The sequence below is a fragment of the Physcomitrium patens genome, chromosome 1 (genome assembly GCF_059467195.1).
Source record: "Physcomitrium patens ecotype Gransden chromosome 1, ASM5946719v1, whole genome shotgun sequence".
Taxonomy (NCBI): Eukaryota; Viridiplantae; Streptophyta; class Bryopsida; order Funariales; family Funariaceae; genus Physcomitrium; species Physcomitrium patens.
This window is the reverse complement of record NC_143410.1, coordinates 20,595,267-20,667,355: the sequence shown is the minus strand read 5'-3', so window position 1 is coordinate 20,667,355 and position 72,089 is coordinate 20,595,267. Positions and strand designations below refer to the sequence as shown.

General features: G+C 33.7%; 1 protein-coding gene across 4 annotated transcripts; it reads right to left on the bottom strand.

The window, feature by feature from the left end:
• Positions 1 to 35,760: 35,760 nt before the first annotated feature.
• Positions 35,761 to 41,681, bottom strand: LOC112286426 (protease Do-like 7). Of its 4 annotated transcripts, none has more exons than XM_024528319.3 (3): positions 41,263 to 41,681; positions 36,446 to 39,580; positions 35,761 to 36,331 (listed from the first exon to the last, which is right to left on the bottom strand). In XM_024528319.3, exons 2-3 carry the CDS (start codon positions 39,450 to 39,452, stop codon positions 36,234 to 36,236), a joined length of 3,105 nt encoding a protein of 1,034 aa, XP_024384087.1. In that variant the 5' UTR covers positions 39,453 to 39,580; positions 41,263 to 41,681; the 3' UTR covers positions 35,761 to 36,233. The 4 variants fall into 4 exon arrangements, with proteins under 4 accessions (XP_024384087.1, XP_090109114.1, XP_024384070.1 ...); XM_090252988.1 differs by having other exon boundaries at positions 36,446 to 39,595; positions 41,263 to 41,543; XM_024528302.3 differs by having other exon boundaries at positions 35,761 to 39,580.
• Positions 41,682 to 72,089: the final 30,408 nt, after the last annotated feature.

Below are 72,089 nucleotides of genomic sequence, written 5' to 3'. Positions count from 1 at the left end.
GATCCAATTGGCTCTTCGAATCAGACTCACCCATCATTGAATTGGTCCTTTCTCTTTTTTGCTGACTCTCGTTATTAGAATCGAACGGAGCATTTCAGTATGCCCTGGCTAACTGTAATAGGGTGACTAACCCTGGCCTCCGAGTATTTGCACTGGAATTGGTCGTAACCCCCAATATTCGAGGTAACTAAATATTAATAAAAGTCCCTTTTCTTTATATTTTTACAGTATACTTGTGTTACAACACGACAACGTGGTGATGTTCTATAGGACCTCCAATATGTATTGACTTTGTAGGACACATGCCTTGACTTATAAGGCAAGTTTTTCTATGTGTGGGCCACATAGTTAGTTTGGACTTCAAGCTAACAACATGTGTGGCATGTGGCCAACTTGTTGACCACGTTTCTAATCCAAGAAATCAATTAAAGACACCTATAAAGTCAAAGCAACATCTATAAAGCTTCTAAGAAGCTTTCATATCAAATATTATAAAATTAATTTACTTTTATCTACTTTTACTTACTTCTACATATTTATATATGTAATTATTGGCTTACATGAGTATGTCCGTGACATTACTCCCTCTTTTAGGAATGAGTTCCATGAGGAGCGGTCATCATATGTTGAGAAAATCTATGATGCAACAAATTATATTTGTCACATACTTTGATCTTTGTTCTCTTCGAAGATGATTGATAGGGCCTCTCAACCATTGGTAATGTCCCATACCAGGGTGAAAAGACCACCCAGTTATTTGATCATTGTTGAGGCCTTCATAACTTCCTTCGATTAAAACATTTGAAACACCATCAGGAGTTGTTCCTACCTCTAGTAAAATTACCAAACATCGAGAGTCCCTTCCAAGGTCGTGATACCAAACGCATTGTATTTTGCCATCTATTCGAGAAAGAACATGTCATTCTTCAAGATCTTCATCTCGATTATGTCGTCTTGAAGGTTGAGACAATCGTAATGTCTCATCCGGGAGGTCAGCAAACAAAGCCTCTTGAGTCGAATCCACTGGTTGTTGGTTCTCCATCTCCTGAGCATCACAACTACAAAGAAGCTACAAACAAGGATTGAAAGTAGAATGATATCTTATCTAGGTCTTGTTTCTTTTATAAAGAAGGTTTTCATCTTAATTTTGATGGATGTCATCGATGAAAAGCCTCCACCGCCTTTGCTGAATTTGTAAGATTCTTTACTAGCTCCCATGTGCGTTGTCGTATTACGTGCTTTCCTACTCGAGAACGCGTCGGGCGTCTGGCTGTAGAAGGTAGTATCGAGATTCGCTAATATTCAAGCAGTCTATTAATTTTTGACTCTTGGAATACAAACAATTATAAGAATATACCATAAATCTATATGGATGTCCTTCGACTGCTTGCCGAAATCCTTTTTGCCCCAACCGAAAGGTCTCTAGATGTTACAGAGAACCCCGAACAATCCAAACTGCTAATCTTTGATACCGCTATCGTATTACGTGCTTTCCTGCTTGAGAATGTGCCGGGCGTCAAGCTGTAGAAGGTAGTATGGAGATTCGCCAATATTCAAGCAGTTTATCGGTTTTTGACTGTTGGAATATAAACAACTGTAAGAATATACCGTAAATCTATACGGATGCCCTTCGACTGCTTGTCGAAGTCCTTTTTACCCCAGCCGGTAGGTCTCTAGACGTTACAGAGAACTCCGAACAATCCAAACTGTTAATCTTCGATACCGCTTTATACTCACGATCTTGTATCCACTGACTGTCTTGTTAGATTAACCCAATAAATTTCATTCACTCCGCATACTCAATCCTATAGTCACCCTTTTAACTCTTCATCACAGACGTAACTCGATTTCACAAAATAGTCAAGAGTAATCAAACCTATTTCATTAAAAATCCCAATTCACCATTACAACACTGACTTCAGCAACGATTGCCTCAGTCTTCCCAAAACCCTATGAAGAAAAAAAAACCCAATTCTTTGTCTTTTTTTCCCGTCCAAAGCATGAAGCTAGCTCTTTGATTCTTCAAAAAACTCTCCAAAACTTCTTCTCTCTCCCTCTCATTTCTTAACCTTAATTCTGAATTTCTTCAATCCTCCGTCTTGGATGCGGAATTGACTCCCACCGTCAGAGCTTGATCCAAAATTGGCTCTCCCCGTCAGAGCTTTCTCCTCCGTTTTTACCTTTAAGAGAACTTTTTACCAAAAGGATGTTCCCGGAATGGCACAAAGGACGAAACAGCCTGAAACGGAATCGGAGCCCCGTAATCGAGACCACATTGAGTCGCCCGACTAATTCAGGTCTCATATTGGGTAAGAGTCCAGTAGTAAGACCCGGATGTTTCCGTAATTGGATCAAATTGGTCCTTCGCGTCAGATTGGCTGAGGCCCGTAGTAAGACCTGGATTTTCCCATAATTAGACTGCATTGGATTGCTCGACCAAATCAGGTCTCATATTGGATAAGAGGACCTGGATTGGATGTCTTGAAATTGGATCCAATTGGCTCTTCGAACTAGGCTCACCTGTCATGTGAATTGGTCCTTTCCCTTCCTGTTGACTCCCGTTATAGGAATCGAACGGAGCATTTTAGTATGCCTCAGCTGACTGTAACGGGGTGACTGAACCTGGCCACTCAGTATTTGCACTGGAATTGGTTGTTGCTCCCAATATTCGAGGTAACTGAACATTAACAAAAGTCCCCTTTCTTTATATTTTCATGGTAAACTCGTGTTACAACACGACATCCACCCCCTCTGAACTTGTGCATCCTCCGGTATGCACCAATTTATCCAATTGTTGTTTGATTCAGAATATATCATCTACGTCTTTGTCCAGTTCATCTTCGTCACCTTCATTATCCAAATCACTTTCATCTTCTTGCTGTGGAATCTCTATACCTTCATTAAGATCTTCCATATTCATCTCCGCGTGTCTTCGTTTAAATATTTTTACTCGCTTCCTTGCAATTGGTATTTTCAATTTTCTACTATCTAACTCCCGTAATGAGTAAGTCGCATTATCATGAACAGTTGTTACTACATATGGTCCAAACCAACGTTTTAAAATGTTGTTAGCTTGAAGACCAAGCTAACAATGTGGCCCACACATAGAAAATCTTGCCTTGTAAGTCAAGGCATGTGTCCTACAATGTCAATATATATTGGAGGTCCTACAGAACGTCACCACATAACTCTTAGTTAGATAGTATATATAGAGACAAGAGTGAAGCCTTCTTCACTCTTGTCAAATCCTTTATTACTTCCATTCTAGTTTCAAGGGTCTCTACTTTTCTTGTCTTTTGATAATAGCCATTCTAGTTTCTTTCTTAATATATATATCAAGTTATTTCTATTTTGTCATCTTTCTTTGAAAGAAATCTCACTTGTTTATTTATCTTTATAATATTCTTGTCCTTGACAAATTGACAAGAGTAAACTTACAATATCAAAGCTTTGTCTAATCTTGATTTAGAGTGGATTATATCTTTTTCTTGTTAAGACATAAACATATTAGAAGTTGCGGATTACCCTCTTCTAAACTAATATTGTCCTTAGTATTTTCTTTGTTCTCAAGTCCTCTCTTCTATTTGTCTTAAGCAATATTAGACATCTTTTCTTTTCTAAGTATTATCATGGCAGAACTTATTGAAGTGAAGAGTGCAATGGCATAAATGCAAGAGCAATTGAGAAAATTAATGCTTGTGATGCATCAGCTCAATTTACTACCACAAGGAGCAACAAGATTGGTAGGAAGTGAAGATATAGAAATGATTGGAGCTACTTCAACATCTGCACCAAATCATGTCTCTTTTCCTATGGTAGAATGCCCTTCCAGTGTTAGAGAAGCAAGAATTGTCCTACTCGAGAAGTTTGATGGTACTAGATCAAAATTTAGAAGATTTATTAAACAAGTACAACTTGTGATTGAACTTCAATCCCAACGCTATCCAACTCCAGGATCATAAGTTAGATTCATTAGTATGCTTCTTTCAGGTTCAGTATTATCATGGTTTTCATCTTTTTATGAACGATGAGATCCAATATTGAATAATCTAGAGGTTTTTTTGGCAGAGTTACAATTTATGTATGGAAAACATGATGCAATTCGTATTGCAACCAATAAGATCCATATTTTGCGACAAGGCAATTCATCAGTAATGTTGTATGCTTCACAATTTTGACAACTTGCAACTGATATCAAGTGGGATGATGCTGCACTTATTAGCCAATTTCTCTATGGATTATAATATGAGATAAAAAAATTAATGCTCAACTTATCTGATCCTCAAACATTGAGTCAAGCAATTGACTTTGCTATGAAGTGCGACAATTGCCTTTTTAAATTTCGATCTAAGAACCATATAAGTGGACCTCAACATAACTATAATTCAATAGCAACACCAACATCTCTTCAATATATACATTTGGAAGTAGAGGATATATAAATTGATGCAATACGTTTCAAACCTCTTACTGAGCAAGAAAAGACTCATCGTCGTCAAGAAGGATTGTGCTTATATTGTGGAGAACCTAAGCACTATGCTCAACATTGTCCAAAGAAGCGATGCAACCATAAAATGAGGAGTACGGCGATCAAAGGAGATAGGATGTCGAAAAACAAATTTATCCAGCTATAATAGAGACCATGTGGCTGGAATCTTGTACAATGCCTAGTGAAGGTCCTATCCTCTCCTCAGAATCCTCTCCATGTTTTATGATAAATGTTATTCTAGGACCTTAACATTTCAAAGCTTCTGCCTTGCTAGATTCAAAAGCCTCAGCATATTTCTTAGATGAAAAATTTGCTAAAAGACATGGTATATTTTTAGTAAAGAAAACTAAATCTTTTTATGTAGAAGTCATAGATGGTCGTCCATTGTCTTTAGGAGATGTTACTCATGAAACCCTTTCTATAGAAATAGCAACTAATGATCATAGTAGCTTTATAATATTTAATATCATTAGATTTTCTTCTAATCTAGTCATTTTAGGTTTATCATGGTTAGAAAAATATAACCCTAAAATAAATTAGACTTCTCGTAGTCTTGAATTTTCTAAAAGTATAACTAAGAGTGTAGTTAATCAAGTAGAAAGTCATAAGTCTAGTATAATTAAACTTATATTTGTAGGTGCAAGTGCTTTCTTGCATGCTGCAAAAGAAGGATCACCTTGTGTCATTTATGCTACACCTATTTCTACTGGTGGAAAGACTTCAAGTAGTATTTTAAGCCAATATCAAGATTTTTAAGATGTATTTGAGAAAAAAAATATGGATACTCTTCTAGAACATCATTCCTATGACTGTTCAATTGACTTTCAAGAAGAAGCACAACTGCCATTTAGACCAATCTACAATTTATCTCAAAATGAGTTGGCTGAACTCAAGAAATATATTAAAGAGAATTTGGCCAAGAACTTCATACGCCATTCCAAATCTCCAACAAGAGCTCAAATTTTATTTGTGAAGAAAAAAGATAGATCATTGTCGATGTGTGTTGATTATCGAGGACTCAACAAAATCACTATCAAAAATAGGTACCTATTATCTTTGATATCTGGACTTTTCAATCAATTGAATCAAGCTAAGATCTATAAAAAAATAGATCTATGGAGAGCATATAATTTGGTACACATCAAAGAAGGAGATGAATGGAAGACTGCGTTTTGAACAAGGTATGGACATTTCGAATATAACGTCATGCCTTTTGGACTTACAAATGCACCAGCAGCATTCCAACATCTAATAAATGATGTCTTTTGGGAGTTTTTAGATGATTTTGTTATCTGTTACCTAGACGACATGTTAATCTATTTTAAGAATCTAGAAGAATATGAACTTCATATTCGCCAAGTATTACAAAAACTAAGAGATGCAGGACTCTATGCCAAGATAGAAAAGTGTGTATTTCACACTACTCAAGTCGACTTCTTAGGATACATCATTTCAAATGATGGACTTATGATGGATCCTAAGAAAGTTCAAACTATTATGGATTAAAAGATCTTAAAAATGATAAGAGATGTCTAATACTTTTTGGGATTTGTCAACTAATATCGGATCTTTATCAAAGGCCTCTCTCAAGTTGCAGCTCCACTTACACATTTGACTTACAAAAATAAACTTCAATGAAATCAAGAAGTAGAAGTAGCATTTGAAGCTTTGAAGACAGCCTTTGTTTCTGCATTAATCTTATATCGCATCGATTTTTCTAAGCCATTTTTTATGGAAACAGATCCATCAGATTTTGCTTTGAGTGCAGTATTGTCATAAATGGGAATAGATAATAAATTTCATCCAATAGCTTTTCATTCCAAAAAATTTTCAACAGCCAAGATCAACTACGAGATCCATGACAAAGAACTTCTTGCAATCGTGGATTCATTTAAAGAATGGTGCCATTATCTAGAAGGTGCTTCTAGCCCAGTCACAGTATATACAGATCACAAGAATCTTGAATATTTTATGTCAACACATGTTTTGAATTTTTGCTAAGCCCGTTGTCATATTACGTGCTTTCCTGCTCGAGAACGCGCCGGGCGTCTGGCTGTAGAAGGTAGTATGGAGATCCGCCGATAGTCAAGCAGTGTATCAGTTTTTACTGCTGGAATATAAACGACTGCAAGAATACTTCGTAAATCTATACGGGTGCTCTTCGACTGCTTCTCGAAGTCCTTTTTTTTGCCCCAGCCGGTAGGTCTCTAGACGTTACAGAGAACCCCGTACAACCCAAACTGTTAACCTTCAATACTGCTTTGTACTTACGATCTTGTATCCACTGACTGTCTTGTTAGATTAACCCAATAAATTTCATTCACTCCGCATACTCAATCCTATAGACACCCTTTTAATCCTTCAATCACAGACGTAACTCGATTTCACAAAACAGTCAAGAGTATTCAAATCCACTTCATTTAAAAATCCCAATTCACCATTACAACACTGACTTCAGCAGCGATTACCTCAGTCTTCCCCAAAACTCTACGAAGAAGAAAAATCCAAATTCTATGTCTTTCCTTCCCCGACCCGAAGCATGAAGCTCCTCTCTCTAATTCCCTTGATCTTCAAAAAACTCCAATAAAAAAAACCAAACTAGTAACCTTGCAGAAGCTTGAAAAAAATCCTTCCCCCCCCGATTTCCCTTAAAAAAAAAACCCCACCCAAAACTATATCCCACCTAACCTTATCCTCTGAATTTCTTCAATCTTCCGTCTTAGATCCGGAATTGGCTCCCACCTCAAGCTTGGATCCGAAATTGGCTCTCACCTCAACTTGGATTCGAAATTGGCTCTCGCCGCCAAGCTTTCTCCTCCGTTTTTACCTTTAAGAAATCCATTTACCGAAAACAACGTTCCGTGAGACAGCACAGAGAACAGGACAGCCTGAAACAGAATCGAACCCCGTAATCGGGACCACATTGAGTCGCTCGACCAATTCAGGTCCTATATTGGGAAAAATGCCCGTAGTAACCTGGATGTTCCCGTAATTGGGTCAAATTGGTCCTCTCTTCATGCTGACTCCCGTTATTGGAATCGAATGGAGCATTTCAGTATGCCCCGGCTGACTGTAACGGAGTGACTGAACCTGACCACTCAGTATTTGTACTCGAGTTGATCGATGCTCCCAATATTCAAGGTAACTGAATATTAATAAAATTCCCCTTTCTTTTTATTTTCACTGTATATTCGTGTCACAACACGACATCCACCCCCTCTGAACCTGTGCATCCTCTGGTATGCACCAATTTATCCAATTGCTGTTTGATTCAGAATATATCCCCTACGTCTTTGTCCAGTTCGTCTTCGTCACCTTCATTATCCATATCACTTTCATCTTCTTGCTGCGGAATCTCTGTACTTTCATTAAGGTCTTCCATATTCATCTCTGCGTGTCTTCGTTTAAATATTTTTACTCTCTTCCCTGCAATTGGTATTTTCAATTTTGTACCATCTAACTCCCGTAATGAGTAAGTCGCATTATCATGAACAGTTGTTACAACATATGGTCCAAACCAACGTTTTGAAAATTTCCGCAAAGTACTATGTTGATTATCCAGACTATTGTCATAAACAAGTACCCAGTCACCTTCCTCAATTGCTTTTGGTCTCAATCGATGTTGCTTATCGAATCGCGCCTTGTTTTGTAACCTTGCTCTTTTTAATCTTTCCAATGCTATCTGCACATCTTCCGTTCTTTGCTCCAATTGTCGAATCCTAATAGCCAGAAGTTCTTCTCTTGTCAATCCATCTTCCCATGGTAGCATACTCCAAGTAAGTACCTTTTCTTCAATCGGCATAATTGGTTTTTGACCTGTCATAAGTTCTACTGGCATATATCTTGTCACCGAACTATGTGTTGTTCGATCAGCCTATAATGCAAATGACAAAAGCCGTGGCCACTCTTTAACCTTCCCATTACAAGCTTTAACCAATGCTTTCACAATCGGCGGATGACCGCGTTCGCTTTTCGCATTCCCTTCCGGATTATAAGCAGTAGTCAGTGATAGTTTAACTCCACATTTTTCAAAGAACTTACGAGCTTCTTGTGCATTTAATTCTCCACGATCTGCAGTGATTTTTCATACGCACCCGTAACGGCAAATGACATCTTCAAGCAAAAACCTACAAATCCCCTCTGTAGATTTTGTCCTCAATGCTCTTCCTTCTACTTGATTTGATAAATCTTCATGAGCTAAAACCAAATATCTCATCTGCTATAACCCAACTGGCATAATAACCAAATCAACAACCCATTTAAAATGAATAGCCAAAGGATACGTAGGATGAAGACCATCTCGATGTCGGATATTAGAATACGATTGACAGATTTCACATGACTCTACAAATGAGAGCACATCTCGATACATATTTTTCCACCAATATCGTTCCTTGAGTTTAGCAAAAGTAGCCCAGATTCCTCTATGCCCTCCCCATAAACTATCATGAAACTCCTTTAATAATTTTAGTTTTTCTTCCCTTTTGCCTATCACTCGTTGTGGCATCCCAATTTCTTTCTTCGGTCTCTTCTATAAGAATCCATCTCGAAGTAAAAATCCATATGCTTTTTTTTCTTATTTGTTTGAATTTTTCTGTAGACCAATTCCCCTGCTTAGACAAGGTATTCAAATAATGACCAATATCCAATAATTCTCCTTCATAAGCTTCTTCAAGAAATAGCTTGTCTTCTTTGTTGAGATTTGATATTGAATAGAATTTCAATCCGACGTCATCAATGTCTTCAACCATTTCGTCCTCCTTCTCGTATCTTGCTCGAGATAGCATGTCTGCTACTAAATTGTCCTTTCCAGTGATATGCTTAAATTCTGGATTTAGTGACTTAATATAAGCAATCCATCTCAACATTACAATATCTGGCGTTGAACAGTTAATAATCATTCCAAGCAATGGCAAGCAATCTGTTTCAATTACTACTACTGCCCCAATCAAATAGTCCTTTTCAGCTTTCATAGCCGAAACGACTCCCCAAAGTTCTCTTTTGACTTGCGAATATGCACGCTGACGAATACATAAAACTTTAGCCCCAAATCGAACTGCAAATCTACTCCCATTCGAATCATCTTGACCCACCGCCCATCCAACGGCAATTGGACTAGCGTCTACAGTAAGAATCACTGGTCTATTGCACTTATAATCGACCTTCCTCAATATTGGAGGTGACATCAATAATTTCTTCAATCTTTGCATTGCCTGAATATGTCTTTCTTTCCATTCAAATCGGTAACCCTTGCGTAACAGTTCATATAATGGATCCGCTATGTGAGCAAAATGAAGAATCCAGATTCGATAAAATACACATGCACCCAAAAACCTGCGAACCTCTGTTAAAGAACCACAATCCTCTTTCATCCTTCCAATTGCATCAACTTTAGTCGGATCTAGTTTTCTTCCGTAAGATCCGCATAAATGTCCAACAATTACAACCTCTCGCACTCCAAATACGGACTTCATACCCGATAATGTAAGATAAACTTCTCCAAGCCGAGTTAAAATCTTTTCACAATCTTGTATATGATCAACAACATATCTGCGACACCCCCTCGTATCTAAAGTTTCATCCTTGTCTCCTTCTCTACACCCATTTATAAGAACATCATCCTGAAAAGGCATAGTCTTTTCCGAGATAAAATCTCTCAATACCTTATTCATCCCATTCATCATATGCGCAACTGAGTTGGTCGCGCCTTGAGGAAGAGTGCACATTCTAACCAATCCAAGCGGTGTCCTCATCGTTGTCATATCTCTACTTCCTTCGGCAAGTTGAAATTGATCATAACCTGAATACAAATCACCCATTGAATAGATCGCCCTTCCAGCAAACGCCTCAAGAAATTCATCCACAATAGGTCCAATTCCTGCATTCCTGATAGTTACAGCATTCACCGGCTGCATATCTTGAATAAACCGTAGTGATCCATTCTTCTTAGGTACCGTAAACCATCGACTAGAATACGGCGCAAATGAAGGTTCTAATATTTTCATCTTTATCTTTTCTTTCAATAGTTCGACCAATTTAGGTAAATGTGCCCTCGGTACTGGAATCGGTCTTAGATTCCAAGGTACATGCGGTACAGTGAAGATAACCATAGGTGTTATAATATTTGGATCCACACACCCAATTTCATGAGATTCGAAGGCAAACGATCTACCTTGTTTAGCCAACATCTTTTTGAAGCAAGTAATTTCCTCCAGCAATAAAGAACCATCAGAACCAATCTTCAATTCCTCAAAAGTCTCTTCAGTAAACTGATGTCCAATACTCATTGGATCTCTTAAACTTGCTTCTTTTGATGCTTCTCCCATTTGTTCTTTAGAATCTTTTGGTAATGGTTCGGCAACAGGCTTTACCTTCTTATCTGCCGTTTTATATCTCGTCTCTACTGTGACTTCTGGTGCTTGAAAAGATTCAAGCATGGTATAAACCTCTCTCGAATGAATCTCAACAATCTTATCATTATCCCCTAACCCAATAGATGTAATCAATTCCAATGAATCTTCCAGCCCATTTTCTTCATAAACACCCAAAATCCTCTCATCATCTTGCAATGTACCTATCTTGCGTAACTGTCCTTCAATATCATATAATCTTTTTCTTTCTTTTCTTTTAAAATCATCAACTTTCTTATACATAATATTTCCATTCTCCAATATACCAATAAAACTCGCATCAAAGGCACCTTCATCTCGCGAGAGTACCTCCTCTTTTGTACCTCCATAATCTCCCTTTACAGTGGTACCTCCCCAAAATCCTTAAATCCTTTAACAATCTTTGGCAATGGTTTCTCCCTCAACCTATCTCGATTCCGTTCATGGTTAGGAGGTACTGTTAGAAATTGTACAGCTTTCCTCCCATCTTCGCTCCGTACCCTTGCATAAGCAGAACCATCGTCAAGTACCTTTGTTTCCATCTGTGTTGCCGTGATATAAGGTTGTCCTAAAATCAATGGATAAGACGTTGTATCTTGAACGAAGAAATGTTGCTCCGTCGCAACATCCCCAATCCGAATTTTGACATCTGGACAAGCTCCATATAATTCGCCTCATGTGTTATTAGCTGCTCGTATTGCCCATCCATGTTCCATATCAATTGGCCATTTTTGCTTCTTATAAAGATCTTTAGACATGAGATTTATTTCAGAACCATGGTCGGCTAAAGCAACAATTGGTTCATCTATATCTCCTACTTTCACCAATACCTCATTAGTTGCCCTTGCCCAATGCTTTCGAGTATAATGGCTCAAAGTTTCCATTCCCTTGTCACTAAAATCTTCGAAACGTACTCGTTGATTATACCCATTCTTTTCATTTGTTGGTTGCTTGTAACCAATATCAACCTCTTCTTCATCTCTACATATTCTTGCATCAATAGCATGACTCATTCCAGTTTCGCTCATTAATTGCCTCTTTCGCTTAATGCTGTCAATGATAACATCATGAAACTCCTTCTTTGTAATTCCCAAGACTTCTTTCAATGTGAATTCCACCTTAGCGTTTAATATACGTTCTTCCAACACTCCTTTCAAATTTGTTGCCGCTTCAATGTCAGAAAGTAGCTTATAAGCAATTGATTTGCCCTTATCTTTTGTCTCTGTTGTTTTTTCTCCCAATGATGCTGAGGTATCCTTTACAGGCAATTCTTGTGAAGTTGCCTCCCGAGCCTTGTCTCCTCGAGTTTGCCTCTTAAAAGAATTTCCTTCTCTAGTATCATCAAAATTTCCTCGTCTTTTTTCTTCCATCAAAGCTTCATGTTGGCTTTTAGCAATATATGCATGAACTGAAAGAGACTCAACAGGATCCTCCCAACCTGTTCTACCTCGTATTGTAGCTGCAGTTCTCAATAACGCTTCTTGAGGCAATTTCCCTTCTTGCATTGTAGAAACGGCAGAAGCCCAAAACTCACTAGTTTCCGTACTTCCCCCAATTGCATCATCTACTCTAACACCATAACTTGCACTTTCTCGCACTACTGTTTCATGCTCTTTTAGGTAATCTTGAACCAATGCTCTCATTTCTCCCTTGCCAAAATTGGTTTGAAGAAGATCCTCCCTATCTTTCAATGCTATCTTTCCATCTTTCCAGCAAATAATTCCCTGCCGTATCATATTATTAAATTCATTGCAATCTTTTCTAGTGTGTGAAGCATCATCACACCAAATGCATCTTTGTACATATCCTTGTTTTGAAACATTCTTCGAATTGTTTATAGAAGTATTTTCTTCAAGTCTTGTCAATTTGATTTGAAGATCTCGCATTCCTCGTATAATTTCTTCCATACCCATATCTGCTTTCTTTGACAAGGATGTCGAAGGTTGAACTGTAGGCATTGTCGGTGGTGTTGTACGTACTGGAGCTTTGGGTGCTTGTACTGTTTTCTGAATATTGCTCCTATCCTTCTTCTTTTCTTTTTTTGTAAGCAATCCCACCGCATCTTCAATGTTCTTCCACTTCATCGTCAATCCTTCATCTTCTTCTTTGTCTTCAAGAACGGGTTCTAATTTCTCTTGCAATTTTCCATCAGCAGCTTGAAGAAATAGATCAACTTTGTTCGACTCCAATGTCAATTTTTCTACCTTCGATAATTGAGAGTACTGCCTCTCAAATTCCCTTAGTAGCTCTGTTGCTTGCAAATTCTTATTGGGCCGTTCAATCCATCCCAGAAACAGCTTCTTAGTAACGCGATCAGCATCTTCCAAGAAATATTCGTCTTTCAATGCATGTAAAAAATCCTCCCATGAATTCCCACAACGATCCGTAATCGATGTAATGTGGTCCCTTATCTCCGATATCGTGGCAAGTCCAAATAGTGCAACCATTTTTTTCTCAGAAACCCGATTTAATTCCATTTCACGAACATAACATCTTAAATACCTTGAAATATTCCTCCCATCAAATTGATTAATTTTATTGACCACTGCTTGCAATGCTTTGGTTGCCAAAGCTTCCTTCCGATCATTACTTTGCTGTTGCTGCATTGACAATGAGAAGGCTTGAAACAAACTAGCAATAGACGGATCCATGTGCATACCTTGTCCTTTAGAAGACTCCCCACCAGAAACTTCTCCCAAAAATCCTTCAAAATTTTTATTTTCGTTTTCTATAAAAATAAAGATAAAATCAACCGAAATCCAATACCTTCCACCTCAAGCTTTCACGTCGGGTTCACCACTTATGTCGTATTACGTGCTTTCCTGCTCGAGAACGCGCCGGGCGTCTGGCTGTAGAAGGTAGTATGGAGATCCGCCGATAGTCAAGCAGTGTATCAGTTTTTACTGCTGGACTATAAATGACTGCAAGAATACACCGTAAATCTATACGGGTGCTCTTTGACTGCTTCTCGAAGTCCTTTTTTTGCCCCAGCCGGTAGGTCTCTAGACGTTACAGAGAACCCCGTACAACCCAAACTGTTAACCTTCAATACTGCTTTGTACTTACGATCTTGTATCCACTGACTGTCTTGTTAGATTAACCCAATAAATTTCATTCACTCCGCATACTCAATCCTATAGACACCCTTTTAATCCTTCAATCACAGACGTAACTCGATTTCACAAAACAGTCAAGAGTATTCAAATCCACTTCATTTAAAAATCCCAATTCACCATTACAACACTGACTTCAGCAGCGATTACCTCAGTCTTCCCCAAAACTCTACGAAGAAGAAAAATCCAAATTCTATGTCTTTCTTTCCCCGACCCGAAGCATGAAGCTCCTCTCTCTAATTCCCTTGATCTTCAAAAAACTCCAATAAAAAAAACCAAACTAGTAACCTTGCAGAAGCTTGAAAAAAATCCTTCTCCCCCCGATTTCCCTTCAAAAAAAAAACCCCACCCAAAACTATATCCCACCTAACCTTATCCTCTGAATTTCTTCAATCTTCCGTCTTAGATCCGGAATTGGCTCCCACCTCAAGCTCGGATCCGAAATTGGCTCTCACCTCAACTTGGATTCAAAATTGGCTCTCGCCGCCAAGCTTTCTCCTCCGTTTTTACCTTTAAGAAATCCATTTACCGAAAACAACGTTCCCTGAGACGGCACAGAGAACAGGACAGCCTGAAACAGAATCGAACCCCGTAATCGGGACCACATTGAGTCGCTCGACCAATTCAGGTCCTATATTGGGAAAAATGCCCGTAGTAACCTGGATGTTCCCGTAATTGGGTCAAATTGGTCCTCTCTTCATGCTGACTCCCGTTATTGGAATCGAATGGAGCATTTCAGTATGCCCCGGCTGACTGTAACGGAGTGACTGAACCTGACCACTCAGTATTTGTACTCGAGTTGATCGATGCTCCAAATATTCAAGGTAACTGAATATTAATAAAATTCTCCTTTCTTTTTATTTTCACTGTATACTCGTGTCACAACACGACACCGTTGGAGTATGTCTTTGTCAAGGTTCAAATTCAAGATGACTTATTGACCAAGAAAACAACAAGGTTTGTCAGATGCACTCTCTAGACGATCTTATCTTGTACAAAAGGAAGGAGACCGTGCTTTTGATCAACAACAAACAATTCTCTTGAAGCCAGAGCATCTTCATCTTTGAGCAATGAAATCAACACTAACTGTTGATTCAACTTTCATCAAGTAAATTCAATCAAGTATATCTTTTGATCCTCTTATTTGTGATATTAAGAAAAATCCTTCAAAGTCTCATGATACTTTTAAATTTGAATTCAAGAAGAATCTACTATATTTTGAGGGACGTCTATATGTTCTAAAAGGTGAAGCTCGATTACGTGTTCTTCAAGCTTGTCATAACTTTCTAGCAGCAAGACATTTTGGGTACAATAAAACTTTCAAACTAATATCCATGGAATTTTGGTGGCTCCAAATGTGGAAAGCAGTTAAAGATTTTGTACAATCTTATGATGTTTGCTCGAAATCAAAAACTCCTCATCATCGACCTTATAGACTTCTTCAGCCATTATCCATTCCAGAACAATCATGGTCTTTTATTTCTATGGATTTCATCATGGATCTCAGGTTCTTATGACTCTCTTTTCGTGATAGTAGATTGTTTTACCAAGATGGCACATTTTGTACTATGTACAAAATCTATCACACATGAAAAAATAGCCAAGCTCTTTCTTGAAAATATCTATCGCTATCATAGATTATCCAAGGATATTATATCAGATAGGAGAACTCAATTTGTATCAAGATTTTGGCGGACTCTTTTCAAGTTTCTAAAAGTAGATATAAAACTATCTTCAATATTCCATCCTCAAATTGATGGACGAACGGAGCATGTTAATCAAGTTTTGGAGCAGTATTTAAGATGTACCATTAACTACCAACAAGATGATTGGACAACTCTTTTGCCATTGGCAAAGTTTGCTTACAACAACACGATACATTTTTCTACAAAACAAACACCTTTCTTTGTTAATTATGGTTATCATCCATGACTTCATACTTTTGACTTTTCAAAAGTTGATAATCCTACTGCAAAAGATTTGATAATTCATTTGTCTGAGCTATATGCAACGATGAAAGCGAAGTTAAAAGAAGCTCAAGAACAACAAAATATCAATACAGATGTCTATCGAAAGGAACAACCACCATTCCACATGGGTGATAAGGTATGGTTACTTTGTCACAATATCAAGACCACTCGTCCTTGTGACAAGTTGGACTATCGAAGGCTTGGACCATTTTCTATTTCTACACAAATCAATCCAGTTGCATATTGTTTACATCTACAAGAGTCAATGAAAATCCATCCAGTATTCCACGTGTCTCTTTTTGAACCATACAAGATAGTAGATATACTAAGAAGAAGATAAGCTCTACCTCCTCCTATAGAAGTGGACAATGATGAAGAGTTTGAAGTGGAAGAAGTCTTAGATTTAAGGCGGCGCCAAAATAAATTGAAATATCTTGTTTATTGGTACAGATATGATATTAGTGAATGATGTCGTGTTGTAATACGAATATACCGTGAAAATATAAAGAAAGGGGACTTTTATTAATATTCAGTTACCTCGAATATTGGGAGCAATGACCAATTCCAAAGCAAATACTGAGAGGCCAGGTTCAGTCACCCTGTTACAATCAGCTGGGGCATACTGAAATGTTCCATTTGATTCCAATAACGGGAGTCAGCAGAAAGGAAAAGGACCAATTCAATGACAGGTGAGCCTGGTTCGAAGAGCCAATTTGATCCAATTTCAAGACATCCAATCCAGATCCTATTACGGGCCTCTTATCCAATATGAGACCTGACTTGGTCGGGCAACCCAATGCGGTCCAATTATGGGAACATCCAGGTCTTACTACGGGCCTCTTAGCCAATATGAGACCTGAATTGGTCGGGCGACTTAATGTGGTCCCGATTACGGGGCTCTGATTCCGTTTGAGGCTGTTCCATCCTTTGTGCCATTCTGAGAACGTCCTTTCGATAAAAGGATCTCTTAAAGGTAAAAACAGAGGAGAAAGCTCTGTCGGCAGAGCCAATTCCGGCTCCAAGATGAAAGATTGAAGAAATTCAAAGGCTAGGGTTTGAAAGAGGAGAAAATTAGGGTTAAAGGGGAGGATAGGTTAAGAAATGAAAGGGAGAGAATAGGGGTTTGAAGGAGGAGAGCTAGCTTCATGCTTTGGGTGGAAAAAAAAGACAGAGGATTGGGATTTTCTTTCTTCATAGGATTTTGGAAAGACTGAGGCAATCGTTGCTGAAGTCAGTGTTGTACTGGTGAATCGGGATTTTAATGAAGTGGGTGTGATTACTTTTGACTGTTTTATGAAATCGAAGTTACGTCTGTGATTGAAGAATTAAAAGGGTGTCTATAGGATTGAGTATACGAAGTGAATGAAATTTATTGGGTTAATCTAACAAGATAGTCAGTGGACACAAGGTCGTGAGTATAAAGCGATGTCGTGTTGTAACACGAGTATACCGTGAAAATATAAAGAAAGGGGACTTTTATTAATGTTCAATTACCTCGAATATTGGGAGCAACGACCAATTCCAGTGCAAATATTGAGTGGCCAGGTTCAGTCACCCTGTTACAGTCAGCCGAGGCATACTAAAATGCTCCGTTCGATTCCAATAACGGGAGTCAACAGGAAGGGAAAGGACCAATTCACATGACGGGTGAGCCTGGTTCGAAGAGCCAATTGGATCTAATTTCAAGACATCCAATCCACGTCTTCTTACCCAATATGAGACCTGATTTGGTCGGGCAATCCAATGCAGTCTAATTACGGAAAAATCCAGGTTTTACTACGAGCCTCAACCAATCTGACGTGAAGGACCAATTTGATCCAATTACGGAAACATCTGGATCTTACTACTAGACTCTTACCCAATATGAGACCTGAATTGGTCGGGCGACTCAATGTGGTCCCGATTACGGGGCTCCGATTCCGTTTCAGGCTGTTCCGTCCTTTGTGCCGTTCCGGGAACATCCTTTTGGTAAAAAGATCTCTTAAAGGTAAAAACAGAGGAGAAAGCTCTGACGGGGAGAGCCAATTTTGGATCAAGCTCTGACGGTCGGAGCCAATTCCGCATCCAAGACAGAGGATTGAAGAAATTCAGAATTAAGGTTAAGAAATGAGAGGGAGAGAGAAGAAGTTTTGGGGAGTTTTTTTGAAGAATCAAAGAGCTAGCTTCATGCTTTGGGCGGGAAAAAAAGACAAAGAATTGGGTTTTTTTTTCTTCATAGGGTTTTGGGAAGACTGAGGCAATCGTTGCTGAAGTCAGTGTTGTAATGGTGAATTGAGATTTTTAATGAAATAGGTTTGATTACTCTTGACTGTTTTGTGAAATCGAGTTACGTCTGTGATGAAGAGTTAAAAGGGTGTCTATAGGATTGAGTATGCGGAGTGAATGAAATTTATTGGGTTAATCTTAGAAGACAGTCAGTGGATACAAGATCGTGAGTATAAAGCGGTATAGAAGATTAACAGTTTGTGTTGTTCGGGATTCTCTATGACGTCTAGAGACCTACCGGCTAGGGCAAAAAAAAAGACTTCGACAAGCAGTCGAAGAGCACCCGTATAGATTTACGGTGTATTCTTGCAGTCGTTTATATTCCAGCAGTAAAAACTGATACACTGCTTGACTATCGGCGGATCTCCATACTACCTTCTACAGCCAAACGCCCGACGCGTTCTCGAGCAGGAAAGCACGTAATACGACATAAGTGGTGAACCCGACGTGAAAGCTTGAGGTGGAAGGTATTGGATTTCGGTTGATTTTATCTTTATTTTATAGAAAACAAAAATAAAAATTTTGAAGGATTTTTGGGAGGAGTTTCTGGTGGGGATTCTTCTAAAGGACAAGGTATGCACATGGATCCGTCTATTGCTAGTTTATTTCAAGCCTTCTCATTATCAATACAACAACAGTAAAGCAATGATCGAAAGGAAGCTTTGGAAACAAAAGCATTGCAAGCAGTGGTCAATAAAATTGATCAATTTGATGGGAGGAATATTTCAAGGTATTTAAGATGTTATGTTCATGAAATGGAATTAAATCGGATTTCTAAGAAGAAAATGATTGAATTATTTGGACTTGCCACGATACCGGAGATAATAGACCACATTACATCGATTACGGATCGTTATGGGAATTCATGGGAGGTTTTTTCACATGCATTGAAAGACGAATATTTCTTGAAAGATGCTGATCGCATTACTAAGAAGCTGTTTCTGGAATGGATTGAACGGCCCAATAAGAATTTGCAAGCAACAGAGCTACTAAGGAAATTTGAGAGGCAGTACTCTCAATTATTGAAGGTAGAAAAATTGACATTGGAGCCGAACAAAGTTGATCTATTTCTTCAAGCTGCTGATGGAGAATTGCAAGGGAAATTAAAACTCCTTCTTGAAGACAAAAAAGAAGATGAAGGATTGACAACAAAGTAGAAGAACGTTGAAGATGCGGTGGGGTTGCTTACAAAAAGAGAAAGGAGGAAGGATAGGAGCAATATTCCGAAAATAGTACAAGCACCCAAAGCTCCAATACATACAACACCACTAACAATGCCTACAGTTCAACCTTCGACATCCTTATCAAAGAAAGCAGATATGGGGATGGAAGAAATTATACGAGGAATGCGAGATCTTCAAATCAAATTGGCAAGACTTGAAGAAAATACTTCTACAAATAATTCGAAGAATGTTTCAAAACAAGGATATGTACAAAGATGCATTTGGTGTGATGACGCTTCACACACTAGAAAAGATTGCAATGAATTTAATAATATGATACGGCAAGGAATTATTTGCTGAAAAGATGGAAAGATAGCATTGAAAGATAGGGAGGATCTTCTTCAAACCAATTTTGGCAAGGGAGAAATGAGAGCATTGGTTCAAGATTACCTAAAAGAGCATGAAACAGCAGCACGAGAAAGTGCAAGTTATGGTGCTAGAGTAGATGATGAAATTGGTGGAAGTACAGAAACTAGTGAGTTTTGGGCTTGTGCCGTTTCTACAATGCAAGAAGGGAAATTACCTCGAGAAGCGTTATTGAGGACTGCAGCTACAATACGAGGTAGAACAGGTTGGGAGGATCCTGTTGAGTCTCTTTCACTTCATGCATATATTACTAAGAGCCAACATGAAGCTTTGATGGAAGAAAAGAGACAAGGAAATTTTGGTGATACTAGAAAAGGAAATTCTTCTAAGAGGCAAACTCGAGGAGACAAGGCTCGGGAGGCAACTTCACAAGAATTGCCTGTAAAGGATACCTCAGCATCATTGGGAGAAAAAACAACGGAGACAAAAGATAAGGGCAAATCAATTGCTTATAAGCTACTTTCTGACATTGAAGCGGCAACAAATTTGAAAGGAGTGTTGGAAGAACGTATATTAAACGCTAAGGTGGAATTCACATTGAAAGAAGTCTTGGGAATTACAAAGAAGGAGTTTCATGATGTTATCATTGACAGCATTAAGCGAAAGAGGCAATTAATGAGCGAAACTGGAATGAGTCATGCTATTGATGCAAGAATATGTAGAGATGAAGAAGAGGTTGATATTGGTTACAAGCAACCAACAAATGAAAAGAATGGGTATAATCAACGAGTACGTTTCGAAGATTTTAGTGACAAGGGAATGGAAACTTTGAGCCATTATACTCGAAAGCATTGGGCAAGGGCAACTAATGAGGTATTGGTGAAAGTAGGAGATATAGATGAACCAATTGTTGCTTTAGCCGACCATGGTTCTGAAATAAATCTCATGTCTAAAGATCTTTATAAGAAGCAAAAATGGCCAATTGATATGGAACATGGATGGGCAATACGAGCAGCTAATAACACATGAGGCGAATTATATGGAGCTTGTCCAGATGTCAAAATTCGGATTGGGGATGTTGCGACGGAGCAACATTTCTTCGTTCAAGATACAACGTCTTATCCATTGATTTTAGGACAACCTTATATCACGGCAACACAGATGGAAACAAAGGTACTTGACGATGGTTCTGCTTATGCAAGGGTACGGAGCGAAGATGGGAGGAAAGCTGTACAATTTCTAACAGTACCTCCTAACCATGAACGGAATCGAGATAGGTTGAGGGAGAAACCATTGCCAAAGATTGTTAAAGGATTTAAGGATTTTGGGGAGGTACCACTGTAAAGGGAGATTATGGAGGTACAAAAGAGGAGGTACTCTCGCGAGATGAAGGTGCCTTTGATGCGAGTTTTATTGGTATATTGGAGAATGGAAATATTATGTATAAGAAAGTTGATGATTTTAAAAGAAAAGAAAGAAAAAGATTATATGATATTGAAGGACAGTTACGCAAGATAGGTACATTGCAAGATGATGAGAGGATTTTGGGTGTTTATGAAGAAAATGGGCTGGAAGATTCATTGGAATTGATTACATCTATTGGGTTAGGGGATAATGATAAGATTGTTGAGATTCATTCGAGAGAGGTTTATACCATGCTTGAATCTTTTCAAGCACCAGAAGTCACAGTAGAGACGAGATATAAAACGGCAGATAAGAAGGTAAAGCCTGTTGCCGAACCATTACCAAAAGATTCTAAAGAACAAATGGGAGAAGCATCAAAAGAAGCAAGTTTAAGAGATCCAATGAGTATTGGACATCAGTTTACTGAAGAGACTTTTGAGGAATTGAAGATTGGTTCTGATGGTTCTTTATTGCTGGAGGAAATTACTTGCTTCAAAAAGATGTTGGCTAAACAAGGTAGATCGTTTGCCTTCGAATCTCATGAAATTGGGTGTGTGGATCCAAATATTATAACACCTATGGTTATCTTCACTGTACCGCATGTACCTTGGAATCTAAGACCGATTCCAGTACCGAGGGCACATTTACCTAAATTGGTCGAACTATTGAAAGAAAAGATAAAGATGAAAATATTAGAACCTTCATTTGCGCCGTATTCTAGTCGATGGTTTACGGTACCTAAGAAGAATGGATCACTACGGTTTATTCAAGATATGCAGCCGGTGAATGCTGTAACTATCAGGAATGCAGGAATTGGACCTATTGTGGATGAATTTCTTGAGGCGTTTGCTGGAAGGGCGATCTATTCAATGGGTGATTTGTATTCAGGTTATGATCAATTTCAACTTGCCGAAGGAAGTAGAGATATGACAACGATGAGGACACCGCTTGGATTGGTTAGAATGTGCACTCTTCCTCAAGGCGCGACCAACTCAGTTGCGCATATGATGAATGGGATGAATAAGGTATTGAGAGATTTTATCTCGGAAAAGACTATGCCTTTTCAGGATGATGTTCTTATAAATGGGTGTAGAGAAGGAGACAAGGATGAAACTTTAGATACGAGGGGGTGTCGCAGATATGTTGTTGATCATATACAAGATTGTGAAAAGATTTTAACTCGGCTTGGAGAAGTTTATCTTACATTATCGGGTATGAAGTCCGTATTTGGAGTGCGAGAGGTTGTAATTGTTGGACATTTATGCGGATCTTACGGAAGAAAATTAGATCCGACTAAAGTTGATGCAATTGGAAGGATGAAAGAGGATTGTGGTTCTTTAACAGAGGTTTGCAGGTTTTTGGGTGCATGTGTATTTTATCGAATCTGGATTCTTCATTTTGCTCACATAGCGGATCCATTATATGAACTGTTACGCAAGGGTTACCGATTTGAATGGAAAGAAAGACATATTCAGGCAATGCAAAGATTGAAGAAATTATTGATGTCACCTCCAATATTGAGGAAGGTCGATTATAAGTGCAATAGACCAGTGATTCTTACTGTAGACGCTAGTCCAATTGCCGTTGGATGGGCGGTGGGTCAAGATGATTCGAATGGGAGTAGATTTGCAGTTCGATTTGGGGCTAAAGTTTTATGTATTCGTCAGCGTGCATATTCGCAAGTCAAAAGAGAACTTTGGGGAGTCGTTTCGGCTATGAAAGCTGAAAAGGACTATTTGATTGGGGCAGTAGTAGTAATTGAAACAGATTGCTTGCCATTGCTTGGAATGATTATTAACTGTTCAACGCCAGATATTGTAATGTTGAGATGGATTGCTTATATTAAGTCACTAAATCCAGAATTTAAGCATATCACTGGAAAGGACAATTTAGTAGCAGACATGCTATCTCGAGCAAGATACGAGAAGGAGGACGAAATGGTTGAAGACATTGATGACGTCGGATTGAAATTCTATTCAATATCAAATCTCAACAAAGAAGACAAGCTATTTCTTGAAGAAGCTTATGAAGGAGAATTATTGGATATTGGTCATTATTTGAATACCTTGTCTAAGCAGGGGAATTGGTCTACAGAAAAATTCAAACAAATAAGAAAAAAAAGCATATGGATTTTTACTTCGAGATGGATTCTTATAGAAGAGACCGAAGAAAGAAATTGGGATGCCACAACGAGTGATAGGCAAAAGGGAAGAAAAACTAAAATTATTAAAGGAGTTTCATGATAGTTTATGGGGAGGGCATAGAGGAATCTGGGCTACTTTTGCTAAACTCAAGGAACGATATTGGTGGAAAAATATGTATCGAGATGTGCTCTCATTTGTAGAGTCATGTGAAATCTGTCAATCGTATTCTAATATCCGACATCGAGATGGTCTTCATCCTACGTATCCTTTGGCTATTCATTTTAAATGGGTTGTTGATTTGGTTATTATGCCAGTTGGGTTATAGCAGATGAGATATTTGGTTTTAGCTCATGAAGATTTATCAAATCAAGTAGAAGGAAGAGCATTGAGGACAAAATCTACAGAGGGGATTTGTAGGTTTTTGCTTGAAGATGTCATTTGCCGTTACGGGTGCGTATGAAAAATCACTGCAGATCGTGGAGAATTAAATGCACAAGAAGCTCGTAAGTTCTTTGAAAAATGTGGAGTTAAACTATCACTGACTACTGCTTATAATCCGGAAGGGAATGCGAAAAGCGAACGCGGTCACCCGCCGATTGTGAAAGCATTGGTTAAAGCTTGTAATGGGAAGGTTAAAGAGTGGCCACGGCTTTTGTCATTTGCATTATAGGCTGATCGAACAACACATAGTTCGGTGACAAGATATATGCCAGTAGAACTTATGACAGGTCAAAAACCAATTATGCCGATTGAAGAAAAGGTACTTACTTGGAGTATGCTACCATGGGAAGATGGATTGACAAGAGAAGAACTTCTGGCTATTAGGATTCGACAATTGGAGCAAAGAACGGAAGATGTGCAGATAGCATTGGAAAGATTAAAAAGAGCAAGGTTACAAAACAAGGCGCGATTCGATAAGCAACATCGATTGAGACCAAAAGCAATTGAGGAAGGTGACTGGGTACTTGTTTATGACAATAGTCTGGATAATCAACATAGTACTTTGCGGAAATTTTCAAAACGTTGGTTTGGACCATATGTTGTAACAACTGTTCATGATAATGCGACTTACTCATTACGGGAGTTAGATGGTACAAAATTGAAAATACCAATTGCAGGGAAGAGAGTAAAAATATTTAAACGAAGACACGCAGAGATGAATATGGAAGACCTTAATGAAAGTACAGAGATTCCGCAGCAAGAAGATGAAAGTGATATGGATAATGAAGGTGACGAAGACGAACTGGACAAAGACGTAGGGGATATATTCTGAATCAAACAGCAATTGGATAAATTGGTGCATACCAGAGGATGCACAGGTTCAGAGGGGGTGGATGTCGTGTTGTGACACGAATATACAGTGAAAATAAAAAGAAAGGGGAATTTTATTAATATTCAGTTACCTTGAATATTGGGAGCATCGATCAACTCGAGTACAAATACTGAGTGGTCAGGTTCAGTCACTCCGTTACAGTCAGCCGGGGCATACTGAAATGCTCCATTCGATTCCAATAACGGGAGTCAGCATGAAGAGAGGACCAATTTGACCCAATTACGGGAACATCCAGGTTACTACGGGCATTTTTCCCAATATAGGACCTGAATTGGTCGAGCGACTCAATGTGGTCCCGATTACGGGGTTCGATTCTGTTTCAGGCTGTCCTGTTCTCTGTGCCGTCTCAGGGAACGTTGTTTTCGGTAAATGGATTTCTTAAAGGTAAAAACGGAGGAGAAAGCTTGGCGGCGAGAGCCAATTTCGAATCCAAGTTGAGGTGAGAGCCAATTTCGGATCCAAGCTTGAGGTGGGAGCCAATTCCGGATCTAAGACGGAAGATTGAAGAAATTCAGAGGATAAGGTTAAGTGGGATATAGTTTTGGGTGGGGTTTTTTTTTTAAGGGAAATCGGGGGGGGAAGGATTTTTTTCAAGCTTCTGCAAGGTTACTAGTTTGGTTTTTTTTATTGGAGTTTTTTGAAGATCAAGGGAATTAGAGAGAGGAGCTTCATGCTTCGGGTCGGGGAAAGAAAGACATAGAATTTGGATTTTTCTTCTTCGTAGAGTTTTGGGGAAGACTGAGGTAATCGCTGCTGAAGTCAGTGTTGTAATGGTGAATTGGGATTTTTAAATGAAGTGGATTTGAATACTCTTGACTGTTTTGTGAAATCGAGTTACGTCTGTGATTGAAGGATTAAAAGGGTGTCTATAGGATTGAGTATGCGGAGTGAATGAAATTTATTGGGTTAATCTAACAAGACAGTCAGTGGATACAAGATCGTAAGTACAAAGCAGTATTGAAGGTTAACAGTTTGGGTTGTACGGGGTTCTCTGTAACGTCTAGAGACCTACCGGCTGGGGCAAAAAAAAGGACTTCGAGAAGCAGTCGAAGAGCACCCGTATAGATTTACGAAGTATTCTTGCAGTCGTTTATATTCCAGCAGTAAAAACTGATACACTGCTTGACTATCGGCGGATCTCCATACTACCTTCTACAGCCAGACGCCCGGCGCGTTCTCGAGCAGGAAAGCACGTAATATGACAACGGGCTTAGCAAAAATTCAAAACATGTGTTGACATAAAATATTCAAGATTCTTGTGATCTGTATATACTGTGACTGGGCTAGAAGCACCTTCTAGATAATGGCACCATTCTTTAAATGAATCCACGATTGCAAGAAGTTCTTTGTCATGGATCTCGTAGTTGATCTTGGCTGTTGAAAATTTTTTGGAATGAAAAGCTATTGGATGAAATTTATTATCTATTCCCATTTATGACAATACTGCACTCAAAGCAAAATCTGATGGATCTGTTTCCATAAAAAATGGCTTAGAAAAATCGATGCGATATAAGATTAATGCAGAAACAAAGGCTGTCTTCAAAGCTTCAAATGCTACTTCTACTTCTTGATTTCATTGAAGTTTATTTTTGTAAGTCAAATGTGTAAGTGGAGCTGCAACTTGAGAGAGGCCTTTGATAAAGATCCGATATTAGTTGACAAATCCCAAAAAGTATTAGACATCTCTTATCATTTTTAAGATCTTTTAATCCATAATAGTTTGAACTTTCTTAGGATCCATCATAAGTCCATCATTTGAAATGATGTATCCTAAGAAGTCGACTTGAGTAGTGTGAAATACACACTTTTCTATCTTGGCATAGAGTCCTGCATCTCTTAGTTTTTGTAATACTTGGCGAATATGAAGTTCATATTCTTCTAGATTCTTAAAATAGATTAACATGTCGTCTAGGTAACAGATAACAAAATCATCTAAAAACTCCCAAAAGACATCATTTATTAGATGTTGGAATGCTGCTGGTGCATTTGTAAGTCCAAAAGGCATGACGTTATATTCGAAATGTCCATACCTTGTTCAAAACGCAGTCTTCCATTCATCTCCTTCTTTGATGTGTACCAAATTATATGCTCTCCATAGATCTATTTTTTTATAGATCTTAGCTTGATTCAATTGATTGAAAAGTCCAGATATCAAAGATAATAGGTACCTATTTTTGATAGTGATTTTGTTGAGTCCTCGATAATCAACACACATCGACAATGATCTATCTTTTTTCTTCACAAATAAAATTTGAGCTCTTGTTGGAGATTTGGAATGGCGTATGAAGTTCTTGGCCAAATTCTCTTTAATATATTTCTTGAGTTCAGCCAACTCATTTTGAGATAAATTGTAGATTGGTCTAAATGGCAGTTGTGCTTCTTCTTGAAAGTCAATTGAACAGTCATAGGAATGATGTTCTAGAAGAGTATCCATATTTTTTTTCTCAAATACATCTTAAAAATCTTGATATTGGCTTAAAATACTACTTGAAGTCTTTCCACGAGTAGAAATAGGTGTAGCATAAATGACACAAGGTGATCCTTCTTTTGCAGCATGCAAGAAAGCACTTGCACCTACAAATATAAGTTTAATTATACTAGACTTATGACTTTCTACTTGATTAACTACACTCTTAGTTATACTTTTAGAAAATTCAAGACTACGAGAAGTCTAATTTATTTTAGGGTTATATTTTTCTAACCATGATAAACCTAAAATGACTAGATTAGAAGAAAATCTAATGATATTAAATATTATAAAGCTACTATGATCATTAGTTGCTATTTCTATAGAAAGGGTTTCATGAGTAACATCTCCTAAAGACAATGGACGACCATCTATGACTTCTACATAAAAAGATTTAGTTTTCTTTACTAAAAATATACCATGTCTTTTAGCAAATTTTTCATCTAAGAAATATGCTGAGGCTTTTGAATCTAGCAAGGCAGAAGCTTTGAAATGTTAAGGTCCTAGAATAACATTTATCATAAAACATGGAGAGGATTCTGAGGAGAGGATAGGACCTTCACTAGGCATTGTACAAGATTCCAGCCACATGGTCTCTATTATAGCTGGATAAATTTGTTTTTCGACATCCTATCTCCTTTGATCGCCGTACTCCTCATTTTATGGTTGCATCGCTTCTTTGGACAATGTTGAGCATAGTGCTTAGGTTCTCCACAATATAAGCACAATCCTTCTTGACGACGATGAGTCTTTTCTTGCTCAGTAAGAGGTTTGAAACGTATTGCATCAATTTATATATCCTCTACTTCCAAATGTATATATTGAAGAGATGTTGGTGTTGCTATTGAATTATAGTTATGTTGAGGTCCACTTATATGGTTCTTAGATCGAAATTTAAAAAGGCAATTGTCGCACTTCATAGCAAAGTCAATTGCTTGACTCAATGTTTGAGGATCAGATAAGTTGAGCATTAATTTTTTTATCTCATATTATAATCCATAGAGAAATTGGCTAATAAGTGCAGCATCATCCCACTTGATATCAGTTGCAAGTTGTCAAAATTGTGAAGCATACAACATTACTGATGAATTGCCTTGTCGCAAAATATGGATCTTATTGGTTGCAATACGAATTGCATCATGTTTTCCATACATAAATTGTAACTCTGCCAAAAAAACCTCTAGATTATTCAATATTGGATCTCATCGTTTATAAAAAAATGAAAACCATGATAATACTGAACCTGAAAGAAGCATACTAATGAATCTAACTTATGATCCTGGAGTTGGATAGCGTTGGGATTGAAGTTCAATCACAAGTTGTACTTGTTTAATAAATCTTCTAAATTTTGATCTAGTACCATCAAACTTCTCGAGTAGGACAATTCTTGCTTCTCTAACACTGGAAGGGCATTCTACCATAGGAAAAGAGACATGATTTGGTGCAGATGTTGAAGTAGCTCCAATCATTTCTATATCTTCACTTCCTACCAATCTTGTTGCTCCTTGTGGTAGTAAATTGAGCTGATGCATCACAAGCATTAATTTTCTCAATTGCTCTTGCATTTATGCCATTGCACTCTTCACTTCAATAAGTTCTGCCATGATAATACTTAGAAAAGAAAAGATGTCTAATATTGCTTAAGACAAATAGAAGAGAGGACTTGAGAACAAAGAAAATACTAAGGACAATATTAGTTTAGAAGAGGGTAATCCGCAACTTCTAATATGTTTATGTCTTAACAAGAAAAAGATATAATCCACTCTAAATCAAGATTAGACAAAGCTTTGATATTGTAAGTTTACTCTTGTCAATTTGTCAAGGACAAGAATATTATAAAGATAAATAAACAAGTGAGATTTCTTTCAAAGAAAGATGACAAAATAGAAATAACTTGATATATATATTAAGAAAGAAACTAGAATGGCTATTATCAAAAGACAAGAAAAGTAGAGACCCTTGAAACTAGAATGGAAGTAATAAAGGATTTGACAAGAGTGAAGAAGGCTTCACTCTTGTCTCTATATATACTATCTAACTAAGAGTTATGTGGTGACGTTCTGTAGGACCTCCAATATATATTGACATTGTAGGACACATGCCTTGACTTACAAGGCAAGATTTTCTATGTGTGGGCCACATTGTTAGCTTGGTCTTCAAGCTAACAACATGTATGGCACATGGCCAACTTGTTGACCACGTTTCTAATCCAAAAAGTCAATTAAAGACACCTATAAAGCAATATCTATAAAGCTTCTAAGAAGCTTTTATATCAAATACTATAGAATTAGCTTACTTTTATCTACTTTTACTTACTTCTACCTATTTATATATATAATTATTGGCTTACATGAGTATGTCCGTGATACAAAGTCAATTGTTTGATTCAATGTTTGAAGATCAAATAAGTTAAGCATCAATTTTTTTATCTCATATTGTAATCTATTAAAAACATTAGCTAATAAGTGTAACATCATTCCACTTGATATTAATTCTAAGTTGTTGAAACTATGAAGTATATAATATTATTGATCAATTTTCTTATCACAAAGTACAGATCTTATTGATTGCGATATAAATTGTATCATGTTCTCCATATATGGATCAAAATTCCGCCAAAAAATCCTTCAAATTATGTAATATTAAATCTTTTCATTTAAATGCTCAATTTAAAAAAAGTGTATTAATAAATCTAACTTGTAAACTTCGAGTTGGATAGCTTTCAAATTGAAGTTCAATCACAAGTTGTACTTGATTGATAGATCCTCGAAACTTGGATCTAGTGCCATCAGACTTCTCAGGCAATATAATTCTTAGTTATTTAATATTAAAAAGATGTTCCACTATAAGAGAAGAGATGTGATTTGGTATAGATATTGAAGAAGCTTTAATTATTTCTATCTTTTTGCCTCTTATTATTCTTCTTGCTTCTTGTGGTGGTAAATTGATTTGATGCATGATAAGTATTAATTCCCTCAATTACTTTTACATTTGTGCCATTGTACTCTTCATTTCAAGAAGTTCTCTCATAATAACATTTAGACAAGAAAAGCCGTTCAATATTGCTTAAGACAAATAGAAAATAAGATTGGAGAACAAAAAAAATACTAAGAACAATAGTAGTTTAGAAGAAAGTAATCCACAACTTCAATATGTTTATGTCTTATTAAGGAAAAGGAATAATTTATTCTTTATCAAGAAAAGAAAAAACTTTAATATTGTAAGTGTACTCTTATTAATCTATCAAAGATAAAAATTTGATGAAAGTAATTCTTATTGTAGATAAGTAATTCTTATTGTAGATACTAGCTCTATTGCTATTAGATAAGTTGTGGATGAAGATGATTTAAGTGGGAATAGATTTATAATTTGATTTGAGATTATTTTAATTACTTGCCTACATGTATATTCATAAATCAAAAGAAAATTATAGGGAGTTTTTTTGGCTTTGAAATCTGAAAAAGATTATTTAATTGGTGTAGGTATTGTAATTAAAATAGATTTTTTTATCATTATTTGGAATGATTATTATTTTTTCAATACCAAATATTATAATGATAAAATTTATTGCTTATATAAAATCATTAAATTCAAAATTCAAGTATATTATTTAAAAAAAAAAAAAAAAAAAAAAAAAAGAGAGAGAGAGAGAGAGAGAGAAAGATGGTTAAAGACATTGATGATATTGGAACATAATTTTGTTTAGTTTTATATCTTAGTAAGAAAGATTATTTTTTTAAAGAACTTCACAAAAGAGAACTATTGAATATTGATTACTACTTAAATACCTTGATTAAGCAAACAAATTGGTCCATATAAAAATTTAGAAAAATAAAAATAAAAAATACATATGAATTTTTGTTTTAAAAAAGATTTTTATAGAAGAGACCAAAGAAAATAATTTTAATATTATAAAAAGTGATAGATAAATAAAAAGATTAACAAAAATTACTAAAAGAATTTTATAATAGTTTATAAAAATAACATAGAGGTAATTGGATTATTTTTGTTAAATTAAAGAATAATATTGATAGAAAAATATGAATCAATATTTTCTTTTATTTATAGAATCATATACAATTTATCAAATATATTCTAATATACAACATTAAGATGGTTTATATCCAACATATCTTTTGGCTATTCATTTTAAATAGATTTTTGATTTGATTATTATAGCAATTGGATTATAAAAAATGAGATATTTATTTTTAGTTTATAAAGATTTATTAAATCAAGTAGAAGATAGAGCATTAAGAATAAATTCTATAATTTTATATATTTATAGATTTTTGCTTGAAGATATTATTTGTTATCATGTATGTATAAAAAATCATTAAAAATTATAAAATATCAACTTTACAAATCGTTTGTGATTTTAAAAAATTGAGGAGTTAAATTATCATTAACTATTCCTTATAATCTAGAAGAAAAATCAAAAAGTGAACATAATTATCTACCAATTGTAAAAGCATTAATTAAAGCTTATAATGTAAGGATCAAAGAATGGCCTTGATTTTTATTATTTTCATTGTACATTGATTAAAAAATTAATTTTTTATTTATAAGATATATGCCTATTGAATTGATGATAAGTTGAAAACCTATTATGCCAATTGAAGAAAAAATATCAACTTGAATTGTATAACTATAAGAAAATAGATTGATAAGAGAATAGTTTTTAGCTATTAGGATTCAACAACTTGAAAAAAGATCAAATGATATGCAAATAGTATTAAAAAGATTAAAACACTTCTAATTTTGAAAAGCTCTCTAAAATTTTATATGAATTTGATTGATTCAAAATTAATACTTTATCAAATTCTAATAAATCTAATTTTTTAACTTACTTTCTAATAAAAGAATTCCAAGAATTATCATAAAGATGTAATTTTATGCTTGAATTTTGATTTTGACCTTAGTTCATAATCTATTCTCTCCAAGTATCAAAATCTAATTTTTAGGCTAAATTTTGCTAAAAGCTACTATTTACTTCTATCTATTGATGTACATGATATTAATTTAGTAATCTATCTTTTCATATCTTTTTTATGGTTTTATAATATAAATAAAAGTATATTTTTTATAAAATTACAACATTATCACTTATTAGTTTTACTATCTCTTTGACTATTATTTAAATTTCTAAAGTAATTTGCTAACATATTTTGAAATTATATCTTTTTTTTAAATCTATATATATATATATATATATATATATATATGTATATTTTTTTATCTATTAGTTGTATTATAACACAATACTATTAAGATCATAAGAAAGACATATAAAAAAATAAAGAATTCATTCCTAAATCATATAATGTTGAATAATATTATCAATTAAAGAAAAAAAAGGTCTTGCATGCCTAAAAGAAGGGCCACAAAACTTGATAAATGGAAAGCACCAAAAAAAATTAATTTCTTATTAAAGATATTATGTATTAATTAATACCTAAGATCATCCTTTAGTATATAGAATATGCAGCCTTTGAACCTTTAATTTGGTTAATTATATTAGTCAATTATAGATGCAAAAAGAAAGTAGTTGTAAATATCAAACAATGGTTAAATAGCCATCTTATTTATATATTTTTATGTAAAAGATGCATCTAAGTAATTTAAATAATATCTACAAAATTAACAAGTAAGAAGTTTTTCCATGAGACATCCAATTTAGATTTTTTCTATTTTAAATATATATTTAGACTTAGTGTTGTTCAAAAATTTAGGCCTATATCTAACTTTGCTATTTGGTAGTATATATAGGTTAGAATTAGATTTAGGTGGCTCAATGTTAGCCAAAATTGTAACAAGCAAGTACACCAATTGGTTTTTCAAGAAGTAAGAATAAGCCCATCTCAACTCATTAATTATTCCACTTGTATCTAGATTTGGCCAAGGTTATTAACTACGATTTTAGATATATATATATATATATATATATATATATATATATAGCTTCACCATTGGCTCATGCAATGAAGCAAGCTCAAGTTGGTTGCATTGTCAATAGCATTCTTAAAATTATTGTGATTGTTGAAAAAAAATAAAAATAAAAATAAAAAAAATAAATTGAAGATTTGACAATTTAAAAGTAAATTACTCCTATAGCTACTAGATTTAAAATTGTTGTCTTGTGACACAACTATATGGTCAAAGATAAAAAAATATTAGTTCTATTATAGAAGAGCCTAATTATAAAAAATAAAAATAAAATGATAACAAAATATGAATAAAAGATAGAGTAGTAAAAACTTATAGTATTAATGTTGTCGTTTTGTAAAAAAAAACTTCTATTTAGTTTGTATGGCCATAATTAAAGAAAAATAAAGTATATTAAGAAAATAAATAATTAATGCATCTTTAGAAGGGAGTTAAGAGTAGTTTGTAGCAAACATTATCTCAAAAATCTAAAAATTGATATTTGAAGAGGTTTGGTTATGAATCAAGGTCAAAATCACATCTTAAGGCACAAAACCATGCACATGCATTGTATTTGAGATTCATTTATTAATCAAAGAAAAGGATTAGAAAAAAAAAAGTTTAATAAAGATATTTTAGGATTATTTTGAATTGATTTAAATGTATATTGAGTTCTTGAGAGATTTTAATTATAAATATTTATAATTGAATACTTTAAAATGATATTTTATATTTAATTAATAATCTTTTAAGCATCCAATTATTTTTTATTGTTAAATCATTTAATATTCAATAATAAAAAATACTAAAAAATTATTTTTTAAATTAATATATTGATTGTAATAGCTATATTAAAAGAATATTTTATTATATATTTTTAGATAATTATTTTTTCTACATGTAATAAATATAAAATATTTTTAATCAAATTATTTATGAAATAAATAAAAAATTTAATGGTTTAATAAATTTTTGAGATAATAAATAATCTCGAAATTCTAAATAAAATTTATTAATTTTTATAATTTTTACACATTTAGCGCTCTTTTATTTCTTGAAGTATTAAAAAATTTATTTTATAGGCTTGATTGTATAAGATCAAAAGACTAACTTAGTATTAATGAAATATAAATTTTTTATTTATATAAGATTGATTATTATTCTTAAATATTTATATCTGAATCAAGAACTTTATTACATAAAAAAATTATTAAAATAAATAGTATGTATAATTTTTAATAAAAAATATAGTAATTTTTTTCACTTTAATTAATGATTTTATTTAATAAAAATTATGTATGTATATATATATATATATATATATATAACTTATTCTTTTATATTTTTTTCTTTACTTTTATTTTAAATAATTTTACATTTTAGACCATTATTTAAAAAAATAAAATTGGTACTCTAATACATGAGATTAAAGATGCTTCTATAAGATATTATGGGATTGTTTTTTTTAGTTATCAAATCAACCTTGGACAAATGCCAAAAATATGTAAAGATAGTCTTTAAAAAAAAAATTTGATTGAAGGTAAAATGGAAGTAACAAGAATGTTTTTAAATAAAAATATTCTATTCTATGCACATATAGATTTTGGATATTTAGGTGATAGAATATATTCTATAGTATTTACATCTTTTTTAAAGGTTGTGGAAGTTACAATGTAGAGGGAATTTAAAGGAATAATATATCTTACTTTTGCAAGTAATTTTTAATATGATTTAAAGCAAATCCTTAAATAAAAATTCTAAAATGAATAGAAGGATATAAAAGCTAAGAAATTGGTAAATGATATAATGCAAAAGAAAAAAAATATCATCTACACTAAACTCAAAACATAGTGATAGATATATTGAAAATATAATTTAGAAATAAAAATAAGTTAGAAAAATAAAAAAAAATAAAAAATAAGATTATTGCATATTATTACAATCCTTAATATATACAACCTTTTAACATGGAGAAACTAGACATTAATGTTCAAAAAAAATTTATTCTATTATAAAATATAAATAAGAGTAGATAATTTCATTGAAATTATACTAGTTGATATTGAAGTAGGTAGTTAAATTATAGGATTTGTACATGATATACAAAAAAACTTATTGAAGTTTTGAAATAAACAAAGAATAGAAAGAATAATGTATAGAGAAGTAGGATGGTTGTTATTTTATATAATCTTAAAAAATAAATCTTTTGTAGAAAGTAATACATGTCATAGAGATAAAAAAGAATTTGTTGATGTATTGATCAAGTTAAATCTAATATTTTCAAAAAAATATTGGAAATAAAATAGATATAGATAGTTTGTAGAACAAATTGGTGATAGAAGAAAAAGATCATATTAATATTTTTATAATTCTAAAAGAAAGTAGAATCTAAGTATTGCAACTTTTAATTGTTTGGGTATGTCAAAAGTATATAAATTGGAAAACAACTTGTAAGGTTATACTATAGAAATTAATGGGTCAATTAGAGACAAGTTATGTAAATTGGATGTTAATAAAATATTATCATAAAATAAGTTTTGAATTAAAAATATTTCATAAAACTAGTATAAAAAGATACAACAAGTGTGTAAATTTTGAAAAACTTTTGATACCTCCAAGAATCATGTGGACTTAAAATTCTCAAAAGGATAACCTTTTTCATTTGTTAATGGATTTTCAAAAGTTTATGTAAGCAGGACATCTTAGTCCTTGACAATTTATATTAAAACCAATTATTCTTAAACCTGAACAGTTATTCAATATTTCATTTTTCTTTTATAATGATTTTTTTTCTTGTTCCTGAAATTCACAAAACTACCCTTTTTAATCAGGAAATGTTAAATTTAAGCAGTTTCTCAAGAACTTCCTTCCACATTTTTAATCTATCACTAAAACATTCCAAATGCAAACGTCAAATTCTGTCCATCTTCTTATTCTTCTTCTCATCCGCATTGATGAATGTTGAGACAATCAGCAACAATGTGATAGAGGATTTCAAAGGTGTGGATCTTTAAGGTTGCAGCATTCAAGGCAGTGGCGAGTAGCTGGATGCGCAGCCAACGCTTCTTCAACAATCAATGTTCCACAAGCTCCGACCTCACCTCCATGACCCAAAAGCATCATGGTGTTTCGGAACTGCATCTGATGAGAGCAGGTGGTGGTTTGTTGTTGAGCAAGTCAGCGTTGAATGGAATGCCGGACGCATCTAGTTTGAGTGGGTCTTGATGTTATGGCGGCTCCACAACGCCGTGGCTGGATCCAAGCGAAGCTCCCATGTGGGCCAATAGTGAAGATCCTGCTTCACTGTCAACACGCGAGGCTTGCCGTTCAAGTTCACGGTCTTAACACGCACGAAAGCTCCATGCTCTAACTCCTGGGTCACGTCAACGAAGACTTGGAGAGTTGGAGTGGGCTTACCATTGACCTCCACAATCCACCGGAGTGCGTGCAGGCGATATCTGTGGGCAGGACTGCCATGGCAATACCCTGCCACGTACACTCCATGGCCCTCCTCAGGGAAGAATCCCAGCGCTCGAACAGCGGAGTGAGGCTCTTGCAAGATACATCCAGCCCAGTTTATCATTCTAGTGGTTCCAAGCCCATGGCGGTCGTCAATCCCCACCTTTACGTTGATCTCCTGGCCTTGTCGAAATAATGTGACATCTAACGTTCCAGGCGAAAGAGCGTCAGAGTCGCCTGTCTTGGTTGCTTCGCAGGAGATCTCAACATCTCGGAAGCAGGTCACAGGTTGCCCGTTGATGGCCAACAACATGTCCCCTTGTTCGAGGACACCGAATGCTCGTGACCCTGCCAAGCATCCCTTCACACGCAGCACCTGCCTTCGAATATTGTCTCTCTCCACCAAAGTCTGCATCCACTTGTCGCTGAGGCCGAAGATTCGCGCCTTGGACAACAAAGTGGGGTAAAGCTCAGCCTCCAGTACACGTATCAGAGGCATGGACCGTTTCACGCCGTTAATGAGCAGGGAAGAACCTCCAGACGTTCCACTCACGATGACATCCAAGACCTCGGATATTGCACGGATTGGAATCCCTCGCACAATTTTGTAATCTTGAAGGGTGCCATTTCCGTATTTCGCCTGAGCGGAGAAGTTACCCCAAAGGGCTTGGACTCTGCCAGCTTCATCAGCCAAGACTCCCGAAAACGTGTGGCCAAGGTCAATGTCTAGCTCAATGACCTCCATGTTCATAGCGCGATACCTGGGAATATCGGTTGCTGGCACGTGGAGAGCAGTCGTAGAGTTTGTTACAGTCGACTTCCGTGACGTAGCTTGCAAGCTTCTGGATAGTCCAACGAGGTAAACAAAATCTCCTCTTCGCAGTGGAGGATCTGGTGAGAGAACAGCCGCCTGTACTGCAGCCATGCCCACTTCACCTAAAGCGATGGGAGTGTAGGCCACTAACGCATAATTGTGCACGGGATGCAAAAAGACGACTTCGGCAGGGATTTCCATGGGGAAGGCAGCGAAGTTCAACATGACATCCGAGACTGATATGACCACTGTGTTCTTGTCCACTGCCACCAGCCCGAGATCTTTGGAGTGGTGCACAATAACGCCAGTGCCGGAAAAATGATGCAAATGCACACCATCATGCATGGCTAAGGGCGGGATGTGGACCTCCACCATAACCAGAGTGGGCTCAATGACGTACTCTGCAACTGATGAGCTATTTACTGGAGCGTTGCCACTTTCTTGCCTAGAAGTGCTGCCCAATGTACCCTTGATGGTTGGATCAGGGAGATCACAAAAGATTTCGTTCTTAAATTTATGACCCATTTTGACAGCTTCAACCTGAGATTCATCCTTGACAGCAATTTCGCCATTATCTCCTTTCTTAACAGTTCCGTTAACAGCGGAGACAGCATCAGCTTCCGCTTTCATTGGGTCAGCTTTTAGAGCCATCAACGCAACCTCAGATTTGGAAGCTGCGGGATAAATATCCCAAAGCCCAAAGGCATCATTTCGGATGTAAATCCGAGGGGGTGCGTACCACTCGTGGCGATCAATTGTGATCAGGACTGACTTGATTCGGTGCCTGTCAGAATGGCTAATAAACTCTAGCGGAACTCGCGCGCCTCTTGAGAGTTTAAAGAAAACCGAGATGAATTTATCAAGATTGTCAATTTCCTCTCCTGCCATCTTTTTGATTATGGCATGCCTTGGCACTCCTGCACAAGATAGCATATACCCAGGCTCTGCAACGTATACAATACCGCAAACGAAGTGCAAGTTGCGGGCTTGTTGGTAGGAAAGTGCGTGGAGTACTCCGCCGCTCACTTCCAGAAACATATTGGGAGTGATAGAGTGCAAATCCTGAACCTCAATCGTCACGTTGATCGTTGTCCCGCCTCGATCCAGCTTCAGGGTGATTAGTTTCCCCACATTATCATCCAGTAAAGTTTCATACTTCAAAAACTGAGTCAATATTTCTCCTTCAGCACTTACAAGGACATCCCCTGGCTCCAGTTGCTTGTGTGCAGGTCCTTCTGGTACCACTGAATCCACGACAAGCATTCCAGTTTCGGAGGAGGGCGAGGCCTTGCGAACCATCTCCTCTGTATCCCTCTTCAAGCCAAGTCGGCGAATCTCATGAAATCCTTTGTGGGAAAATGTCAGCTGCAGGGTTCCACGGGAAATCACAGCGGGCGTCCAACCCTTAAGAGACATATCTTTTTGCTCTTGCAACAGATGAAGAGCCCGCACGACTCGCTCTAGAGGAAGAAAAAAAGCAGAAGCACTAGAAGATCTACTTCCTGCGTTGAGTGCAACAGCTTGACCATAGATGTCAATCACAGGAGAGCCGCTGGAACCACGCTTTGTTCCTGACGCCGCCTGCATGTAGAACGTGTTGAAATCGTTGTACCCAGTACTCTTGTAATGTGGCGCATCACGGTCAAGTCTCGCGAGTGTCCCCGCGAGTATTGACACTTTCTCTCCGCTATCATTGCCTACAACACGAATTTCAAGCCCCACCGCAGCCGCATCTGGTGCAAGAGGGATTTCCTCATAGTCGAGAAACTGAATAGTGCGTGGATCGTACCAGAAAAAGCCAAAATCGTGAACCGGGTCTCGGTAAAGAGGATATACTAAAATTTCCTCTCGGTTAACGAACATGGCTTCGGCCACTACGGGTCCAGGCTTCACAACATGGCGATTTGTGAGGATAATGCCCCGTTGCTTGTCAACCACAAAACCCGTGGCGTGGGTAGCCCCCGCCACTTCAGTATCAAATGTGCGTGTGGTAGTAATGCGGAGGACGACTACCGCAGGGACGACCTTTTTGAGCGCCTTGCGCCAAAGCTCTGCGGTGCCTGCGCTGTCCACTGGTGTCTCAAGCTCCATGGCGAGGTCCAGCTTCAAATCATCCTCGCTCTCTGACTTCATTGACGGCGAACAGTCCATCTTGTCTGCTTTTCTTTTTTTTCAACAGCATGCAATCTGACCCCGGATAGTCTACCAACACAAGCCTCTTTGTTGCTTTGCACACATAACCATGAGTAGTGTCACCACTGCTGCTTGCCCCTTTATTCCTGAAAACGAGGCAGCTATTCGAGTAGATAAGTGTATTACTCAAGAGCAGTGTTAACAACTGAAAGAATACACAACAATTGGCAGTAGGTTCCCACTTGTAGTCACCAATTCTTCGCATTGACAGGAAAATTTCAGCAGGACTGCTTTACAGCTACGTCAATCACAAAGTGTCACGTTATGAACAGAGAGCACGACCCAGACTGAAAAAGAAAGGAGAGATTGTTTTCTTACAAACTATGACTGGTCATGGTTTCCATATACAAACTCAACTCTCTATGTACACGCCTCATTCGTGCTCACCTTCACCAATCTGACCTGTCTCACTGCTAAGGAGACTAGAATAAACATTAAAAAAACGTCCATATTTCTAACCGAGCATCCTCTTCAAACTCTTGCAACGAACGATCCAACTACCTCAAGAATGTGAAGCCTTTTCTGATAAGGAAGGATCTAAGATATGTCTGAGAATTTGTATTTCCTTTTCTTCCATGCCTTCCTGATCTATGAAAAATTCTTTGCAAACAGCAAGACGCATCCTGGATATCATGAAGGACACGACTGTTATTATGCTGTTTATTGCTGTTTACATCAATAAAGACATTTTTACACTCGATAATCAGGCACCTTTTCAAGCATAAATGAGAAACGTGAAAATTCGTCCAATCTAAACACAAACGAGAAAAAAATATATGTAACCTTTAAGCTCCTACAGTCCACCGACTCGGATAAGATGAAACTAGCTGCAGATTGTATTACCAGAGTCACATCTATCAGTTAACTGTTCATCTTACCGCATTTCAGAGGAATCTGTCGGACATTAGAATTTCCTCTTGAGGCAAACCATACCAATCGTATTTACACGACGTTACATGATAGGGTCCGATAGACAGGAAGAGGCTACATCGTATTAAAAATAACAGCACCACCATGTAACTGCAGTTAATTGATGCCCTTCGGAGTATAGGTGTTGGATGGAGCCATAGAAAACCATTCACAATCGGCGTGAAATCATCCCTACATCTCTAGAAATCTAAATCCAAGACAACTAAGAAGATTGACCAAAAGGATGAATTTCGAAACAGCTCTAGGTCGCAAACCCAGCTAAATTTCCAGCCTGACAATCTTCTTCCACCTTCAGAACACTTTGACAAAAGACTAGACTTATATGTAATATCTAGAGGCTTGAAAGGGGATCGTCAACGCATTGCACTCTATAGGGTTCAAGAGACATACAATCGAATGTGCATTTCGCTACTCAAATCAGTTCAAGTCAGAAATTTACTGTGTTTAGACTTGGACATCCCCTTCCATGAACGAAATTAGACACCAGAACAAGTAAACCTGAGGAAGCTTATAAAGAAACAAATGTGCACCATCTCGAATAACATCAATTCTGTAGGCTGTAGGGGTGAATGATAAACTACAAGCGAACGGACAACCACCAAATTGCAGGCTACTCCGGCACCAGCACACCGACCGACATAAAATTAGGCAGTAGGCGTCGCAGGATGGACAGGAGCCGTTGTCCGCATGGACAGTGTACCAAAATCAGCAGGACTAGAGAAGGCAGAGGTGGTCATTGAATCGACAGAATCCAAATCACTCATCCGCAGACCCAATTCCAGAAGCAAAAAGCGATGTAGGGACTGACGCCCAGTTACCGAGAACCAAGCGGGCTCACCTGCAGGTCAAGCTTCATGTCTGGAAGGTCGCAAGCGAGGTCGCATTGTCAGTGGAAACAAGCTCGGCGAGCTCGGCAACAGACAGAAGAAGCCCTGCGATCCCGTCGATGCCTTCGATCGAGCTCCGTGGCCCGCGTTCCGGGCTCCAGCGTCACGTTGCACTGATCAAACTCGGCGTCGATTCGCATCGCCCCCCACCTCGCGTCGCGTCCACACACGCTTATTTGCAACGCCGAAACGAAAGTAAGCGCCGACAGAAACACCAAAACCTCACAAATAAGTAAAGGAGAAGGGTCCGACAGAAACACCCACCCAATTAAACCTAATTAAAATAATGGTTCCGACGATCTCACGACCCTTTCAACGATGACGATGACACTCTCAAAGGAAGAAGACAACGAAAAGAATGAAGCAGAAATACCACCAATTCTGCCCACTTCCCACCACATTCAAAGTTTCTTTCCGGTACCTTTTCGGATTGGCGGAGGATTTTTTTGTATTATTCTCACTCTATCTTTGTTCTATAGCCCCGAAGCTTGAGTATCAGGGTTGGGGCTTGAAGCTTGAGCATGAAGCTTGTCATGAAGAATTCCTTTGTACCGACAACATGGAGAGGGATTAGATTTCACGCACCAATGGTACAGAGATGAATCTACCATATCTACCACTGGGTTTTGTGTGGCATGTTTGCACAAAAACCAGTCGTTGTTTTGTAAGTTGTGAATGTTGTATTAATTAATTAATTTTTTCTACTTTTTGTATATATGTTAAAATAGTTTCTATGTGTTTCTGACTTATCCAAAAGAAAAGATGATTTTTTTGTAGATTTGAATGCTTGTGTTGAAAACTAACATTCATGATGTTTGCATCTACATCATTGTGCATGTCTTCAACATTTGATTGTATTCTTTGTATAAGTTGTGGTGGAATTTTGACTTAAGAGCATTTTATTCTTAGGAGAAAAGGTGAAAGGTTCCAAATTTTAAATGTTTTGATTGGTTAAAATTAAGAAGCGTTCTTGAGTTGGCTTTACACTTAGAATTACAAGTCCAAAGACCTTAAGAAGAAAAGACAAGGTGAATGTATTTAAATAATATGAATATTTTTGTCCTTTAGAATTTCTACAAAATTCATCTTAAGAGATGGTTCTTAAAAAAATTGAAAAGTTAGTGTTGTATTGAATATTAAAAAATAAATAATTTATATTTTTATACTTTTTATAATTGTTAGAATAAAGCTATGAATTGATATATTTAAACGTATAATAAAATAATGATTTACACAACTTTATTGCAATATCTCATTTTATACTATATTCAAAGGCCAAGACTTCTAAAAGAAGGCTTTTCTTCAATAAGTGGGAGATCTCATTAATGCTTTCCAACCATGGCCTTTTAAAATGGACCTCTAGGTTTAAAGTCCATCTAAAATATATACAAGAAGAAATGGGTGAATACATAATATATAAGATAGATAAGGTAATTTCTTTTATTATAATTAAAATATAAAAATTATATTTAATATATACATATATACATATATTTATTTCATAAAATAATTAAAAATAAATTTTGATTTTAAAAGAATAGAATTAGATGACTACATTCCTTTATTAACTAAAATTATGTTTGTACAACTTGATTGTAATTTAGAAGTAATAAACAAGGTAGTAGATATACTAACAAAGGTATTTTCTAATAAGAATAAGCAAAGATTTTTTATGAAGTTTGTTTCATCATGACTAAAAGGACAAATTGCAAACAAGATATTATCTATATGGTTAGAATCATAAGACAATGGAAAGATTGTTATGGTTTCACTGTCAAGGATATGAATCTTCAAGAAAGAAATCTTCAATACACTCTTAAGTCATTCAAAAGAACTAGAAAGTCACTTAAAGTTGATATGGTATTATATTAGAATGACTATTGCCAAAGACAAGAAGACTAGAAAGGCATTGTTAAGAGTGAAGAAGGCTTTATTCTTGCCTCATATATACTCTTAACTAAGAGCTCTAAAATGTGTTGACTTTACAAGATACATATCTTATCTTGCAAGGCAAGTTTTATATATGTATGTCATATAGCTAGCTTGTTTCGCAAGCTATCAACACGTGGTTAACTTCTTGACTAAGTTTCTAACCTACTAATTAATTACAAATACATGTAAAGTCAAAGTAGCATCTATGAAGCTTTTAGGAACCTTTTCTAAAAAATATTACAAAATAAATCTACTCTTATTTATTTTTAATTAATCATATAGGTAAATATTAGAGTAAATATGTATGTCCATGACATTATCCATCTTTTTAGGAATAAGTTCTATGAGGAGCAGTCTTCATATATTGAAAAAATCTAAGATGAAGCAAATTATTTTGCCACATATTTTGATCTTTGTTCTCTTCAAAGATGGTTGATCGGTCTTCTTAGCTATTAATAATGTTCAATATCAAAGAAAGAAGACCACCTTGTTATTTGGTTGTTGTTGAAGCCTTCATAACTTTCTTCAAATAAAACATTTGAAACAGTATCAAGAGTTGTTCTTACTTCTAATAAAATTACCAAATATCAGAAGTCTCTTTGTCAAGGATATGAATCTCAAAGAAAGAAAATCCTCAACACACTCTTTTATTATTGAAAAAAACTAAAAAGTCACTCAAAAAGTAGTGTAATATTAAACTAGAATGGCTATTGCTAAAAACAAGAAGATTAAAAAATCGTGAAATAAGCCTAAAGACTAGAAAGAAATTGAAAAGAGTGAAGAAGGCTTCACTCTTGCTTCCATATATACTCTTAACTAGGAGTTATATGGCAATGTCCTATAGGATCTCCAAAACGTGTTGACTTTGTTAGCTATATTTCTTAACTTACAAGCCAGATTATCTATATATGCACCACATAGTTAGCTTGTTCCACAAGCTACTACATAGAGTTAACTTGTTCCACAATCTATTATACAAAGTTAACTTCTTTCATAAGCTATCAATACGTGATTAACTTGTTGGCCAAGTTTCTATCCTACAAATACATCTAAAGTCAAAATCAAGTCTATAGAGCTTCTAAGAAGCTTCTTTAAAAGACTTTATGAAATTATTCTATATTTACTTACTTCTATCTAATCATATAAGTAACTATTGAGGTATATGTATATGTCCGTGACATTACCCTCTTTTTTAGGTATGAAGTTCATAAGGAGCGGTCATCATCTTTCATGGATCTTTACAATTCTTCATCTTGGTTTTGATGGATGTTATCAATGAAAGGCCTCAACCTTCTTTGTTGCATTTGCAAGATTCTCTGCTAGCTCCTATGTGCATTTGTTGATATTATATCCATGTCAATGAATAAGATATTCCAACCTATTTTGATTTTGCCTTAAATCTAAGACTTCTTCCACCTCAAACTCTTGATTATTATCCACTTCTATATGAAGAGGTAGCATTTGTCTTCTTCTCAAGATATTCACTATCTTATACAACTTAAAGAAGAATATGTGAAATACAAGATGGATCTTCATAGACTCTAATAGATATAATCAATAAGAAACGACATTCATTTGTTCACAAATAGGAAAAGGTCTCAACCTACAATAGTCCAACTTATCACAAGGACGAGTAGTCTTGATGTTGCGACAAAGTAATCATACCTTATTACGTACATTGAATTATGATTACTCCTTGCAATAGGCATCTTTGTTGGTCTTTTGTTGTTCTTGAGCTTCCTTTAATTATGTCTTTATTGTTGCATGTAGCTCTAATAAATGATTTACTAAATCTTTTTCCATAAGATTATCAACTTTTGAAAAGTTAAAAGTATCAAGTTGAGGATTATAACCATAATTGGCAAAGAAAGGTGTTAATTGAGAAAAAATTGTACCAAATTATTGTATGCAACTCTGCCAATGGCAAAAAAGTTGTTCAATCATCTTGATGATAGTTGATGGTACACCTCAAATACTACTATAAAACTTAATTCACCTATTTTGTTTGCCCATCAATTTGACGATGAAAAGCCAAAGAGAGCTTTATATTCACTTTTAGAATTTTGAATATGGTTCTTCAAAATCTTGATACAAATTGAGTCCCTTTATTCAATATACTATCTTTCGGCAATGCATGATAGTGATAGATATTGTCAATAAAAAGCTTAGCTGTTTCTTCACCTAAAGTAGATTTTTTACATAGTACAAAATGTGCCATTTTGGTGAAACAATCTACGATTATGAATATAAAGTCATATGAACTTGAAATTGAAAGATCTGAAATAAAATCCATAGAAATAAAAGACCATGGTTGTTCAAATATAGGCAATGGTTGAAAAAGTCTATAAGGTCAATGGGGAGGAGTTTTGGATCTTGAACAAGTATTGCATGTTTGTACAAAGTCTTTGACTACCTTCTACATTTAAGACCACCAAAAATCTCTTGATATTAACTCCAAAGTCTTGTTGTATCCAAAATATCTAGTTGTTGGAAAATCATAACAAGCTTGAAAGACATGAAATCATGCCTCGTTTTCTGGAATATATAGGCAATCTTTGAAATATAGTAGGTTGTTCTTGAACTCAAACTTTGAAGTATCATAGGACTTAGAGGAAGCATTTTTGATATCATGAACAAGAGAATCAAAAGACATACTTAATTGAATTTACTTGACAAAGGTTGAATTAACAATTAATGTTGATTTTATTACTTGAAGATGAAAATACTCAAGTTTCAAGAGAATCTTTGTTTGTTGATCAAAATATGCATCTCCATCTTTTGGTGCAAGATAAAAATGACTAAAAAAGTTTTCTAATAGATCTTGTTATTTTTTGAGTCAATAAGTGATATTGAAATTGAATCTGGATAAAGATATGTTTTAATGGGCTTGACGATGATTCAAAATATGTGCTAACATGAAGTACTCGAGGTTCTTATGCTCTGTATATATGGTGACTAGACTTGAGGTACCTTCTAGATAATAATGCCATTTTTGAAATGAATCTAGAATTGTAAGGAGTTCTTTGTCATAGATCTCATAATTAATCTTGACTATTGAATATTTTTTGGAATAAAAAACTATTGGATGGAATTTTTCATCTATTTCCATTAATAATAATATGGCATCTATAGTAAATTCTAACGCATCTATTTCTATAAAAAAATACCTTAAAAAAATTGACATAATACAAGATTGATGCAAAAGTAAATTCTTTCTTTAAAGCATCAAATGATGCTTTTTTTATCCTACTCAACTTTTTCTTTACAAGTCAAATTTGTAAGTAGAGCTACAACTTGAGAAAAGTTTTTGATGAAGATTCGATAATAATTAATAAAGCTAAAAAAGCATTATATATCTTATACTATTCTTAGAATCTTCTAATCTATGATAGTTTGAATCTTTTTCAGATCCATCACAAGGCCTTTGTTGGAAATTATGTATCCTAAAAAGTCAACTTGAATAGTATATAATACACACTTTTTCAACTTGGCATATAATCTTGCATCTCTAAGTTTTTGTAACATGCGACGAACATGAAATTCATATTCTTTTGTGTTCTTAGAATAGATTAGAATGTCATCTAAATAGCAAATGACAAAATCATCAAAAAATTCACAAAAAAAATCATTCATAAGATGTTAAAAAATAACTGGTGCATTCGTGAATCCAAAAGGCATGATATTATATTCAAAATGTCCATATGTAGTTCAAAAAGTATTCTTCTATTCATCTCCTTCTTTGATGTAAACTAAGTTGTATGTTCTTTGAAGATCTATTTTAGTATAGATCTTTATTTGATTGAGTTGGTCAAAAAGTCTTAAAATCAAAGGCAAAAGATACCTATTTTTTATAGTGATCTTATTGAGTCCTTGATAATCCACACACATCCATAGAGATCTGTCTTTCTTCTTCATAAATAAGATAGAAGCGTCCATTGGAGATTTAGAATGGTATATGAAGTTCTTTACCAAGTTCTCATCAATGTACTCCTTTAATGTAACCAACTCATACTGCAATAAGCTATAGATTGATCCAAATGATAGTTGAGCTCTTTCTTATAGATCAATTGAATAATCATAAGATCAATGCTTTCGAATAATATTTGTATTCTTCTTTTTAAAAATATCTTAGAATTCTTAATATTGACTAGGGATACCATTTGATATTTTTCCACCATTAAAAATAGATATAGCATATATAGCAAAAGATGATCCTTCTTTTGCAGTATGCATGAAAGCTCTTGTATCTACCAATAAAGATTTGGATGTGTTAGACTTATGTACTTCTACTTCACTAACTTGATCTTGAATTATTCTACCAAAAAAGTTAAGGTTACGAGAAATTTAATCTATTTAAAGGTTATATTTTTTTAGCCACAATAATCTTAAAATAATTAGATTAGAGAGAGATCTTATTACATTAAATATTACTATGCTGTTATGATCTTTAATTACTACATCTAAAAGAATAGTCTGATGGATAATATTTCTAAAAGACAATGAACGACTATTTGTGACTTCTACATGTAGTAGTTTAGTTTTCTTGATTAAAGATATTTTTTGATTTTTGAAAAAATATTTATCTATAAAATAGATTGAGGCTTTTGAATCTAATAAGACAAAGACTTTGTGATTTTTAGGTCCTAAATACACATCTATTATAAAACAAGGTGAAGAGTCTAAAAAAAGAATAGAACCTTTATTAGGTGTTGCATATGATTCCTGCCACACGGTTCCTATTGTACCTAGAAAAATTCATTTTTCAATACATTATCTTCTTTGTTAATTATGCTCTTCATTTTGTAATTGTGTTGTTTCTTTGGATAATATTGAGCAGTGTGTTTAACTTCTCCACAATATAAATACAAACCTTCTTGGCAATGTCGAGCCTTTTTTTGCTCTGTGAGAAGTTTAAAACATATTATATGAATTTGCATTGGTTCCAGCCTTGATGAATTTATTTCAAAAAACTTGGAAGTTACTGTAATTACTTGACTTATTCTTCTCCAGCCAAGTCTTTTTTTCTTGATGCCTTTCAAATAATTGATTATTACATGCATTGATTTGAATAATAAATTGTTCTAAATATTTTGCTTTCAATATTGTTAATAACAAATCTTTAATGTTATCCTTCAACCCATATTAAAATTGATTGATAAGTGCTTTGTTATTCCATTCTATGTTGCAAGCAAGGTTTTGGAATTTAGTAGCAAATGTGGAGGTTGATTGTGATTCTTGTTGTAAAGATAAGAGTCTGATCTTTGCTACTTGTTCTCAATTATTTTTTCCAAATGTGGCTGTAAACACTTCTAAGAATGAATTTAAATCATAAAGAAGTTATGAATCCTTTTCCATCAAAGGTACAAATCAAAAAAGAGCACTTCTAGATAGAAGTATACTTATAAAGCTAATTTAAGTAAATCCATCTTTATATTAGAAAGGATATAATCTTAAATAGAGTTTAACTTGTTGTAAAAACTCTCAAATTTTTTATCTTATTCCATCAAACTTCTTGGGCATATTAATTCTTGCATCTCTTGAGCTTATAGAAAAAAGATCTTTTGAATTTAGTTATAAGACTAATCAACTTATTTCCCTCAATTGCACAACTTATTGATGTAGACTCTGGACTTCATTCATAGGTATAGAAGTAGTGCTCCTATAGTTGACATTGGTGATGCATGAAATTTTTGTACTAAAAGTGTTGACAAGCTTATGAAGATCTGTAATAGTTAGAAACCTATTCTCACTTCTGCTAGGAGTAGCATCTATAATCTTTTCTTCTATAGAAAACTCAAACAAATCCAAAAAGTTAAATTAAAAGAGGATAATTCACAACCTCTAATAAAAAATTTCACAAAGAGGAGTAATCCTTTCTCTTTAAAGAAAAGATTAATATTAGAAAATAAGATTTTTTTATTTAAAGGTGGATAGTCCACAACCTTCAAAACACAACAATAAAAGTGAGGTAATCCACTCACTTCTTGAACAAGACAAAAACACTATGTTAGCACTCTTATCAAATTATCAATGACATAAATTTTCAAGAAAGAAATCGTCAATACACTCTTGTATCACTAAAGAAAATTAGAAAGTCACTCAAAAGATAATGTAATATTAAAATAAAATATCTATTGTCAAAAGTAAGAAGATTAGAAAGTCTTGAAATAAGCCTAAGGACTAGAAAGTCTTGAAATAAGATTAAAGACTAGAAAGTCTTGAAATAAGACTAAAGACTAGAAAGGTGTTGACAAGAATGAAGAAGGCTTCTTTCTTACCTCTATATATACTCTTAACTAGGAGCTACATGGCTATGTCCTATAGGACCTCTAAAACGTGTTGACTTTACTAGCCACATGTCTTAACTTGTAAGTAAAGTTATCTATATACACACCACATAGTTAGCTTGTTCTATAAGCTATTACACAAAGTTAAATTGTTCCACAAGTTACTTCATGGAATTAATTTTTTTTGCAAGCTACCAACATGTGGTTAACTTGTTGACCAAGTTTCTATCCTATAAATACATCTAAAGTCAAAACCGCATCTTTAAAGCTTCTAAAAGACTTTAAGAAATTAATCTATATTTATTTACTTCTACCTAATCATATAAGCAACTATTGAGGTAAATGTGTATATTAATGACACTCTTTCAAGGTCATGATATCAAACTCATTATCTTTTGCTATCTATTTGAGGCAAGATATGTCATTCTTGAGGATCTTCATGTAATTACGTTGTCCTAAAGGTTGTAACAATTACAATATCTCATTTGATAAGTTAGTAAATTAAAGCACTTGAATTAAATATGTTGGTTGTTGGTTGTTGGTTTTCTATCTCCTTAACATCACAAATATACAGAATCTACAAAGGATAGAAGGTAGAATGTTATCTTCATTAGATCATATTTCTTTTATAATAAAAATTTGCTATTTATTATCTTGGTTTTGATGAATATTATTGATGAAAAGATTCAACTCTCTTTACTGTATTTGCAAGATTTTTTGTTGGCTCCTGTATGCGTTTGCTAATATCATATCTATGCCAATGAATAAGATATTCTAACCTATTTTGTCACCACCTTAAATCTAAGACTTATTCCAATTCAAACTCTTGATTATTAACTTTTTTTATAAGAAGAGATGGAATTTATCTTCTTTTCAAGATATTCATTGTCTTGTATGGCTTAAGAAGGGACACGTTATCATAATACTTGTTGTCTTGTTTGAAAATGCATCAAGCATCTGGCTAAGGAAGGTGAAGTTTCACTTTACAAATATCCAAGAAACCTAATAGGTTTCATCTATAAAAGAAGAATAAAATTTGAATTTTAATTCAAAAGTTTTTAAAGCTATTACAAAAGACTATAGTTGTTTTAGAATAGATAATATTTGGAGAAGTCCATAGGATCAATGTCAAGGAGTTTTTGACCTTAAACAAATGTCATATGAGTAAACAAAGTCTTTTACTGCCTTTCAAATTTGTGGCTACTAAAAATCTCTAGATATAAGCTCTAAAGTCTTATTGTATCCAAAATATCCAATTGCTAGAAAGTCATGACATACTTGAAGATCACGTAAATGTACTTCTCTATTTGGAATATATAAGCATCCTTTAAAATATAATAGATTGTTCTTGAATTCAAACTTGAAATCATTATAAAACTTTAAAAAATGATTCTTAATATCATGAACCAAAGGATAAGAGGACATACTTGATTGAATTTTTTTGACAAAGGTTGAATCAATAGTCAATGTTGATTTTATTATTCAAAGATAAAAATGCTTTGGCTTTAAAAAAATCATTTTTTATTCATAAAAAGATGTGTCTCTTTCTTTTAATGCAAGATAAAAATATATAAAAAAGGCATTTGACAAATCTTATTATTTCTTGCATCAATAAGTGATCTTAAAATCAAATCTTAACAAACATATACTCTAATATACTTGGCAACAATTTAAAATACTTGCTAATATAAAGTATTCAAGATTCTTATGGTCAATATAAACAGTGACTAGATTAGAAGCACCTTTTAGATAATGGTGTCATTATTGAAACAAATCCTCATTTATAAGAAGTTTTTTTCATGAACTTTATAATTGATCTTGATTACTAAAAAAAATTTAAAATAAAAATTTATTAGGTGAAATTTATCATCTATTTTTATTTTAATAATATGACTTCTTAAAAAAAATTCAATGCATTTGTTTCCATAAAAAATAGCTTAAAAAATCAATATATTATAAGATTATTATAAAAATAAATATTAAATTCAAAGCTTTAAATATTACTTTTGCTTCTTGATTCTATTGAAGTTTGTCTTTACAAATCAAACATACAAATAGAGCTACAATTTGAAAGAAGTTCTTGATGAAGATCTGGTAGTAGTTGGCAAATTCCAAAAAACATTGCATATCTCTTATTATTTTTGAAATCTTCCAATCCATAAGAATTTGAACTTTTTTAAGATCCATCATAAGTCCATCATTTGAAATGATGTATCTTAAGAAGTCGACCAAAATAGTGTAGAATATACACTTTTCTATCTTGACATAAGTCTTACATCTTTTAATTTTTATAATACATGGTGAACATAAAGTTTCTGATCTTTTGTGTTTTTAAAATAGATTGAAATGTCATTTAGGTAATAAATAACAAAGACATGTAAAAACTCTCAAAAAACATCATTTATTAGATGTTAGAAAGATGCTAATGTATTTATAAGTCCAAAAGTCATAATATTGTATTCAAAATATCCATACCTTATTTGAAACATAGTCTTTTATTTGTTACATTCTTTGATGCATACTAAAATGTATGATTTTTGTAGATCTATTTTTATATAGATCTTAACTTAATTCAACAAATCAAAAAATCTAGATATCAAAGGTAGCGGATATTTATTTTTTATAAAGATTTTATTGAGTCCTTGATAATTAACATATATCTGCAATGATCCATCATTTTTTCTTAATAAATAAAATTAGAGCTCCTTTTAGAAATTTGAAATGGTATATGAAGTTCTTGGCAGATTTTTTTCAAAATACTCCTTGAGTTCAGCCACTTATTTTGTGATAAATTATAAATTGGTTCAAATAGTGGTTGATCTTTTTTCTTGAAGGTCAATTGAGTAGTGATAGGGACAATACTCCTAAAAAAGTATCCTTATTCTTCTTTTCAAATACATCTTAGAAATCTCCATATTTACTTGAAATGCCACTTAAAATCTTTTTTACCATTAGAAACATATGCAACATAAATGACACAAGATAATCCTTCTTTTGTAGCATGCAAAAAAACTCTTACACCTACAAATATAGGTTTAATTACACTATACTTATGAATTTCTACTTCATCAAATATATTCTTAATTATACTTTTAAAAAAATCAAGACTACAAGAAATCTAATTTATTTTAGAAATACATTTTTTTAGCCATCATAAATCTAAAATGATTGAATAAAAAAGAGATTTAATGATATTAAAAATTACAAAGCTACTATGATCATTAGTTGTTACTTTTATAGGAGGAATTTCATAAATAATATTTCTTAAAGACAATGAATGACCATTTAAGATTTCTATGTGAATAAATTTAGTTTTTTTTATTAAAAATATGCTATATATTTTACCAAATTCTTCATTTAAGAAACATGTTGAAGCTCTTAAATCTAATAAAGTAGAGGCTTTATAATGCTTAGGTCCTAAAATAAAATTTATTATAAAACAAAGAGAAGATTTGGTGGAGAGAATATAGTAAAGGTTTGGACCTTTACTAGATGTTGTACAAAATTCTAGCCACACAGTTTCTATTATAATTAGACAAATTTTCTTTTCACATACTAACTTTTTTAACAGCCTTATTATAATAGGATAAAGATAAAATATTTGTATTATTGATACATAGGGATAGATAGTTTGAACTATGTTTGAGAAGTTATAGAAGTTATTAGAATTAGGGCTAAATTAATGGACTATATATGACCCATTGTGAAATATTCTAGAAAGAGCTTAGGATGGTTATTTAGGTAGGCTCTACCATAAAACCTTCTAAAAAAGACTTAGGATAATTATCTAGGTGGCATCCATCATATAAAGAATATTCTAAAAAGTCTAGGATAATAGAACAAAGTATAAATATGACTGACTAAGGCCTTTTAGATATTTGATAAAGTATGGCTTTGGATATTATTTCTCTTATTAAAGTTTGATTTTTCATCTTCTTATTTAATTCTATTTTATTCTATTTTTGTATGCATAATTTTGACTTTCATGTCTTATTCTATTTAATTCTATTTAATTTTTTTTTAGTCTATTTTATGATATTTTGTGATAAGATTATATGTTGTTATAGATTAAAAGAATCTAAGACTCTCGAGGTAGATTGATCCTATTTCATTGATATTAGAATGAGTATTAGACTATTCTTTGGTAGTGTATCAATAGCCATCATCTAATTTGAGATCAATTGTTAGGTTCATACTAAATATAATATTAAAGCTACAGCAAGCTATTCTTAAAAAGTCAATTGAAAGGTGAGAAGACTTTACAATAATAGAATCTAATAAAGAAATTATAGGATGGAAGATAAGGTAGAGCAATTCCAGATAGAAGCTCAAATACAACATCTCTTAGATTTAATAGCTACTTTGTAAGGGCAAATAGAAGCCTCTAGGACAAGGGAGTCGACATTTGATAGGCTAAAATTTAATAAGCTTAATACATATTCTGAGACTTGATGACAAGAAGATGTATGTCAATGGCTCTTCAACATATGACAATACCTCCAACTATCTAAAGTAAATACCACTAAATAAATTATATATGCATCGAGCTATTTGAGAGATACGGCAACTATTTGGTAGCAACATTGAATTCAAAGCTGTGAAGCATAAGTTGGATTTTGTGATTGGGAGGATTTTGAAACCAAATTTAGGAATCAATTTTGATTCATCAATGCAAAAAAGATAATACCCGATTAATTGACAAATCTTACACAATTTACGTCAATGTAAGATTATGTTTCTAAATTAAAGTATTTTTATCTCTAAATTGACAATGTTTTAGAGGCAGAGTTGATGGATTGATTTCTACAAGATTTGAAACTTGGAATCTAGCGAGAGGTGGAATAAAGAGATCCATAAACGTTTGAAGAAGCAATTAGGATTGTAGAGAAGGTCGATGCCATAGATTTCAAAAATTATAGAGCACAATTTATAATACAAAGTTTTATGTTGCTATCTAATACTATAGTACAACAACCAATGCCAATGGAGATTGATGTCCTACAAGGATCATTGATATTACAAACATGACAAATATTGGTGCAAAAAGAATTATATTTTTATTATCAAGAGTGAGGCCATTAGATTGGACATTGTTCAAAATGTCAAAATTCAATCACCAACAAAACAAGGTGGATTCATAGTCTCAAGATTTACCAAGTTGATAATGAAATAAAGTAGGAAAATAAAACTCCTCAATAAAGGCACTGAGGGCCACTATTAAAAATAGCTATTATTTCTCACAGACAAATGACATGGCCTTTGACAACTATGAAAAGAGTCAATTGTTGCATTTAATGGAATTATTAAGAGAAAAGCCTTGTCAAATACTATGGATTGTGGCTCTATAAAAGATTATATTTTGACTAAAATTGCTAATTAATTTGAAATTAAAACTAGGGTAATCAAAAAAAAAGTATATACCTTGTAAATGATTGAGAGAATATATTGAGTGAGACATGTGAAGAACCCTTGAGATTGATTAACACCTACATCCTAAGAGAAAGATTAAAGGTAACAAAGCTAAGCTATGATGTTATCCTTCGTATGCCATGGCTAGAGATGATAAATAAACAAGTTGATTGGATAGCAAAGATAATCTCCTTCAAAGATGGTGGATGTAAGGTGATTCTTTGTACCTCTACATCAAGTGAAGAAAAAAAATAATCTGCAACTAAAGACTAATTTATAAAAATGACCTTTATGAAGATAAAAATACAACATAAGCAATCAATATATATAGTGGTTCCAAATCTTGCATCAATGGTAGAAAAGATAGTCAAAAGAATAGAATGAGCATAGTAACTTATATAAGAATATTGAAATATTTTTCCAACTCACCTATTTAGTAGTATGCTTCTTGATCAAGGTGCCTCCTTTCAAATAGAAGTATTGCTTGGAGCCAAACCAACAAGTTGGCTAATTTATTGCTTACAACTAAATAAACTTAAAGAACTGTAAAAAATATTGGACGAACTCTTGGAGAAGGGCCTCATTCATGAAAGCACATCACCATAGATGATCACCGACATACACATGTAAACCAATAATTCCTTATATGATTTAGATAATAATAGATAAAAGTAGATCAATTTCATAATAACTTCTATAAAAGCTTTCTAGAAGCTTCATAGATACTATTTTAACTTTATAGATATCTTTAATTAACTTTTTAGGTTAAAAACGTGGTCAACAAGTTGGCCATATACCACACATGTTTATAGCTTGAAGAATAAGCTAACTATGTGGCCCACACATAGAAAACTTGCCTTACAAGCTAAAGCATGTACCATGCAAAGTCAACACATATTAGAGGTCTTATAGAACATTGTCATGTAGCTCTTAGTTAGATAGTATATATAGAGACAAGAGTGAAGCTCTCTTCACTCTTATCAATTCTTTTCTTGCTTTTAGTTTAGTTTTAAGAGTCTCAAGTTTTCTTATCTTTTGGCAATAATCCATTCTAGTTTCTTTTTAATATACATACTTCTTTATTTTTATTTTTTCACTTTTTTTTGACATAGATTTCAATAGTTTATGCATCATCTTTCAATTCACGTTCTTGATAGATTGACAAGAGTACACTTACAATATCAGAGCTTTACCTTTTCTTAATTAAGAGTGGATTATCCATTTTTTTTGATAAGATATAAGTGTATTAGAAGTTTTGGATTACCTTCCTCTAAACTAATATTATTCTTAGTATTTTTTTTTTGTCTTGAGGTCCTTTCTTCTATTGGTCTTCAGTGGTATTAGATATTTTTTTTAATGTTATTATAGCAGAGCTTATTGAAATGAAGGATGCAATGGCACAAATGTAAGAGTAATTTAGGGAGTTGATACTTATGATGTATCAACTTAGCTTACCACCACAAGGATCAATTAGAATGGTAGGAAGTAGGGATATTGAGATGATTAGAGCTGCCTCAATATCTACACCAAATCATGTCCCTCCACCCATGGTGGAACATCCTTCAAGTATTAGGGAACCAAGACTTACTTTGTCTAATAAGTTTGACAATATAATATCCAAATTTTGAAGATTTATCAATCAAATATAACTTGTGATTAAACTTCAACCTCAAAGCTATCCAACTCCAAGATCATAAGTTAGATTCATTGATACACTTCTTTTAGGTTCAGTATTATAGTAATTTTTGTCTTTTCTTGAATGTTGAGATCCAATATTGGATAATTTAGAGGCATTTTTGGCAGAATTTTGGTCCATGTATGGAGAATATGATGTAACTCATATTGCAACCAACAAGATTTGTATTTTATAATAAGGCAATCAATCTGTAATATTATATGCTTGACAATTTTGATAACTTGTAACTAATATCAAGTGGGATGATTTTGCATTTATTAGCCAATTTCTCTATGGATTACAATATGAAGTAAAGAAATTGATATTCAATTTAATTGATCTTTAAACATTGAATCAAGTAATTGACTTTGTTGTGAAGTATAACAATCGACTTTTTGAATTTCAATCTGAAAGCTACATAAGTGGGCCTAAACATTACTACAATTTGATGGCAATACTAATATCTATTCAATACATACATTCAAAATTAGAGGATATGCAAATTGATAGGCTATATTTTTAACTTCTTACGAAGCAAGAAAAGACTCGTCACCATCAACAAGGATTGTGCTTATGTTATGGAGAACCTAAATACACTACTCAATATTATTCAAAGAAGCAACAAAACTACAAAATAAAGAGCATAGTTGTCAAAGAAGACAATGTGACAAAAAATGAATTTGTCCAGCTACAATAGGGATCGAGCGGTTAGAATCTTCTATAATTTCTAACAAAGGTCTAATCTTCTCCTCAGAACCTTCTCCTTATTTTATAATAGATGTGTATTTAGGACTTGATAATTATAAAGCTTCCACCTTGATAGATTCAACAACCTTGATTTGTTTCTTAGAAGTAGAATTTGTTAAAAGTCATAAAATATTGCTAGTACAAAAAACTAAACTTGTTCATGTAGAAGTCATAGATGGTTGTTTGTTGTCTTTTGGAGATATTACTCATAAAATACTTCCTATAAATATAGCAATAAATAATCATAGTAGGTGCATAAACTTTAATATAATTAGATCTTTCTCTAATCTAGACATTTTAGATTTATAGTGGTTAAAAAAATATCATCCTTGCATAGATTGGATTTCTCATACTCATGATTTTTTTAAAAATATAACTAAGAGTGAAATTAATCCAATAGAAAGTCACAAGTATAGTACAATAAAACCTGTGTTTGTAGATGCAAGAACTTTCTTGCATGTTATAAAAGAAAGATCACCTTGTGTCATTTACGCTACACCTATTTCTAATGATGAAAAGACTTTAAGTAGTATTCCAACCAATATCAAGAATTTCAAGATATATTTGAAAAAAAGAATACAGATACTTTTCAAGAACATCGTCCCTATGATTTCAAGAAGTAGTACAACTACTATTTGGGCCAATCTATAGTTTATCGTAAAATGAATTAGCTGAACTCAAGGAATATATTGAAGAGAATTTAACCAAGAATTTCATACGCCATTCCAAATCGCCAACAGGAGCTCCAATCTTATTTGTGAAGAAGAAAGATAGATCATTGTGGATGTGTGTTGATTATCAAGGACTCAATTAGATCACTATCAAGAATAGGTATCGTCTACCTTTGATATTGGAACTTCATGATCAACTGAATCAAGCTAAGATCTACACAAAAATAAATCTATGGAGAGTATACAATCTAGTACGTATTAAAGAAGGAGATAAATGAAAAACTACATTACGAACTCGGTATGGATATTTTGAATCCACTGTCTTTTGGACTTACAAATGTACCAATAGCTTTTCAATATCTAATGAATGATATTTTTTAAGAATTTTTGGATGATTTTATTATTTGTTATCTAGACAACATCTTCATCTATTCTAAAAATATATATGAACATGATCTTCATATTCATCATGTGTTATAAAAATTAAGAGATGCGGGATTCTATACCAAGATAGAAAAGTGTGTATTCCACATTGCTCAAGTTGACTTCTTAAAATACATCATTTCAAATGATTGATTTATAATGGATCCTAAAAAAGTTCAAACTATTATAAATTAGAAGATTTCAAAAACAATAAGAGATGTCTAATATTTTTTGGGCTTTGCCAACTATTATAGAATCTTCATTAAAGACTTTTCTTGAGTTGCACCCCACTTATACGTTTGACTTGCAAAGACAAACTTGAGTGGAGCAGAGAAGCTTAAGTATCTTTTGAAGCTTTGAAATAAACTTTTATTTCAACACCAATCTTGTATCGTGTCAACTTTTTTAAGGTATTTTTTATGAAAACAGATGCATCAAACTTTGCTTAAAGTGTCGTATTATTACAAATAGAAATAGATGATAAACTTCATTTAGTAGCTTTTCATTTCAAATTTTTTTCAGTAGTCAAGATTAACTATGAAATCTACAATAAAAAGCTTCTTGCAATTGTAGATTCATTTCAAGAATGGCATCATCATCTAGAAGGCACTTCCAATCTAATCACTATATATATGGACTACAAGAATCTCAAGTACTTCATGACAGCATGTTGTTGTATTGTAAAATGACTATATGGTGAAAGATAATAATATAGATTTTATTATAGAAGAACCAAGTTAAAAGATAAAGTAAAAAAATATGTATAAAAGATAAGAAGGTAGTAAAACTTTTAGTAGTAATCCTGCCCTTTTAGAAAAAATAGCTTCTATTTATTTTATAGGACCATAAATAAGATAAAATAAAATAGATTAAAAAAATAAATGATATAGACATCTTTAGGAAGAAAAAAAGAATAAATTTTAGCAAAAATTACTTAGAAAAAATAGTTATTGATATCCAAGGAGGGCCGGTTATCAACTTAGGTTGAAATCAGGCCCTGAGGCACAAAACTAAGTATCTATGGCAACTCAGGAATTCTTTTGTAAATTGGAGAGTGAGGTTTGATAAAAAACTAAATAGGATTTCTATGAGCATTGGTTTTGGGAGATTTGGATTTGTTATAACTTTGTAAGAACTTTACAAAGTTAAGATTGTTTTTGGATGACTTAAGTTTTGTAAAATAAATTAAGATTGATATTTCTATTGATTTCAAGAATTTTATAACAGATCTATAAGTGAAATTTTGTAGATTAATGGTCATAGTTGTATTTAATATGTGTTTTAAATCTTAGCTTAATCTAACAATTGAATTGAGGGTTATTAAGGTTTAAATGAGTCAAGGTCTTAAAAATTAGAATTTTAGGTTTAGCAAGGATTTTTAAGATTTCTTGCAACATACTACTTAGATTGGAGTGAAATTTATATAAGACGATATTAGACTTGATTTCCTATAAGTATGAGAATTTTGAGATCAATCGAATGGTGAAAAGGAGAGATATTGGCTCTATGAGATTGGCATCAAGGTCAGAGAAGGAGGCCAGTTAATATCTAAGCACATTTTTGAGACTATCATCTATTTGATAATTCCAATCTTTTTCAAATTTTTTTGTACTTGTTGTCAACTTAATTGTTAAAAAGTGTAAAAATTTTGAGTTAAGATCAATGGTTCATTTATTAGTAATTGAGGTTTAAATCTATTATAGAAATTATTAGGGTTTGATTTAAGGTTAGGATTTGATTAGGATTTGATTTAGGATTAGGATTTAGTTTAGGATTTAGGATTGATTTAGGATTCGATTTAAGATTTAGGATTTGGTTAGGATTTGATTTAGTATAAGGATTTGGTTAAGGTTTAATTTAGTATAAGGATTTGGTTACGATTTGATTTAGGATTTAGGATTTATTTTTAGAGTTAGTTAGGATATGATTTAGGATTAGGATTTAGTTAGGATTTGATTTAGGATTAAGATTTGGTTTAGGATTTAGGATTTAGTTAGAATTTTATTTAGGATTAGGATTTTTTTAAGATTTGGTTTAGGTTTTAGGATTTGGTTTAAGGTTGATTAGGATGTGATTTAAGATTTAGGATTTTATTTGAGTTTATTTAGGGTTTAAAATTTAATTAGTTTTTGGCCTAAAGTTTGAATGAAGTCCAATAGTTTTTTAACTAGAATTAAATTAAGATTGAAGTAAGATATATTTGAGATATATTTGTGATCATTATAATATTTTTTTAAGATTTCTTATTGTTTCTTTGTAATTTCTTTGAGGTATCTTTGAATTTGATTAAAGCTTGCTTAATATTTTTATGGTGTAATTAGAGTTTAGTTAGTATTCTATTAGAGTTAGTATTTTTTTGTTACAATTTCTATTCTATCTTCCATAGCCAAGTACCCAGAGCATTCTCAAGCAAGACTTCACATATTATGACAATGTCTTTTGAATCAATGCCAAGTCCATTGGATCGTGTCTTTATCAAAATTTGATTTCAAGATCACATATCGATCCAAAAAATAATAAGGTTAGTTAAACGCCTTTCTTAGACATTCTTATCTTGCACCAATAGAAGGAAATACATCTTTTGATCAATAAAGAATAATTCTCTTGAAGCTAGAGCATTTTCATCTTTGAGTAATAAAATCAATATTAACTATTGATTCAATCCTTGTAAAACAAATCTAATCAAGTATGTCTTTTAATCCACTTGTTCACAATATCAAGAATCCTTCTTCTAGGTCCTAAGATATTTCTAAGTTTGACTTCAAAAACAACCTACTCTATTTTGAAGGTCGGTTATACGTTTAAAAAGGAGAAGCACAATTACATATTCTTCAAGCATGTCACGACTTTCTAGCAACAAGACATTTTGGATACAACAAGACTTTGTAGCTTATATCTAAAGATTTTTGGTGGCCACAAATGTAGAAGGTTGCGAAAGACTTTGTTTAGTCATAAGACATTTGTTCAAGATCAAAAACTCCCCATCATTGATCTTATACACTTCTTCAACCATTATCCATTCCAAAACAACCATGGTCTTTTGTTTCTATGGATTTCATCACGAATCTTCCAATCTCATGTTCTTATGACTCTATATTTGTGATAGTAGATCATTTTACAAAGATGGTACATTTTATATCATATACAAAATCTATCACAAGTGAAAAAACTGCTAAATTCTTTCTTGACAACATCTATCGCTATCATAGATTATCTAAAGATATCATATCAAACAAAGGAACTTAGTTTATATCATGATTTTGGCAGACTCTTTTCAAGATTCTAAAAGTAGATATAAAATTATCTTTGACATTCCATCCTCAAACTGATGGACAAATACAGCGTGTTAATCAAATTTTGGAATAATATTTAAGATGTACCATCAACTACCAACAAGATGATTGGACAACTTTTTTTCCATTGATAGAGTTTGTTTATAATAACTTTAGTATATTCTTCTACAAAACTAACATCTTTCTTTTTTAATTATAATTATCATCTATGACTTAATATTCTTGACTTTTTAAAAGTTGATAATCATGCGGCAAAAGATTTGGCAAATTGTTTGTCAGAGCTACACGCATCAATGAAGGCACAGTTAAAAGAAGCTCGAGAACAACAAAAAAATTAATGCAGATGTCTATCAAAAGGAACAACCACCATTCCACGTGGGTGACAAGATATGGTTACTTTGTCACAATATCAAAATTACTCGTCCTTGTGACAAATTGGATTATCATAGGCTTGAACTATTTTCTATTTTTACACAAATTAATCTAGTTGCATATTATTTATACCTATTGGAATCAATAAAAATCCATCTAATATTCTATGTGTCTCTTTTTGAATTATATAAAATAGTTGATATATCAAGAAGAAGATAAGTGCCACGTCTTCCTATATAAGTGGATAATAATGAAGAATTTGAAGTAAAAGAAGTCTTAGATTTAAGGCGATGCCAAAATAAATTAGAATACCTTGTTCATTCATACGGATATAATATTAGTGAATGCATATAGAAGCTAGCAAAGAATCTTACAAATGTAATAAAGAAGGTGGAGGCTTTTCATTGACGACATCCATCAAAATCAAGATGAAGATCTTTTCTATAAAAAAAACAAGATCTAGACAAGATAATATTATACTTTCAATCTTTATTTGTAGCTTCTTTGTATTTGAGATACTAAAGAGATGGAAAACGAACAACCAATAGATTTGATTGAAGAACCTTTATTTGCTAACCTATTAGATAAGACATTGCGATTGTCACAACATTTAGGACAATGCAATTGAGATGAAGATCCTCAAGAACAACATGTTCTCCCTCAAATAGATGGCGAGATACAACACGTTTGATATCACAACCTTGGAAAAGACTCTTGATATTTGGTAATTTTATTAGAGGTAGGAACAACTCTTGACGATGTTCCAAATATTTTATTTGAATGAAGTTATGCATGCCTCAATAATGATCAAATAACATTATAGTCTTTCCGCTGTTGTATTGTGGTTCGGCTACTATATGAAAATAATGTAATTATGTACTTAATATATAATTTATTAAGTAACATGATGAGAGCGATGTTAGTAGATTTTAGTTGGTTGTAGAATATAATTTGATTATTACCATGAAAAGAGGTTGTTTAAAAAGATTACTATAGAATTTGTATAACTTTAATTTCTTTTGATAGTGGCTTTTAAGATTGGTTTTGATTGATAGTAACTTCTAAATATTTAGAGTCACCTTTGTTAGACATTGGTGACCTTTGGAAACTTATTTTGGTTCTTTTATTTGATGTTTAGAAATTAAATTATGTAAATCTTATAAAAAAAAAGATTGAAGAAGGGTTTTGGTAGCAAAGGGAGTAATTAGGATACCAATATAGATGAATGGAGATGGATGATAAAAATCTCCATTCCTATTGGTCAAAAATCATGATCAATGGGCTCTAAGGAGGCTGCCCAAGGCCATATTAGGAATTAGGATTAGATTCTCAAGGCCATTTGAGCTTTAAAGGCTAAGATCAGCAAATTTAGGATTTTGGTACAAGTTTTGTATGGTTAGGAGTTTATATGAAGGAGATATAGGCGCTCAAAGTTAAGGTGTTGATTTGGGAGCTACTATCACTCTTTTTGACGTAACGCATGGACACAGAAGGTAATTGAGGATCGACAATTGCAACTAGAGAGAATACTTTTGTGGCTATACTTTTTGTATATTGCTTGCTAGATTTCAAGTTGAAATGAAGGAGTTGTTGGATTTTGAAGTCAACACATGCAATCTAAGGATAGTAAATGATCCAATTTACTAGTGGTTGTGTCTTGAGCTATATCTTGAGCAATTTGATAAAGTTTTGGCTTAAATTTTCAGAAAATGTGTAATTTCATGTTAATAAAATTTTTACATAAGTTTGATGACATTTGGATATTGTGTTCTTGAGATATTAAGAAAATAGTGCTTAGGTACTTATAAATTAAGGTTTAGAGCATCTGCTAGGGTTTCTTAGATGCTAAAAGTTTGAGAGTGAATTTGTAATTGTTTTTTTTTGTAGTAAAACTTAAGGGTGAATTCTACCTATCCTATAAATTTGAGACAAATTGAATAGCTAGATCAAGCGTTATGAATTTCTATAGTTTAGGACAAGAAAACCCTTTGAGGAAAAATATGTTTTGAAGGGATTTTGTTATATTTTGAGTTTTATGCAAATTGAAGGAGTTTTGGAAGCTAAGACAAGTTTCATACAAAGGTTTAAGCTAAACTTTCTATAGCTAGATACCCAATGTATTCCCAGATAGGAAATCACGCTATACAATATCACCTTAGTATAAGACACTATCGATAGCTGAGAGGGCCTATCAACTAACTTTGAAGAAAACAAAGATTAGAGTATATCACAAATATAATTCATCACATCTTAGATTTTCTTAATATATGAAGACCACTCCTTGTAGAACTTGTCTCTAAAAGGGAAATAATGTCAAAGACACATATATATGTGTAAATCAATAAATACTTATATAATTTAGATAATAGTAGGTAAAAGTAGGTCAATTCTATAATATCTTCTATAGAAGCTTCTTAGAAGCTTTATAGATGCTATTTTGACTTTATAAGTATCTTTAATTGAATTTTTAGGTTAAAAATGTGGTCAACAAGTTGGTCATGTGCCGCATATGTTGATAGCTTGAAGAACAAGCTAACTATATTGCCTACATATAAAAACTTATCTTGTAAGCTAAGACATGTGTCCAGCAAAGTCAACATATATTAGAGGTCCTATAGAACATTGTCATCTAGCTCTTAGTTAGATAATATATATAGAGGCAAGACTGATGTTGAAGATCAACAAGTACTTACTTAGTTACAACCACATAGAGATTAAGCATAGTATGTTACTAATAGTAAAAAGGTAGCAAAGAATTAAAGTAAGTTATTGTGGTCGCATCAAGGATTTGGTTGGATGAGGTAGAAATGGATGTAATATCAAAAGGATAGAAGTTGCCTCATTGGTGAGCAAACCACCACCTATGTGTAAAGAGTATTGGAAGTAAGAATCATCTTTCTCCACACTTCTCTTAGACTACAATCCTTGCTGATGCTAAGTGTTTGTAGCTTTTAGACTTCTTTTCTTCAATAGGTTATGGGCCCACTCACATTTGCTTGAGTGTTTTTTGAAGTTCTTTGAAGTGATTTTGTAAGTGTAGAATAGATCAAGTTGTTGTTGATGTTAAGCTTTGGAAGAATCTAACTTTCAGATTCAAATCTAGATCTAGATCATGGTTTTCTCTTACTTGTGGTTAAGAGTATTTTGGTATTAGTGTCTTATTTTTCACCTATAGACAAATTTTGCATTAAGTTTTTGCTAAGATAGATCCTTGATAATCTAACTTTACGATTTCATGTCCTAAAGTTGTTGATTATGCTTAAAAGGTCTCTTATAGTATATAGAGGTGATTTGTGAGCATAAGAGAGATATTAGAGTGGAAAATCAGATTTGAGACACTTACATAAGTCATCAAACTTATGACAAGTCTTAGAAGTGAAGTTGAGAGTGTTTTTGAGAGTAAAAATACTAGTTTATTCACAAAGAAGGATTCTATGATTCTAAGGCAGCAAAACCTTCTTGCTGATTTTTTAGAGCATTATGACTTCTTCTTAAAATATTTTTTGATACAACTCTTCTTTAGACATGGCTTCAAGTGAGGGTGAAGGATTGAGAGTTATTGAGAAGTTTAGAGGTGATAATTGCTACTATTGGAAGGTAAAAATGGAGCTTTTGTTGGCATCTTTGGATCTTTGGGATATTGTAGATGAAAGTGAAGAGGCTTCAACCAAAGATACTCATATGGAAGATAAGAAGGAGTTCAAATATCATGAAAAGAAGGCTTTTGGATTGATTGCAACTAATGTAGATGAAGCCAACTTCTTCCACATTATCTCTTATAAAGGACCAGCGGAAGCATGGAAGCTTCTTTGCAACATCTATGAGAGCAAAAACTTATCCAACATCATCTGTACAAGGAGGAAGTTCTTCACTTGTAAGATAGAAGAAGGTGAAGACTTCATGGCTCATGTCAATAAGATAAAGGCTCTTGCAAACCAACTTGCAATTATTGACAAGCCTTTAGAAGAAAGTGATATTTTCATGACCTTGCTATTGAGCCTTCCTAAATCCTACAACTACCTTATTGTGGCATTGGATTCCATCAAGCTAAAAGAGCTTACAATGGATTATTTGATAGCAAGAGTTACCCATGAAGTAACCAAGAAGAAAGAAAAAGAGCTTCAAAGTAAAGATTCAGCACTCTACTCATGTCAAGGCAAAGGCAGCTATTCAAATCAATTAGGTAATATCAAATCATGCTTCATTTATAGCAAAGTAGGCCATTTTGCTCGAAATTGCTACAAAGGCAAAAAGATAAAGAAGGAGAATATAAATAGTGTGGAAGATGAGTTTCGAGGACAAGATTATGCATTCACGGAAACAAATGGGACTTCTATGGCTGCCATGTTAAAATAGATTGTGGATTCATGTTGTTCCAAGCATATGACACCTTATAAGTGTTCATTTGACACTTATGAGGCTATTCCAACATCAAACGTGGTATTGGCGGATAGTGGTACATGTGAAGCCATTAGAATTGATTCTATTATGGTGGAGGTAGTTGTGAATGGACAAACCAATAAGATCAGATTCAAAAACATCCTTCATGTGCTTAAGATGAAGTAAAACCTACTTTCAGTGAGTAAACTTGTAATGGAAGGTTTTAAAGTTCAATTTGACATAAATGGATGTTTTGTAAGAACATTGAGTGGAGAAAAGGTCTTCAAAGGCTTAAAAGAGGAAAATTTGTACTACCTCACTTATAAGAAGGTGAATGGAGTGGAGGTAGCCGTATTTGGTGAGTTTACATCAAACCAAGAGAAGTTAAATATATGGCATCGTCGCCTTGGCCATTTGAATGTGAAGAGCATGAGAGAGCTCAAGACTATGGTAAGTGACTTAGATCTAAGCCACTTATAAGCTATATTGCAAAACAACTTGCATGTGAAGGATGCATACAAGGCATACAACAAAGGGCCTCATTTCCAAAGAGTATAGCAATACTTGCTACCAAGTTGTTGGAGATTGTCCATTCAGATGTATGTGGACCTATGAAGAACACAACTATTTGAGGATCAAGATATTTTCTTACTTTCATTGGTGATTATTCAAGAAAGATTTGGATCTACATTCTTAAAGCCAAGAGTGAATGCTTTTGGAGGTTTAAGGAGTTTAAAGCACTTGTTGAGAAACAAAGTAAATGTAAGATCAAGGTGCTGCATACGGACAATGGAGGTGAGTACATATCTAAGTAATTTGATGTTTATTTGAAGAATGAAGGAATTGCTAGACAAACCACAACTCTATATACTCCACAATAAAATGGTGTTACTGAAAGAGCAAATCAAACCATTATAGAGATAGCAAGGAGCATGCTTCATGCTCAAAACCTTGGCTATGAGTTTTGGATGGAAGCTGTGGTGAATGCAGTGTATACAAGAAATAGGTGTCCAACAAGTGTTCTTGCATCAATGACACCATAAGAAGCTTGAAGTGGAAAATAACCTTGCATTTCTCATATGAAGACCTTTGATTGCATTGCATATGCAAAAATACCAGATTGTATGAGGTCCAAACTTGATGCAAAAGGTACAAAGTGTGTATTTCTTGGTTATTATGAAGGTACTAAGGCATATAGGCTAATGTGCTTCGAAACCAAGAAGATCATCAAAAGTCATGATGGTAAATTTTTGGAGCACAAGAGTGCTTACGAGCACTTGGAGATATGTCTAAGTGAGAGTAATGGTGAGTTTGTAGACACATCTTTGAATTCAGAAAAGAAACAAGAAGATGAAGACAATGAAGATGATGAAGATGAAAAGCCAAAGAAGGTTGAAAAAATGAAGGCTCCTACAATTGCTAGGACCAACAATGAAAGAAATGAAGATGTTGAAGATTGGAATGATGATAATGATGAAGAGTAGCAACCATTGAGTGAAAAACGATAAGATTCTCTTATAGACAATAGTACATGAGAATTGGTATACCCACTTCCAGCAAATCGATCTAGTGTTGGTTATAAGTGGGTATTTAGGACTAAAAGAGATGCAATGGGTGTGGTCGTGAGGCACAAGACAAGATTAGTAGTAAAAAGATACTCAGAAGTTACTGGAATTGATTTCAATGAGACTTATACACCTGTTGCCAAATTCACCACTATTAGGACCATTGTAGCAATTGGGGCAGAAATGGATTTGAAAATACACCAAATGGATGTAAAGACGGCCTTTTTGAATGGAAAATTGTAAGAAGACATCTACATGGACCAACCTCAAGGATTTGTACAACAAGGCAAAGAACATCTTGTGTGCAAATTGAAGAAATCCTAGTATGGATTGAAACAATCACCAAGGGCATGGTACCAACAAATTGACACCTTCTTTGTCAATGAACGATTTGTGAGGAGTGAAGCTAATCATTTATTGTATGTGATGCAATCTAGAGAGTTCTTGCTGATTGTAATCCTTTATGTTGATGATTTGATCATCTTGGCTAACAATATGGAAAAGATGGATTGGATGAAGGCCAAATTAGAGAAGGAATATGAGATGAGTGATTTGGGAGAGTTTCACTATTTTTTGGGAGTGGAATTTATAAGAGATTGTGGTAATATGACCATTATAATGAGCCAAATCAAGTATATTGAAGAAGAGTTGAAACAATTCAACATAGAAGAGTGCAAGCCTATTGGGACACCCTAGGAAGTAAATGTGAAGTTGATGAAGCTCACGGATGAGGAATTTATACAAGTTGAAGGTGAGATGTAAAGTGTTCTATATAAGACAGCAGTAGGCTCACTCATATATGCAATAGTGGCTATAAGAGTGGATCTTGTATATGCGATGAGTGTTGTAAGCCAACACATATCTAAGGCTAGATCAATACATTGGAAAATGGTAAAGAAGATATTGAGGTACTTCAAAGGTACAAAAGACTTCAAATTGTGCCTTGGTGGTAAGAATATTGACTTGCAAGGTTATTGTGATGCGGATTGGGCTTGAGATGCAAATGATAGAAGATCCACAACAGAATATGTATTCTTCATTGGAATAGGAGCCATTTCATAGAATTACAAGAGACAACCTACCATTGAAAGATCAATGATAGAGGTAGAGTACATGGCAGCAAGTCATTGTACAATGGAGGCATGTTGGATAAGTCAACTCTTAAAAGACATTAGTTTAGTGTAATTAGAAGCAATTCTAATTATGTTTGATAATCAAAGATGTCTTACATTTGTCATGAATCCAAAACACTACTCAAGGACTAAGCACATTGATGTTCAACATCATTTCATACGAGAGAAGATTGAAGATGGAATAATAAGTATGAAGTATTGTGCTACAAATGACATGCTTGCTGATGTACTTACAAAGGCATTAGTAAAAGATAGACATCATGACTTGATTCAGAGATTAGGATTGATATCTTTTTGAATATTAGCAAAGTGAGAGTGTTGAAGATCAACAAGTACTTGCTTAGTTACAACCACATAGAAATTAAGCATAGTAAGTTGCTAATAGTAAAAAAGTAGCAAAGAATTAAAGTAAGTTATTGTGGTGGTACCAAAGATTTAGTTGGATGAGGTAGAAATGGATGTTATATCAAAAAGATGGAATTTGCATCGTTGGTGAGCAAACCATCACCTATAAGTAAAGAGTGTTGGAAGTAAGAATCATCTTTTTCCACACTTCTCTTAGACTACAATCCTTGCTGATGCTAAGTGTTTGTAGCTTTTAGACTTCTTTTCTCCAATAACTGAAGCCTTCTTCATTCTTATCAAATCTTTTCTTACTTCTAATTTAGTTTCAAGAGTCTTAAGTTTTCTTGTCTTTTGGCAATAAGTCATTCTTGTTTCTTTTTAATATATGTACTTCTTTATTTTTATTTTATCATTTTTTTTCACATAGATTTCATTGATTTATGTATCATCTTCCAGCTCATGTCCTTAATATGTAGAGCACCAATATTCTTTGCACCTAAGAAAGATGGTGGACTTTAGCTTTGCATCAACTATTGAGGCCTCAATAAGTAGATTGTTAAAAATACATATCTACTTTTATACGTGGATAATTTCTTGATCAATTTTGAATTGTGACCATCTTTAGTAAATTAGATCTTCAAAGCAGCTATTAGCAAATACCTATTGCAAGAGAGGATGTAAAAAAGATAATATTTTATACATGCTGTAGATATTTTCAATGGCTTATTTTATCTTTTGGCCTCATTAATGCTTCAACTTCTTTCATGAGTCACATGAACAGATTATTTTTGGACTTTTTAGACAAAAATGTAACTGTCTTTATTGATGATAACTTCATATATAGTAAAATCTCTGAGGAGTATGAGCAACATCTATGAGAAGTGTTGTGCCAACTATAAGATAGTTGCTCCTATTATAAGCAATCAAAATGTAAACTTTTGAAGTCGAAAGTTACCTTTTTTGGACATGTGGTGTTCTTAGAAGGCATGCACATGGAGTAAGGTAAGGTAAAAACAATTGAGGATTGACCAACCTCCAAAGATGTTTGTAAAGTCTACTCATTTTTAGACACTACTTGATATTATTGCTGATTTGTTTGATAATTAGCACATATTACTATCTCATTAACAAACCTATTGGAGAAAGGTGCCCCATTTGAATGGAAATTGGAGCACCAAAGCACCTTTAATAGGTTGAAAGAGGCACTCATTTTTGCTCTAATATTGCAATCGTATGATCTCAAATTTCTTCATATACTTGACATTGATGCTTTCAATTTTGCTATTAAAGTAGTCCTTCAACATAATTTTGATAGGATCTTCAATATGTGGCATATGAATCATGCAAGCTCACAAGGATTAAATGAACTTAATCTATACATAAATGAGAGAAATTAACAATCTTACATGATACAAAGATATGGCGAGATTATTTGTTAGGGATGCCAGAGATTGTTTGTATTGACTATTGATCTTTGCTACACAATTTACATCAAAAAAATATGAAATCATGACATTATTATTAAAAAGAATAGTTGTAGCATTTTGATATCTAACTTGAGTATAAGCAAGGGTGGCAACATACTATGCTAAATAACTTATTGCAATATTGTATTGTGGTTTGGCTACTATGTAAAAATATTATATTTATATATTTGATATATAATTTACTAAGTAACATAGATATATGTTGAAACATGATTGATCTATTTCAAGTGTCTAAGATTCTTTCTAATCTATTGTAACATAAAACTTCATTATAAGACAAGACAAAGTAGATTTGAACAAAATTGAACAGAACAAAAAAAAATGAGATACAAAAATCAAACTGAACAAACAAAAATAAAACAAAATAGAATTGAACTAGAAGATGCAAAATCAAACTTTACTAAAAGAAAAAGTTTGAAGCTATATCAAATTACATACCTCCAAAGGCCCTGGCAAGTCCTATTTATATGTTGTTCTACCTCCATGGACTTTTTAGAATGTTTTTAGATAATAGATTTTACTTAGTTAATTTCCTTAAATTCTTTTTAGAAGATTCTTTGGTAAGTCTTATTTAAATAATTATCTTAAGTCTTTTCTAAAAGATTCTATAATAGATCTTATATAAATAATTATTTTAAATTCTTTTTAAAATATTCTATGATGGATCCTATATGGTCCACTAATCTAACCTCAATTCTAAAAACTTCCATGGTTCTAAGTATCTATTCCTATACAAATATCTTATCTATACCCTGTTATAGTTAATCCCTCTCTGCTAATACAAAACATCTTCATTTTACTCTTGATGGTATCTTTGAATTGTCTCTTGATAATAAGTGAGGTTTTATACAAGTTCTCACATTGCTTTGTGCATAGAATAACCTTTCTCAAGAACTTTGTACTGAAGTTGTAGATGTCTATTGCCACAACTAAGATAGTAATGCTCCAAAATATAGTCCACTTTAAATTCTTATTAGTCATCAACTAGAACTAGTAGTGGTAGTGGTTGATGTCGATTTGAAAAGCACTTTGGCTCAATATGATATTCCTTTGATTGCA

What these genes read in the sequence shown, in the direction of transcription:
- LOC112286426 (XM_024528302.3), bottom strand. Translation starts at nt 39,452, where the DNA reads ATGGACTGTTCGCCGTCAATGAAGTCAGAGAGCGAGGATGATTTGAAG.